A 72,089-nucleotide genomic window follows, 5' to 3' on the forward strand; every position below is an offset into this window, starting at 1 on the left:
GTAGGGGTGGGGGGGAGGGGGGGAGGGGCGGTGATATACCATAATATGTTTAATAGCATATACTTGTTAAGAGAGATTGAACGTAATAAACATTCAGATGACTCATATCAGATAAATTGTGTCGAGACACGTCACGATTCTATAAATATAATTGTTTTGCTGTACAAGATGCATACTCCGTCTATCGATTTGTGACTCCAGGTCGATATGAAAAGTCGATAGAACGTCAGAATAATTAAGACTAGTTGTTAATATATAGATGACCTAATACAGTAGAAATTATAAGAATAAGGTCTATGGTACTCTATCTTACTATTATTTGAACACATTTGATATTTGTTTTATGTTGATATCTTATTTAAAATTATTATACTGATCTTTTCTTATTCATGTAAATTTATACAATACAAATCCAAACCGTTATATTTATAAGGCCGAGTCACACCGTTCCCGGAATCTAACGGCGGCTGTGCCGAGTTGCTGGCCGTTCTGCCTTTACCTCCTTCACCTCTAAGGAATTCTTTCGATTTTCAGTCAGATTTATCAAGAGATGGAGGGATAGAGACCCTCAATACAGTATGGCTTACAGGGCGTGCATTCAAGTTTACAGCACACAGACACAAATGGTCCTAATGCATGTATAAATGTCTTTCTTGAATGATTTCAAAGTTGATCTTAATGCTACGAAATCTAGCTTTGAAATCGGAACATCTCTGTGTCATGTCTCGAGGGTCCTTCAGGCCGTCTCTTCGACACTCTCGCTGCAGTAGACGATAATGTTCCTGTCTGGAGCCATAAAGGTGTCTGATACTCAGATCACAAAGAACACATGCAAGTGCTACGCAGGTACAACGCGTTCAGTAAGCAAGGTCCATGGGAAACTCGCCAAAATCACTGCCCTCAGAAATTATCATGCGTGCAGCAAAAACTCGTGTGGCCTGCCCAGAACGGTGAGACTTGGCTTAATTTTTGCTGATGAACTTCTGGCTAGCCAAGCTGGTATATTGCAGGTAGTATTTACAAGAAAATAGTTTATTTAAAAAGATGTCAACAAAGTCGCTTTATTTTGAAATCCCAGACTTTGTACATTAAAATACATACACACATATATATTTACTCTTTTCAAGGCATCCCGTTTGGTAATACATATGTTGGATGATCTGCAGTATGTAGAATGTTTCAGTGTCGGATGTCCTGCAGGTAGCCGTAAGTATTATGATAACATGGTCTATTGTTTATGTGTTAATAATAGTCGAACAATAGACTTTTTGTACAGTGTATCATATTCACAATTTTGAATTATTGATGAATCATGCCAGACTAGATATGCTAAAATATTGATCTATGGAAATTTTCAACGTGCTTGTATTATTGTGAAGGTCGTGTTACCGGGAGATTACGTAATACATTGGTGATTAGTCTATAAATAGCCCATACGCAATAAAGTCGTTGGTTGATTAGTGGTTCAATACACCTTGTGGTACCTCTGAGTTTTTAGGGCAGAATATAATAGACAGTATTTCAAACTAATGCCAGAACGTTTTTAAAACAACTCTTCAGAGTTTATAATAATCAATATTTGTACACTCTGAAAGCAGTAACATATTTTTAGTGTGATTTTTTCCCTATGATTATGGTAGACATTTATCAATATTTTGTTATGTTGGTATTAAATGACAATGGTTGTCTATATGTTTTTGGGCATGGATTCAAAATGACTATCATTATGACTAAGATTTATCTTATGACTGAAGTATATCATATCATATTCAAGTGTATAAATTTCGAGACTGTCATATAATTAAAGCTTTGTGTCGATAAGAGACGAAATCCATACATCTATTAATGTAAAGGATGTTAAACTACAGTTATCTGAAGCAGAGGATGTCATTCGATAACACGTGTACATATTTCCATGTAAAGTGTACTGAACGTGTGTCAGCAATCGTGACGTAAATAACAGAATTATGCCGATATCCAGGACTAATTGATCAAGAATATTAGTCACAGCGATAATTTAACAGTAAGCGGATATAATCTAAAATAACTAGGATTTTGAGAGCTGAATTTCCTGAACACTTAAAAACCGCAAAAAAAGCAAGCAAAAGGGACAAAAAACAAAACAAAAAAACCCGAATGTCTCAATGTTACGATAGAATTAGTATACGCTGGTCCAGATTTTGATATTTACGTGTATCTAAAATTTCCAAGAGTACAAGAACGAATTTTTGTTAATTAAAAATGTGTGAAATTCCTTGATTTACTTATAGATCTATTTATAGACCAAATGTTTCAGATGTATTCACCTATGAATCTGCTCCAAAAAAAGTGACACGGGCAATACTGAAGTTATAATTTATTGAATATCATCAAAGTTGAAATAGTACAATGTTCGGATTTGTTTGTTAAGAATTCATCTTTCTCAGAAAACTTAAGGTCACGTTCTTAGTATTATCTTCGGAATTACGGGCGATTAACCTGATACCCCAAAGAAATCTATATTGTCGTCTGTATTACAGATGAGTCGGAGAGGGAGAGCATTACAGAGCTATAATTTGCTGTTCGGCACATATCATATCCATTTCGTTTAGAAATCTAACTTGTATGTCTTATTGTAAACTTTGTAGAATTGTCGTTCTGCAAGAAGAACAAAACATCCGACTACTGTCATGACTGCCCCGGAGGAAGCACACAGCCTTTACCCGTGAACTCGAAAACAGTCCGAACCAGAGAGGAAATCCCGAAATGCGTACGGGCAAATATTGACTGCCCTCCAGGTATAAACTTAAGAAAATTCGTCTACAATTACCATTCTCATTTTATTCATTTGTCTTGGGAAACATAATTTATATATACTGTATAGAGATTTTTTTAATTATCATTTTTAGATAAATAATTCTAAGTATCTCGCCAGCGTTATTTAATACATTTAGTCAATAAATATCTTCCAAATATATGATCCATTATATTTCCATAGTACGATCTCTTCATCATTGTCTGAAGTAGAACTATGAATGCTTAATTATTGAAATCTAATTCAGGTATACACTCACGAATTGCGTGTAAAACCATGCAATATTCTAACATTGTGTTCATGATGCGATATCTTGTGTTTTTTGTTCTAATCATTGTATGTAATCCATATTGTGACAAGAGATATAAAATATAAAACACAAAATATTGAGCGTAAACCGAGAGATATTTGAAGATTGCAACGCATCTATGTATATTAGCAATCTTTTGTGACAAGAAATATCGAATATAAAACACAAAATATTGAACATAAATAAAAAAATATTTGAATATTGCAAAGCTTTACGCTAAGCACCCACACTTTGTATAATTTACATAATGGAAATTCAAATTCACGAAAAAAAAATCTGTTTGACAACTTCATTGAAATTCAAGACGAAAACTTAAAATATCATACACTGTAGTTATTTGAAAACGTTTTTGAGTAATTTACCATAATTTACCAAACAAAAAGTTTTTGTTTGTTTAGAAGCTGTACCAGCTCTCGAAGATGGAATCGATTGTAGGTGTGACGCGTCCCGAGGGTATATAGGTAGTGACTACATGCTTTGTTTGAAATATACCAAGTGTCCTCCTGGAACTGCGTTTGAAACAGAAAGTAAGTCCTCTTTTTTTGTTTGTTAATATTATCTTTTTTTTTTTTTTTTTTCAAAAACAGAATTTATAACGTGATGTCAATTGAGATTACAAGTCAACCACTTTGAACAGGAAAGAGATCATAACCTTATCGTTGAGGTCAAGGTTATGTCATTTTCACAGTCAATACTAACAACTAGAAGTTATATTTACGGTAATCAGCGATTTTCTGTTAAAACAGCTTCTAATCTTACACTAGAAGTGCTTTCTTGGTGACAATAGTTTACCGACGTTTTCACAACTCATTTTGACGATTTTTAAAGATGGCACCCTGAAACCGAAATCTATTCTTCCATCCACCCACCCAACTCCACCCAATTCCATTCGCCTGTCCGTCTCTCCTTCCGACCGAAGTTTTGTCTCTAATCTATGAGACAAATACAATGCAAATTTTATTTCTTTTCAGATGGGGCTTGCAGGATTTGTCCTGTTGGAACGTTTAATCCTGAAAGCGGTTACGGGCCCTGTATCTCTCACACTGAGTAATTATTATTTAATGCTTAAATACGGCTCTGTTGATCACTATATGTAATGTTTACAGCATATTCAGATTCCTCACTTTCAAAAGCAGTGATGATATTACATGTAGCTAATAATTCAACATGTCCACTGATTGTACGTGCATTTACGTTTAATAGTCTCCCTAGTTTTTAACATTCGTGTCCATTGCATCACTTACGAGTCTCAGGACACAACATCTGTAAGATGCAACTTATTTCATTGTTCGGTATGGTGCTCTTCACTTGTTTGTCAATCCTCGATACCGCAGGGGTTTCGATCACTTTCGCTCTCTGAACCCCTGGAACTTGATTTGTTCTAAGAGAAAACAAACGGAGCAATCAGAGACTGATACAATTACAAAGACCACAAAGGCACGACACCCAACTTCAAAGCCATTACAATATACTGCTATGCGAACTCAATTCGTTTGATTTTCAGCAATGGATCAACCTAGTCTTTTTCTCTTGTCCACAAGGTGTCTTACATGGAATCTTCAATTTTGCCATGACATGTGCCATGCGTGCAGAGAGCAAAAGTGATCGTGATCCGGAGTATCGAGAATATTGTTTGTCTTTTGTGTAATTCTTTTAGTCGGTGTAAATTCTCTAAAGAGGTTAAAATGTTTTTATGTTGAAAGGAACATTTAAACAATTTCGATTATCGGGTTAATGGCCGAATATTCTCATATATAGATTTTTACAAACTGCAATATCTAATTGCAGACTTGCTGTTGCAAAGCAGTGTGTATAAAGGGTCAGATTGCTTTCAGCTGTGCTGTTTCCGAGGGCATCCAGTTTTCGCTATTTCCGAAGATGGAATAAATTCGCAGAAAATAGACATCTTGAAAAATGACGTTAATAGAGAAAGGGATACTGAAAAAATATTCATTTTCGCGGATTTTTTAAAAATTTTTGTTGTGGGTGTTCTTAATCTACAAATTTTTATGTTAGTCAAAAGTGTTAAATTAGTGAAAGCAAACTTATTGAGATTCATTCAGTTACGAAATGAAGTCAACTAAAACGGCGATTTTTTTTCCCCAAAAATCATGAAAATTGCTCACTACGAAAACACACGATTTTACAGTATTCCATTCCATGACCTTATTCTGTAACGTACATACCTTTAGCATCAAGTGTTCAGTAAAACTTTGTCATCTAAAAATATATCTTTACAGTAATCATTGGTGCATTTGATCGTTTCAGATTTCTGATGCAAAACAGATATTGTCATAAACATAGGATTGACATATTTTATTTATAGCTGTGCACTAAACAACAGGGAAACTGTTCTGTTTGGAAATACAACAGTGGATAATGTATGTGGAGAGCTGATAGAATTACAAGTCGTTAATGTGACAACGGCGAACACTCTGCTAAAGGGTAAGAAGGAGAACCGAGAGAATTTAAGACAAACACCCACCGAGGAATTGAAACAAATACCAGGTACTTTTATAGATTCTAATGAAAAAAAGGAAAAGACCGTGTACTGTAAATCGCATTAATTCTTGAATACTTTATTTTGCGATTTTACCTTTTCACACATGTTCACGAATACATGATTTAGCGAATGATGAGATATTAAAGGCCCGGACTCTGTAAAAAAACGAAATCAAAATGGATGCCACCCAGAGGTATCGATCTACAAATAATCGCGAGGGATTTTAATTAGCGATTAATTGTTGCCGCATATTTACACGAAAATAACTCCAACAAGAAATATAATAATGACATAAAAATGCTTTAGGTTACCGTCTAGAAAAAAATAGTCTAATTTTCTCTCTTTTTTTTCTTCTGAATTTTGAAGTACCCACTATATCTTTTTTCTCTCCGTTAGTATAGTAGCTAAAACGGCAGCGGTTTGATTCAGTGGTTTTGCCTGCTGTTTTTTGAAAAAGAAACCCAGCTGAACAATTCTATTACACTTCAACATCAACGAACCCTTTATATGCATATTGTATGCGGGAACATTCGTACAGGAAGTTTTCCACCCTCGCAGAAAGCTATTAATATTGGCTGTGGATTATTTGCGCTCTACAATATGTGTAAAGGAATTATGTTTCACATACATTTTGCCTAATTGACAAACGAACAGTGTTTACTTCTAATGTCGACATCGGAATTGTTTATTTACCTAACATGAAACATTTCGTCCGTCTCTCTCTCTCTCTCTCTCTCTCTCTATATATATATATATATATATAATAAGGTACAATTTCTATTGTGAAAGGGATTCGTATAAGTTTGCCCAATCTTATTGTATATATTGATACTGATAAGACATGTTTAAATAAAAAGGTTGATGGAGCTAAATTTGACCTTAGATGAATATTTCCCAGCATGAAAAATGTGAGATAGTTAAAGCGAATGAGAAATGATAGGACTCATAATAAATGGTTATTTTATTATAGATGCATCATTGAAACATCCGCCGGACAGAGCACTGGTTGTTACTGAGCGACACACGGGGTAATTTGTATTTCATCAAATGATTTCTTTGGATAATGATTCAAAATAACCCATCATTTAAGATAGATATGAAGGCTTTTTTGAAATACGAAATAATCTGATTCACATGCAAACATTTCAGGGAGATATCACCCGTTCCCAGAATCCCTAAAATATTAGATATTTTTACATATTAAAACTGACAAGTATGATTCAAAAGCTATATCTACTACATTCTGAACTCTTAAGTCATTTCCGTTTGACGAGTGACATAGTTAGTCAATGAGAAAAAACTTTCATTAAAAAATAATTGATCTCCGGAAAAAATCTTTAGTGAAGTTTTTGTAATTTTTTTTCTGGTGTCATAATACAAGTCATTTTCGAGTAAAAGATCAGATATCCAATAATGGCTATAGTTCCTTGGTGTTGACATGTTTTTCTGGTTGTTTTTGTGACACTGGGCATGGCGTCCGCTTGTGGACAGTTTTGTCCCCCGAGAACAGTCGATAAATCTTGGATAAATCTTGCTCACGACATCCACCATCAATATGATCCATACCAATTTTATCTATATATTAGTCATTGGATATTTAAATTCATGGATTAAGAATAACCAATTATTAATTACTGTCTAGTATCTGTGAACAAATGGACTCTAATACCGGGACTGGACAAAAACTTCGATACATCGAGAAATTCGAATCATCAAAGTTCGACATATAGAAGTTTGACCGTATATCCGTGAGGTAGAAACAGTGTTGTCTGACTGAAGTTTAACCGTCAGACAAGGATGTTACAACCTATACAACGATACAGCTGATGTAACTAGTTAATATCGAGTAGAGAAAATTAAGTAAAGTAGAAAACTTTACAACTTTTATTAATCAATTCTACAGTTCAGTTCCTATGATCTTTTATATTTTATGAGAGCTCTTTTTGTTTAAGGTATTCAGCATGTTTTAGGAGTGATATAACCGTCGTTTTTTTCTGTTTCTTTTGTCAGTATCCCGATGCTCGTTACTCTGGTCATGGGCGTGAACATTCTGTTGTTAACTATACTCCTAAGTGTAGTTATTTACAAATGGCGAAAAGGAATAAACATTAATGGTAAACCGAGTAAGTTATAACTATATGTATGAATTTGAAATTTCATGAAATAATTTTAAACGTTCGATTCTACTGTATAATTGGTAATATTTGTGGGTTTATAATTTTGCTATATTCTCGGTCATTGAAGAAATTTAATACCTAGAAAATAGTCGACAGCGTATCTAAATCTAGGAAATGTATATCATATATTTTTATGCTTGGATATCAATTGATGGATACGCACGAAATTGAATCCCCGTAAATTAGCCGAAACCGCGAAATATCGACCCCGCGAAATCAAATATCTGTGCCGCATATAGTGATATAGTACAATACGAAAACTTGATTTGTGTTATGTTGTTGATTTATTTTTCATACTTTAAGATAATTTTTGTTTTTACTAATTCTTCATTTCTATTGTATGCTTAGGCATGCCGGCGAATGTCGATCGGACACAGACTGGTGGTAACGATAAACCAGGTAAGACAAATTAATTTTTCCAGAACTCTGATTACCAAAGTGAATGTAAATGTGAATGAAAAGTACTATTGAACACTAATGAAATACTATTCTGATTTTGGAACGTGACATTGCTAACTTGGATTGACTTAGATTTTCATGGTGGGTGTCGTTGACGAAGCATAATACGCTTACTCATTTGGAACATATTGTTTTATTATTTCCTTTTTTAAGATTCTCCGTGTATATCTTTCTTATGTTCATAGTTTGCATTTGAATTAAGATTCTGTTGATATGTCAATGTTTTCTCTGTCTCTTAAAGCGGCCTCAGATTTCAACATCGGGAAATGGAGAATTCGGCTGATAAATAATAAAATATATCCATAATAAAGCGATACACGCGCCTATAACGTCAATTTTTTTGTTTTTGTACATATTTTCGGCGTCGGAACATTGTTTATCTTGACTATTGTTTATAAACATGTCCACGTTCGGTTTATTACGAAGAAAGCCGAGTGGGTCACATGGCTGGTCACGTGACGTGACCTCCGCTGCAAAGAAAAAAATGGATTACGAGGAAAGTGTAAACAAACGTACATGTCTTATGCATGACACTTGCTTTTGCGCCTTTCCGCAAATTCTTGTTTGCAGTAAATGCTTCTATAGAGTTATACTATATAATCTTAAACAATCAATCTTAGTAATTCGTTTTGTTTTGGCTTGTCGTACGAGAATAATGTCTATGTCAATCGCGGGCGCTTAAATATTGGGGCCCCAAAGGGGGTAATTACAATAGGAAAAGAAAAAACTCATTGTGCAGAAATGTACATGAATTGAGACTTTGTCTGTACACATTAATATATATTGTTTACCTCTCAACATGTGTCTATGTGTTTATTATGAATTTTATGTTTATCATCAAAGTCGTTATTCTTACAGTAACACCACGCTGTCTGGCACTTTCTGTAAGGTAACTTTTAGGTCCTCGTCGCCTTTTCGTACTTGCGTCCGTCATATTGCCTAATTCTATGCGGTAATATATTAATTAGATCAAGACCGCACTTGCAGCCAGATGTCTTATAGGGAAATGGTGTTCCATCAAATTAAAGGATGGAGCAGAAACAAAATCAATTATTGGTTTCATTCAAGTCGTAAAGGTACCGTTGACCTAATAGTTATTATCAGACCTAATGTGTATCTTTAGTTAAGAAGATTTATGCTGATATGGCAAGACATTGAACACTATAAATAGGTGAAGTAGGATTAGCTTACAAACTGACCAGGACGATCTCATCACATTGAATTACGCAATATATACAATTGTAGGTGTATCTATTTCTATATACGTTTTGTCTATGAACTTAATCCTATATAATGTTAGTATGTATTGATTTACGGATTATGTTGGTCAGCAATAATTTAGCTAACATAAGCGTAAATTCATTGCTCACGAATCACAGGTTAAGTGGGGTTTGATCAACGGTCATTTTGGCAGTGGGGATAAATAGACGACAGATATTGAGGTTTGTTAGAGAAGGCCGGGGAGCGCTGGAGAAAGGAACACCATCTCTCACAAACTATGACTTTGCTTGTACCTAATAAAACTACATGAAAGAAGAAACAACGCCTTTGCGCTTATACTCAATCGGGTCACACACTGTTTACATTCTTTATGTTTGAGATATAAAAATGTTTGCAGTGACTTTTAATTTTAGTATTTAACAGAAAGTTTTAGTTTTGTAACATTCTATCGGAAAATAGAACGTTTTATATTGTTTTCTCGTAGTGATTTTTAACATTATAGTCGCTTTAAATACATTATACCAATACTAACTGGTGCTAGTAGCTGTTGCCTTACTGTGAAATGACAGATGATAACAATTGTTATTGCAATTAGCACAAATGTCGTTTACCGATGACTTAATGGTAATGACTAAATTGTACCCATTTATCTATCTTAGGCAGTGAGGCATGAACATATATATTACAGCCGGATAATTACACGCATTAGCAGAGCACACGTGTAAACACAGGATGTACAGGCATATACACATTTTAAAAACTGATTACGTCAGTCTTTATCTGAACAAACAGCTGTGTGATTTTGTTGAAACATTATCCGGTTCTACTGTAATTCTAAATTTGTACTGAAAGTTGCTATTCACTTATGTTAAAAAGGACATTGTTTTTGGGGAAGGTAAGATGTCAACAAGTGCTAATTGTGTTTGTTAGTTAGGTCAAGGTTTATACATAAATACTTGATATATTAAAACAGAATAAAATAATAAATATATGTACTACTATTTTACGTTATCGTAGACCCAGACATTGTTGTCATGAAGATAGCATTTCTATGATATTGTAACATCGTTTATAGGAGTCCAGGTAGAAGAAGATTGCGGACCAGAATATGCGTTGAAAGCCACAGATGATACTGGCAGTTCTACAGAAGGTATCTAATTGTTTACAGAAAGCTGATGATTTCTTTTAATAAAATTATTTATCTTTTTCTGATTTAATACGATGACGTAATTAACCGTTCACTGAAATTAAGTGTTTTGATACTTTCTAATGTGTTTTGTTACATCACGATATCCAGCTGTTTTCTGGATTTCAGATCAAAGTTTAATGAGCATGACCGGAGAAGAACCAGGTAATTTATGAATAATGAAGTTGTTTAATAAAATAATAATTGAGATTTAACTTTGAATCACTTTACAGAATAAACTTGATACCAACAAAATAAATCTACCAATTTAGAACAGTAAACTGAAGCGAAATTGATAAATGTTACATTCGAATCAAAGTCTGTAGTTGGACATATTACCTGCTCATGAAATAGCATTTGGCATTCCGTTAACTAAACAGCAGTATTAACGCACTCGCCTTTCACCTAGCCGTCCGAGGTTCGATTCTCGGTATAGATTTGAAAAAGTATGGGGTCAGCTGCCCGACTACGTGAGTTTTCCCCGGATGCTCCGGTTTCCTCCCACAGTAAGACTCCTCACGTGCTTCCATCCGGGCCGACAAGAGTGATTAATATAAGTTAGAAAAACAATTGTTTATTATTTAACGTTTATTATAACTAAACAGCACGATACATGAGCGGAATTATTCCAGATATGGGCTTATTGGCAGATAAATCCGATATATATTAAACAAATGGTATGTCACGGAATAATGATAATAAAACGCATTTTATTACATCACATTCTGTTTATTTTACATTAAAAGCAATAAAGAACAATTTTGCCGTGTCCAATTTTTCTTATATGCATTAATGGTAATGTCTATTTCGGATTAAGCAGTCATGCAACCAGAGAGCACACATCATTTAACTACATGTAAAATCTATTTTGGATTGCTGCCAATCTTACTTTGAGATGTGACGTACGTAACAGTTTACCATGTATTTGTTGTAGGGACACTGACCATCTACCCACAGATTAACGCTGTCCCCTGTGTTCCTACAGCTCCCTCTATGACGCCATCGATGATGATATAGGCGAAAATACTTCATTCTGGCAAATATTATGAAATCGATTTCAGTATCAATGTAAAAATATCTGTGATGAATTATATAAAGGGAAAGTAAAGTAATAGTTTCAAGACACGAATGAAGGTTATTCCCTATTGCGAGTGAAAGACAAAAGCAGACTCATAGTCCAAGTAGAAAAAGACCAGTTGTTTCGGAAGAGTATGCGTTTTCTGACGATCGCCATTTAAACCTTGGTCAGTCCAAATAAGTAATGCTTTGTTCCGGATAATCAACGGGGAATTTTTATTTTGAGTTTTTTTAGATCCTTAAAAGGAAAGAAAATATGTCGGGAAGTGCAGAAATCCTTAACGTCATTTTGACCCCACACTGTACGACGTTGCGTTCAACATGTCGCCAGTCCAATGTTGAATGGGCTGTCGATATAGTATCATGATGATTTGTACTGGCAGGATTGCCTTCCAAAGTACAACAAACAGGAATTTAAGTATAACCTGTTGTGTATGCACTGGAAGTACATGCAATCAAACGCTCAATGGAATAATTTCTGATTCAATGCTTTCTCTTCCATCACAGCGGAATTGAAAACTAATTGACTGATAATTTTTTTTATCATCAGTGCAGTGGTAATTTATCAAATTAATTCTTTGATTAAAATGGCAAAAATATACAAGGGCATGGATACTTAATGAACTATGAAACCTTGTTTTATACATGTAGTTTTTAATTATTAGAATTATTTCATTATCAACTCTCTAGCAAGGACTATTGTGACTTGTGATTACAAAGAGAAATGATTGTTTATTGATAGAAATTGGTATAAATAGTGCATCAGTAAGTGACTCTAGTGATTGCAAAAAAATTTTGAACCTCGTGACATTCTCAAAGAAGATGGGTAATTGATTCTCTTTCGGAATTACAATAATGTATATAGATTACATAATGGACTTGTGACTAACTTTGCCTTGAAAAGTCTAGAATTAGTAGTTAAAATATGATGGGGAATTCTGTACTTGAGCCACTGTAGTGTAGCATTTTTCGTCACCTGAAATGGCATTTTATAGAAAGTTTCCCAGTCATTGTTAATTAGTTCAAACTGTTTTCCCCATTTTACCTCACCTACTGGCTCTCTACGCCTGTGTTTAGAATATTATAAGAAATATTTTGATCCTTTTAAATGTCTTATAAAAATATGGATATAAAATGGAATTATGGAAGTATTTTCTATAGGTAGTTTATCTGACAAAACCTTTTTGACTGTAGATATGATCCCTTGATATTTTACATATGGTTACATTGTATGCCTGCAAAAACTCTTAGAAACTGAGAAAATATACAGTCATCTTGCCATTTACATACTCACCCCCAACATTTATTTGGACATCAATCAATTCTTTAATATTGAGGACCACTTACCTGGTGTATGATGTAGTCTTCTAGCCGGACTCAGTTTCAATGCATCTTCAAAAGCCCTTATATTGACCATTTTTAATCTACCATTTATATAGTCTTGCACAACAGTATTTCTCTTAATTTTGTCTACTTTACTATTCCACAAGAATTCAAATATAATGGACTCAATTCTCTTTAAAGTCTTTTCATCTGGGTTTGGTAAAGCAATGAAGAAGAGATTGAGCTGTGAAGTCAAAAGGGATTTGATTGTGTGTATTTGTCCTATTGGTGTAAGATTTCTTCTTTTCCAAGTATTCATAAGTGCTTTTAATTTTACTATTTTCTTGTCATAATTAATTTTTAGCATAACATGAAGATTGACGTCAAATTCTATCCCAAAAAGACTGAACCTTTCCTTTCCCCTCAGCAGATTCAGTTCTGGCATAAATGTTTCACTGCTATATTTCTTAGCCCCTATCCATATGACCTGAGTCTTATCAATGTTTACTTTAAGTCCAGAGATGCCTGCATAAGTATTTAGTTCTTTCAAAGATTCAAATAACGACTGTTCACGCCCATCTAACATGAAAAAAGTGTCATCGGCATATTGAGACAAAAGGATAGGAAACAAATCTACTTTAATACCATTGATCTTATTGTTATTTCGTACTATATCAGCTTTGTGTTGGAGATTAATATTTGGGCAGTCTTGAATCAAGAAGTGAAATTTTCATAGTGTTTCCACATAATCTTGTTGTGAAAGCTTTCTGAGTTGGAATTTGCTGAAATGTAAGTAGTTTGTTACCATGACAGTGTTGCTGATTTAAAGACAGGTGTTCAGAAATAAATTTCTTCTATAATGTAATGTTTAGAATAAGCAGTAATTTTGCATTTGTAGCATTTTGTCAGTTGGTAACCATGGCAATCACATGTCAGAAATCGGAGGATTTTTTTATTTACACAAATTTTATCTCTCTGCTATTAATATAATTGTTATGTAGTTTATAAATATATATATATATACATGTAAGGATGTATTTTTCATAACCAAACCGCTATACCTGTTTATCCATGACATGACCAATAATTTCAGAAAAAATGCAAATTAACTGTTTCCTGCTACCTTTGGATAATGATTATGTTTACATGTTGGTATTTTCGTATTATTTGTAAACATTACAACTACTTTTTACCTAAGTCTAGTCATATGGAGCATTTAGCTTATGCTATAAAACATGGTTTTTTTGTCTAAATTTGTGAACAATACTAAATTTGTGTTTATAAATATATATATATATACATGTAAGGATGTATTTTTCATAACCAAACCGCTATACCTGTTTATCCATGACATGACCAATAATTTCAGAAAAAATGCAAATTAACTGTTTCCCCCTTTTAATGGCAAGGGATAAAATTAGTCATATGTTATATATCAGTCATATACAAGAAAATTATATTTTGAGATAAGTATGTTTATTGTCTGTACCAATTGGGACAATGGTTAATGCTATTTATATTTTGCATTTAGTTAATTAGTTAACTTTATCTGAATATGTTAACAAGGTGATTTTTGTAACATTTGTTACAATGACACACTAATTTTGATGGCACTTTTATAGCTGAGTTCGAATGGAAGTTCGATACTTTGAAGTGAGATGATATAAGTTTCTGTAAACATGCAGCATTATGTTTTTCCAAACCTTTTGAAGTGCAATATTTTTTAATGCATTTATATGATAATGTGTTCGTCGCTTTCTATTTAGTAAATACAAGAATACAACCAATACAAGAATTTGTTATTTATTATTTAGTCGTTAATGTGCTCGACCTTGAATCTCTTCCTGCTGATTAACATTTTGTCAAAATAATCCTGTACTGAATTTGGATAGTCAAATAGGGTGGGACACTTAGATCATTTCAGGCAGAACTGAAATAGAAGGTATATATTTCACGCTGCACTACATCAAGTTCTGTTTTGTCATTTCTTTTCGAACTTTGTATTTCGTTTACAACTTTGATTTCGGAGATTTGTAAGAACCAAAGTAAAGTTTCCTGAATTTCGTAAATCTCGTCAGAGATAAAAATAAATTTATTATTCTTATAATCATTACATGTTTCTGCAAAATATACACATTTTGTTCCTTCTCGTAATGATTCGCCGTTGAAAACAGTGTAAACATATACAAAAATCTGCAACTATATGATTTTGCAACCATTTAATGACGTCACAAGCCATGCGGTTATTGGAATCAATATGGCATGAGTGTATACACAACTTAAAAATACAAGGTCACTTCAACGTTTGAGCTACAATTCCAGGACAGCAATATCTTATATCTAGGTAATTTGAATTTATATATATCAAGAAAATGTCTGACCATCATAAATACGTTGATTGTATTGTACAGATCAGATAGCAATATGCCATAACAACGATTTAATGTGTCCGTCACAAATAACAATGCAAACGTTTTACATCAGAAGATCACAATTTCCGGTAGGAGCTCATGTTTCTGCAGGGGAAGAAATTGTTTAGTTTGTGAAATTAAAAAGGGAGAGGGCCGAATGGAAAAGCGAAAAGAAAGAATGATTGTGATAATTAACTAATCTTTATGAATCTAATTAAAATAAAACCGAGAAGTCAGCCATCATTATTTTGGGCTTTCTTGCTAAATGTCAGCTGATAGTTTGCATACTTTTTACCACTCCTTATCAACGATGTCATCTTAGGCTACCAGAGACGAAGCCTCATGTTTCCTTATTACTATAACTCCTCTCGCTTTGTCGATCGCTGATTTATAAAAAAAATGTAAAAAGATATTACGATCGAAATATAATAGTACAACACCATATCGGTACCGTTGCCGTTCTTACCAATGTGATTCCGTTGCACTGCCGCACTTACACTGATTCGCGAAAATCGGCAAATTTGTGCTTCGCTATAGCTGCTGCGAGCCCAATAGGTTTGATAGCGATTAATATGAGTATAACTTTACACTGGTATATCATACATTTGTATGTAATTGAAATCTACAAATTATGTCAATACAGAAACATGGTATGTTATTTTACAAAATCATATCTGAAAGAGGACCACACAAAGTTCCTAACAGTATGAATACATGCAAAATGTCTATGGAAACTTGAATATTTTGGATATTGCAGACATAGTGCTACATACATGTATAAGGATTTCCCCTCGCGTTTCCTGTAATCAGTTTTAAGGGCCAGATTAAGAAATGTGGTTTAAGTACTATCGACTTTTGGTATATATTGCAAAGAATATTTCCAAGCAATAAAGTAATACAACAAAGCTACACACAATATGCCTTCTTAAAGACCCTAACACTTGTGTCGCCTGTAGAGCTGGCGGACACTTAGGGATCACTTTGTCCGTCGTCACGCGTCGTCGTCAGTACGAAAATTTTCCGTACTTTTTTTCGGTAATGCTTTGAGTTATCAAACTGAAAGTTGGCATATGGCTTTTTGTTGCAAGGGTACAGATTAATTTTGATTCCCGGCTGTCTGTGACCCTTTTAGGCAGAGTTATGCCCCTTTCAACTTAGAAAATTTCCTGGGAATATTGTTTTCCGGAATTTTTTGGCTTATACTTTGAGTTATCGAAATGAAATTTGGTATATGGCTTCTTGTTGCAAGGGTACAGATCAAGTTTGATACCTGGCTGTATGTGACCCTTCTTGGCTGAGTAAGAAAATTCTCAGGAATATTGCTTTGCGCAGTTTCCCCTTTATGCTTAAGTTATAGAAATGAAATTTGGTATAACAACTTTATGGTTGATCGTTGCACATCCAGTTTAATTTCTGGGTGACCGTGACACTTTATGCAGGCGACACATACAGTTCCGAGGAACTCTTGTTTATAACTTATTACATTGTGAACTAGAATACTGAAATACGCCAGCAACAAAATAATATGCCAGTTAAATATAGACAAATATGTCAAATTTAACATTCACCTTTGATCCGATGACCATAACCTATCGTTGGTCTACGTCTCATTTGATTTCAGTCAATAAGACTTTCTTATGTCACTAATAAAAATATTTCAAATTTGACCTTTGACCTGATGACCATAGCCAGTGATTGGATTACTTCAAATTCAATTTCAGTCATTAACACTGCATTATGTCGCAAGTAAATATTTACCAGTAATAATTAGATGATAATTTTACTGTATATTTCCATTATTATTCATACATGATATATTTATAGCAACATTCACCTTTGCCCTCTGGAATTAAAAGCAATTGGAAGTTAGCACATTCTGTGAAAAAGCACATGGGATTGTCAGAGTTTAACCATTCAAACTGAATATGTTCAGTAGGACCCGAAAAGTACTCCCACGTAGCCACTGGACAAAGTTTGAGAGCAATTGGTCTGACAGAATTTGGGATGTTGTGTCGAAAAAACCCGGATGACGCACAGCCATACAACATGAACATTATTGGGCAATTGCATAATCGATACGAGTCCCCAACTATAGGAATTCATCACTGCAGAAATAATGTAAGAAGTAGTATAAGTTATATAATCTATCATGATAAATGATCAAGTACTCAGTACTTGTTTACCCGAGAAATATTATTCTTCGAAAATGTAACGTACAGTTGTAAATCCACAACACAAATTGCTACAGAGCTATTCTGGAAATGTATTTACAACTGTTAAAAAAGTACACCACGACTCATACCCTACATATTTACTCGAGTAAAATAAGTAAAATATCACATTCAAGGAAATGTACAAACAATTTAAAATAAGTACATCACGTCACATATTTCTACATATTTATTCGGGTAAAATGTCACATTACGGGAAGTTATTTACAAAATTGCGAATAAGTACAACCCATATTCCTATCTTTTCAATTTAGAAACAAGAGGCCCATGGGCCTTAACGGTCATCTGACATTAGATACAAGATATTTGACCCCTGTGACCTTTAAAGTGGGTCAAGGTCATTCATTTGAACAAACGTGGTAGAGCTCCATGCCAGTATGCTCTGTGCCAAGTATTAGCCCCCTAGACCTTCTAGTATTTGAGAAGAAGTTGTTTGAATGAAAAGTTTACGCACGGCGGACGGCGCACGGCGGACGACGACGGACGAAGCACGATGGCTATAGGTCATCTTGACCCTTTGGGTCAGATGACCTAAAAATATCGTTATCCAGAAAATGTCCATACATTTGAAGATAAGTGTATCGACACATATATTCCTTTATATCTATTTTTGAAAATGTCATATTCCATGAAATATATTTACAATGTAAGTAAGGACACCATAATACACACAGCTATCTCTTTACTCTACATATTCCAGAAGATGTATTTAGAATTATAGATAAATACACCAAGACACATATTCTTACCTATTTACGCTGAAAAATAATGTCCAGAGAAATGTTGTTAACAGATGTAAATAAGAAGATTATACACAACTTTCATTACACGTATAAAATTATAAACAATAGAGCAAGATAATAAATGTATATGTATCACACAGCTGTTTCGTCCTAGCAAGACTCGTCCATGTTGCTAGGGGCCTAAACTGTTGAAACCAACGATGCGGACGAGAACAATCCATATTGTCAGAATTCAAAAAAAAAAATCGATAATGATCTATTAATGTCTTTCCAAATTTCTATCAACGTTTGATTTCTGTTTCATTATAACCTGGTTGTATATGAAAACAATACTGAATACATTAACCGTTAGTGAAAACCAAAACATATTCAAGTGAAAATATCTTTTAATACAACTTTAGAATAGTATATAGTAGTGCCAAATTTTTCTTTCAGATTATTTCATTGACCTGATTTTACCAACAAATGGATTGTACAATAGGTATAGTCTATAAAAGCCCTCTCCTTGCTATTATAAACAAATATAAACATCAGTCAAATAACGAACGGATACAATGATAAATACTAACTACTAAACATTTCAGTGGTAATAGTATGACTCAATGACTGGGACAAGATAAGTCCGAAAGTCAATTTGCATTGAATGCTGCAAAGTCAAATTTTCCATACATATGCATCCTCCTTTGTTGACTCCATACAGATAATGAGCAGACAAAAACCTGACACAACAATGTAGTTGCAAATATTGAATAAAACTGCATCATTCAGCCGGTTCGTCCTTCTAGGACTCTGAGACTAAATTGTAAACCTATAGATACTCAAATCGCCTTGATACAGGTTTGTTGATTAAATGCTCTTTATCAAAATATCTGTGATGTGTATGTAGGTAAAACGGGGTCTGTTTTATCATCTATTATCTCCATGCAATATTTCGTTAACAAAATATCTTGACAAATGTTTGTCTGAAATGTATACCCGACAAACAATACAGAACAAAATTGAAAGAATGGTTCACGAGAACTAAAGAGTTTGAAATTTCGGCAGCAATAGGCATTTCTTCTAAGACTTCCTTCCAGCCTTTACCAATTACAAAACCATACACGGTTCCCATGACAACCGGTAGAAACATGATGATAAAGAATGTGGTCATACTAAATATCATTATGACTGTTTGTTTGGTGGCATTTTTCATTTGAGTAGCAGAAGAATAACTTCCCCTACCGGATGAAATCAGAGATTGTCTGAAGTAATCTGCTTTGTAAATACCCTTTATCATTAAAATGTTAAGAACACAGATTGAACAAAATGGAAAAAGAATATCAAGAGCGACAGATATGTAGCTGTGGTATTTCAAACAATAATCATATGTGAATTCTGGAGCAACACATGTAGCATATTCATCATCCCAATTCAGACAAACAACCGGAATAGCAAAAGCACTTTTGACAAGAAAAAACAAACAGACATTGATAAGGACACGTCTTCTAGAAAAGTACTTGACTTTGAGAGGATGACAAACAGCTATGTAGCGATCGAAGGTGACTGATACCATTATCCAATTGGATACTGTAGAAAATATTATCGTCAAAGCAAAGGGTAAAGAACACACCATTGTTCCATACTTCTTGTTGAATAGTGTCATCTCCAGCCAACGGTAGATACCACCGACAATCATTACACCCAAGTCAGAGAGTGCCATGCAAGTCAGATATAAATAAAACGACGATGACTTGGAAAGGCGTAGTGATACGACAAATGACAAGACATTTCCCACAATTCCTAGGGACGAATCTATTAGCCAGATCCCACCAAAAATGTCACGGGCAATTCTTGAATGAAAGGCTTCGTCATGGTCTGTACAGTTGCTTGCGGAGTTACTTTCATTCAGTATATGTGCTGTATGATTTGGAAGGCTCCTGTTCGAATTTCCCATATTTCAACTGTAAACAATCAACACAATTTACTATGAACTGTTTGTAACATCTTTATGAAAGACACTTAGCCACATTCAAAATGCAACAGCTAAAACACATTTTAAAATGATGGTTATGTAACGCGGGTTTTAATTGGATAATATCTATGATTTAATACTCAATATAGTCCAATCTCTCCCAAAGTGTATTGAGGCACCCCAATGACTTCTCTGTGAACGGCTCACGTCATTTTAAGATTAATGCTTATTGTGTGCAATGATAAAGTTTTTCATCATTTTTCAGTTTCGTTGTTTATATTATTATATTGACAATGGATGTTTGTTCATCTGGAAAACGACTTAAGTTTAAATGGTTATAAATGTGATGGATTATTCGCGGAAGATCAAATTTGAGTAAACAATCACCAGCCCTTTTGTTTACATTTTGTTCTTTCACCTTTCAACTATACATGGTGATATAATGTGACATCAGTTATAACTGATGGTAGTTAGACCAAAGTATTAGTGACACGTAATAACTTAAAAATCCTAATTGATTTTATACGTTTATCGACGACAATACTGTCTACAGCTGTGTAATGTGTTGGTGTTGCCAGGGATGCCACCATTGTTGCGCACGACGTCAAACTTTGACCCTGACCGCGAGGTCAATTATTGGTAGTCCATGACCTGTTTACAGAGATGTATTGTGACTGTACAGGAACGATTACTCATTTGATATTTCAAATATGGCGGCCATCTTCCAGTTGAGGTAGATGTTCAACACTGACATCGGAGATATTTATTATAACGATATGCTAATATGTGTCATCGGAATTTAAAGTGAAATAATGATAATGCCTATGACGTATTGCGATTAACAATTTCGTCACTTCAAATGAATTTGTCGGTAATTTCAAAATGTCGATAGATAAAGACGATAACCCTTACTGTATGTGATAATCTCAATTTAGGGATAAACTTCAGTTAATAGTATCACAGCTAAATGAAATCTTATCACATGGTATTGTCTCCTACATTTACTGGATTTTTCAATAGGGAATGATAATAAATTTCCATTTAAAAGAAACGTACCGAGAACTCAGATGAGGCTCCGTCACGATCTCTTTCCGATGTCTCTCCACGATTAATGTTGTTTTATCGATCTATTTATAAATACCTTTACATAACGAACTTTAGACATGTACACTAGAAATCAATATTACAGATAATTCACGCATTTTCAACTTTTCAAATGCTTCGATCTACGTCCTGACTTGAATCCATCGACCACTTGACTTGAAAGTGGGCGAAGCTTCTACGTCATCAATGGTTGAAAGAAGCGTTTTGATTGGCTACGAACATGTGAATGGCCATTTCAAACAAACTTGGGAAATTCTAATTTTTTGTTGAATTATGTGGTTATTGTGAAAATTATATCAATATCGGGCTCGTATTATTTTAGAACGGGGATTGTATGCTTGTTGTTATGAATATACTGGAGATTCGATCATGAATTTTTACGTTTTAACACTTGACTGCGTTTCATGTGAAAACCAAATTCACGATCGAATCTCCAGTATATTAATAAAACCAAGCATACTATATATCCTAAGTGTATCTTTCATCAGCCTTATTTGATTGATGAGGAGATGTTCATCCATAAACATATTAAAATTATCTTATATCCAATTATAATACTTGCACGTTTACTAAGATAATGACACCTATGTTTTAATAATATACAGTGTCCAGGTTTTTCATGTCAAAGTCAAATATATTTACTGCTAATTACCAGCACATTGAAATATGTAAATTATAACATTCTTAGAACATACACATGTACTTGATGTTCTTCTAAAATTATCAGACATATATGTAATAAAATTACAAACTCCATTGAATTAATTGAGTTATTAGTTTTGTGCACCTCTTCGTCTAGATTTTGACATTTATTTCAATCACTTTCTAATTTTCTCAGTTGCCTCTTAGTCTCAATATATATGTCCATAGTATCATTTAATGTGTCGTTGAAGGACGAAACATCTTAAGATTTATTCATTGTTTGACTCTAAACTCTAAATTTATATTAAACGAGACTATTCACTTGTGTATTTTGAACAATCTTATCATGAAAAACAGCCACAAAAACTTGTTGCTACAGAACTCGGCAAACTTCAGAAGAAAAAAACCCCACTTTTTCTACACATGGTTCGAAAACCCTAATTAGACACAAACTGATTAAAAAATTGCGGTGTATTTTCTATACTACGATATGTGTTGTATTGTGTATCCTGTTTTAAAGTTTTCAAATTATTTCATATAGAACCAACAAAGACACGTTAATAAAATGCACCTTTTAGTACAAATTTTGAATTAAATTCAGTACAGCCAAATTCAACTCCATCATACAGTAGTTTCGCCCAAAAAAGTAAGAGAAACAAACTAGACAAGATGGAGAAAAACATGAAGTCCAAAGTTCAATAACTTTTATAATTTTCAGTATTAGATAATGTTCAAAGAACGCCAAGTACATGTGTAACTATATTCTGAACGTCGCCATTATTCAAATGAATTAAAACTTTTCAGGTAAATAATGCAAATCCTGAGATTTGAGTGCCTATCACATTCTATTTCGAAGATTGTTAATAAAGACACATGAGTAATTCAGGTCTTTCAATACAAATTCAGAATTCTACCAACTTAGATGGAAATTGAATTATTTGAATTTTGAAAATATGACGTCACATTTTGATTTTAAATTTTATCTCTCGTCAGTATTGGTTCATAATTCAGAGTTAGAGAGCAAGAAATTCAATTTCAAAATAACAGTAAAACAATGCATTTTTCATTCTTTTAACAATAAAATACTTACCGTGGAAAAGGAATATATAATTTGAAACTTGTCCTGAAACAATTGACTGACAGTTTAGCTTTGGCTGTAACACAAATAACGCTTGGATTGATTTACAGTTCATTTTATTGAAGAACTACGGCAACATCACGTGACTAGTTAACGATTTTATTATTAGTACTAAGGATTTATCAATTATGGAGTATACCATATTTGTTTCGTTCACTTGGGCACAGAAAAGTTTTTACCCTGTCAGAGAACATTCAAAATGTTTTACAAATAAGAATACTTTTTATTGATTGTTTTTCTCGATTTACATCACATTTCATATAATCATATTTTGCATCTTGATAAGATTATGTTTAAACATATTCATGTTTTACGTTAATCTTAATGTTCCATTTCAAGTATGAATGTTGTAATTGCTTTCAATTTAACAACAGCAATAACCAATTTTTCGGAAACATGAGAGAAACAATTTGGTATCATATCTAGATATATCATTGGCTTCTAAACATATTATTAAACCAAAATCTAATTTAAGTTTTCCTAATTAATTATAACGGTTATTCCTATCGTTGTTTGTGTGAGTGACAGATGGTTATTTATCTTGATCAAACAAAATAACTGGATCATTTGAGCCAAATGCGGCTCACCTGGCTGAAAATCAATATCTTCCATACCATTAATCATGTTATATTAAACGATGACAAGAACGTATCACATTGTAAACAATATTAATACAGGAAAAGGCCGATAGTGAATACCTTCGTTTGAATGGCAAAAATGTTCTATGCTGTTACATGGGTGAAAGGAAGAATTGTTAAAAATACTGAAAAGTTTTGGGGGTGCAGGGGGCGTCAGGCTTTCATAGTACTTTCCATAGTGTGATTTTAGTTAAAAAAAAACTTGTCACTTTTTTTTGTTCCTCTTCTTTTTCCAACCTCATCACAAGCCGTCTCATTTTCTGTCTCTTTTCCCTGATGAGTGTTTCCACACCGCCTTTAGCACCCCTCATAGTATTACAGTTGTCCATAAGACAACTTATCACTTGCATCCATTCAAAGTTACATGCCTTTAACACATCACTTACCTCTTCAAAGATGTTTTTTGAAGTTGATAAATTTTGCTTTTTTGATGCCAGGTGTTCAATGACAATTTTGCCGGACGATTCATCAAAGTATTGTATCAATATATTTACAACCTTATCCATGGCATTATTTGTCGCCTCGTCCAAGTTTAGAGAGAAAAACTCCCTGAAACTGCTTCCTTTAATTCTTCTTTGAAGCATTTGGCGATACCGTGTGTTGTTATATATGTCATACTCGTCCTTGTCAAGGAAAGTTTATCGAGGGCAGCTTTATCTTCACCCATTCGTTTTGCACAGGCAATCAAATGCTCGGCCATCGAAAATGGCAAGGTATGTTCGCATATAAAAGCAGATGTTACCGACCTCAATTCAGCGGTGTTTTCCAATACAGATGGTTTGGTAATAGTGTCACATGCCCCTGGAAGTGTTGTATTTGTTTTCAATGCTTTTACTGCTTTCCTGTGACCAACATCTTCGCTGTGAAGTCGAATACTTTTTTTACCGTTGCTCGCATATTTAATAGATTTCCCACACACAATACAATAAGCAACGCCCGGAATATCTGGTTTCTTTATCCAGTCTAGCCATGCCCACCTCCACTTATTCTTAGTCTTTTTCTAAACTTTTGGTGTCATTTTTTACCGTTAGAAAGCGCATGGTCCTCTAAAACGACGCTTTCTTGTAGATGTCCCGATTATGATTAAGCCCCCCCCCCCCCCAACAACACTGAAGTATCAATATATTTACAGGGTAAGATATAACCCCAGATTTACAGGGTAAGATAAAACCTCGGATAACACTGAAATAACGATATATTCATTTGTTAGATTAAATCACCATACATCTCTAATATATCCATATATACAGTTGGTAACATTTACCACGAATTACACTAAAATACAGAATACATGGTCAGTTTATCCATATATAAGCTGTACTTTGGCGATGAAGAAAGACAAAAGTGGCGAACCTCTAGGCATACAACGACAGACAGCAGATACAAACACTATAGATTCTAGACGGTTGGCCAGAGAACCGTAAACAATATTCAAAGAAGAAATATCCCAAAATCTATGAAGCTTTACCTGCACCATGGTGCATTGACAAATGTTTTTGATGGTCGAAAGATGTGATGTTCTGGTTCAACATGTTTGTAGACATTCGTGATATCGTTCAAAACTGTTAATCTGTTTGGAAGGACGGAACAGCAAAGCGAAATAATAACTTATTCCGCGAGAAATCACCCTGTATCTAAGGCGTTGCATGTGATTTGTTCATTTGGAATGACAAAGATTACCCTGTTGTAGTTTAATACAGCCGATAGTAGATACTTCGAGGTAGGGACGCTTAAGAATACAAGACGTCAGACACTTGTTAAGGAATCTTCGCTCGAAATGGTCCTCGGTAGGCGAGTAAAGACTTTGCTTAGTTTCTGATTGGTGTTTTATGTAGACAAAGTCAAGACCCTACTACCTAACATCTAACAGATTTGAAGAAAGAACTATGCAAACAGTAAAGCGGATATTTTCAAGGACAAAGGCTGAGAGCGACCTATCCATAGCTATTATTGGGTATTGAAAAACGTCACTGAGCAATGACTAAAGAAACATTTACATAGAAAACGAACAAGAATAAGACCACGCGTTAGGGAAGGGAAAACAGCTTCTGCTTCATCGAAGACGCCCGTCAAACAAATCTTGGGCAACCAAAGTATATAACAACTCCCAACTGAAAATAATGTTAACAACAACCATCAGGCATACTAACGAGCTTCAAACACGCCCACCTAAATAAGGAAACAAGAATGTTTTCCCAAAAAGGTTCGACAACCGTAAAACTTCCTCATGCCCAACCTTCGTCCTTGTAAGTTGTCAACACTTATGAATATCAAGATATTGGGAACATGTCATCTAAATTATTAAAATGAGATTCCTTCGTTCTGAACGGTAGAAATATGCTATGCTAAACTGAATATCAGTGATGTTATTACAATGAAATATACATGCATCACGATTAAATACTGTCTAAATATGCAGGCAATCTTCATATCCCGAGCAGAATTATAAAACTTAATTATTTTGTAATTTAAGAACTTTTGAGTTATTTGAAACTTTGACTGTTATATTATGAAATGTCGTCTAGAAAAATAAATATTTTTTTTTTATTTTTTAATAAATAAATATAAAAGACTGAAAGCGAAATAAAGTTAAATATGATTTTGACATATTATACTTGACAAAGATTTAAAATTTAATGTGCTGTACATAACCCTTAGTTGTCGTACAGGTATGAGATCAGAAGTCATGCTATTTTCGTCACTTAAAATGAATATAAAGAACGGTAACTTTCTATTCTGCAGAATGTATTTGCGCCATCAAAATTGACACGACATCGTTGTACTAAGTATGAGGATATAAGAAAAGTAATTAGTTGTCTACCATAACGTCGTTCCATGACTACAGAAAGGAATTATAACAAAGCATAAAATTTAAAATCAATCACGAACTATCAAGTTTCACTTGGTAGTATGATTGTGAATTTCGAAGACTGCCATTCCATGATGCAAAATGTGGAGACTGACGTATAAAAATAGTAATAATAACGTTGAATAAGCAATCATATGTGCAGGCAGATTTTAATCAGCAACATACATGTTCCACTTCTAACGTCTATCATTAGCCTACCATGAAGAAGAAAGACTTTGAATGTGCTCCCCTTTCGTACTTTTTAAAATTTGCTTTAAACAAAACAAGAGTACTGCAAAGCGGAACAAAAAACAAAGAAGATAATTAAAAAAAATTACAGTCCTCCACCTGGTGTACTTTGATGGAAGTCAAAGGTCGAAGCAAGGTCACAGTGAATTACTTTTGGTACACGACACACCGTCTCACCATGGTGCACCCACATTTCAGTATCAAATGGTGTAGGACAAACTTTCCTTTGATAGAGGTCAAAATCAAGGTCACAGTGACCTACGTTTTGCATGGGACACGTTGTCTCACCATGGTGCATTCACATGCCAAGTTAAGTTCCAGTATGCAATTGTATGGGAGTTAGTACAGACAAGATTGCGGGGCGAACGGAAGGACAGACAGAATCGACATCAAACTATAGCCCCCCTTCTGGTTCCTGGTGGGGGACTTATTATAGGCCCATTTAAATGAGTCTCATTGTAAGTGTACAAGAGACTAGCAAAATGTTGGATGAAAAAGGAGAAGAAGAACAGGTGTTCTTGAAGAGTAAGAATAATCTGCTTCATTGGTCACATCCGCTGTGTAGACCTACACAGTGACAGTAAAGTCACCAAATATGGACCAGCATTGCAAAGAGTCTTCTGGTGTATTGTTTGTGGCTGAAGATGTACAAATTGGTTTGGTTTGGCATGATGCACACCACATGAAAACATAACTTTATGTCGTGATGATCAAGTATCATAAAGATTGGTTGAAAAAAGTAGAAGGAATTTATGAAACGATCCTAAGACGTTTTTATTTTACAGAGCCTTTGGCGAGGTAAAATGAAAAATTTGACGCGATTTTCATAAATCTCACATCAAATGGAAACGAATATAACATCCTTTTTCATCACATGGTCAAATTTTCACTCAAATTTATTGTAAAAATATTGAGTGATTGAATACTTTTGGAATGGTTAAGTATATATCATCTAATTAACCTCCATTCAGAAAAATAAAATCATGTTACAGAGATTAAATCTACAAAAGTTCATAAACATCGGTTAGAGGAAATATTCAGACAAGATTTTTATATTTCATATCATGGTGATTAAGCCTACCAAGTTTCATAAAGATCGGCTGAAAAATGTTGGAGGAGATCTCCGGACAATATTTCTATAGTGAAATAAACAAAGGGGCATAACTCTTATTCAAATCATCTAATCAAAATCCCGTTCAGGAAAACACAATTCATATCATTGTTATTAAGCCTACCAAGGTTCATTAAGATCGGCAGAAAAAATGTACGAGGAGATCTCCGGACAAATAAAAGTTTACGACGGACGCCGGACGGACGGACGGACGGACAGCGCCATACCATAATACGTTCGTCTTTCGACGGGCGTATAAAAACAAAAAAAGATAAACAGTAATGATTTAATTTTTTAATTCATTTTCAAAAAAGAATGTGAAAACATGAAGTTGATTATAGATATAAATATAACTGGAAAATACTTAGTGGTAAGAACTGACAACAGTAGTACAAAATCTCTGTTAGGTGGTGTAACGATCGTTCTATTTATAGAATACTCATAATTGAACACATTTACAGGGTAACTGGCGGTATAATGTTTTCATGGAAATAGCCATCTAGTTGCTTGTGATTTAGGACGACAAAGTACTGCTTCAAGAATGCCATTTGAGCGTGCAGTATCGAATGTTGGTCTACATACGATCTAAAGATGTCGCGCCGATGACCTCATTGTAAATTAGGTTGTAGAAACAGTAGGCGGCCCTGTCATCGTTTTATGAACGTTATCTGGGTGTACACGTTTTGTATGACGTGCTATACGGGATTTAGGTCGCCGGCAAAATAGGCGGCGCACCGATCGTTTCAGGATATTCCATTGTGTATAAATAACAGGGAAATCACACGTAACAATAATACAAATTACTGCAACAATTATTAGTATAGCGACTGCTCCTATGCTGATAGACAAAGGACGGTGATCGGGAGCACTGTACAACTTCCGCTGGTATCTATTTGTCTGTTTTGAATTAATTTTCAGATCAGCAACCGCATCTGTAAAAGAGGTTCCCAGAGAGCTTGTTGTTGTTGTTGTTTGAGCATAGCAGCAAGAAAGACAACTCGCCAGATTTGACTGGTAACAAACATTACTCTGTGTTGTTTGACTGATTGAAGAAAGTGTTTGAACAGTTCTAGTAGAATCAGTTGTTGAAGTTGAAGAACCTGTCGCGACACCACTAGAGGCGGATACAACGCTGCCGGAACATGTGTACGTGTCCGCTGGATCTGTAACAACATTTGTGGACATTTAGCAAGATCTTGGGTTGGTTGCTCTTGGTTACATTTAGGCAATATTAAACAATGGTTGTTATGTTAATTAACCTATGTAACGAGAGTCAGCCATACAACGACCAAAGTATTATCACCATCTGTTCAGTAACAACTTTTTCGTCACAATAATATTACAGAACTGTTGATTATAGTATAGAGCAAATATGACATAAAGACGGGCGTCTCCAAAACGCCTCCACGATGAGATAATGAATAAAAGCTTCGATATTTCATGATTTAAATATAAATACTAAGAACGTGTCCTACATTTAACGATGAAACATTTTTTTCTTTCAGTCAAGTTTGTCGGCATATATTTCCGATCGAAATGACTGAAAGTTAAGATGAACATTTTTGTGTGCCGCACTTGTAAGAACATTTAATATCAACTAATTTCTTTATGAATAATTATGGCGTGCTCAAAGTATGCAATATATGTAAATACATTCAATCTTAAATGTCAGTAGCAAAACTTCATATGCGGAAATACGTTTCAGAATTATTTTGATAATAAAAAACTGTAAATATAGTTATTTTCGATTGGGTCTATGTTGAGGATGTATTGAAATCGTGACAAATAGACATCATGAAAATAAAAACAAAATTAACAATAACCCATTTTATGACTTTCCACTAAAAATAAATTCAATTTTGCTGTTGGCAAAATCATGAAAAAGGGATTTTCCCAGTAGACGTTCATTACGTATCGTACTGTGTGTACATGTCCAAGATCGTACCTATGACACAGTAGCAAACTGCCGGGAGATGACGGTTACAATGCTCAGCATACCACTTGTGTTCTGTTTTTTGCAAAAAGACGCAATACTTGTAAGACTGTGGCTCATTGTTCGCCCAGTTGGTATATGTTAGAGTGTCTTCATTCCATGTCGTGAAGACTCCATCATGATTGCTGTCCATTACACCAATGTAAACGCTATCAGATGCACTGCAAGTGAAGAAAAGTGTGATATTGCAACACATCAGACGGCCTTTCATATTTGATATAGTTGTTTGACTTTTACGTGCGATCAAATTTGCATGAAGGATACCTGGTATACGATAAATTACTGTATCTGCAAGTCTAGCAATTTATATTACTGTAAAATTAATAATTCTCGTTGGAAACTTATTTTCATTGCTTTCGTGGGTAATCTTAATCCACAAATTCATATGTCCACACACTGTTAAAACAAGCAGAGGTAGATTTGAGCTTTATTTATCCACGAAATCAAATGAAAATAAAAAATATATGATTTTGCTGTACAGGCTGTTTTCTGAACGCTTTTGTATGATGCCGACCTATTTGCATGATCTCGATTTGACTTTAAAGATACTACTCAAATAGATCAATGGATCACTACGTTATATTTACACAAATTTGAACGAAATGATGGAATTTGTCGTTCCTGATTGAAACCATGATACGTATTTAAGATGTATTCTTGAACAATTATTTTCCTGTCATAAACTACTACAGTAGGAAATAGTTATGTATTGTATGTACGCACTTACATTCACAAAAAATGATATTCCAGACATACTTAATTCAGATCAAATTTTATGAAGTAAATTTACTGGACACAAAAAATTAAGGATTATAAATATATGGGATTTCTTTTCTGCCATAAATTAAGCTTTACATTGACCACTGCTTTATCACCAATACATTCACAGTAACTTTTCGGTAACGATTTAGCCGTGCAACCTACAGTAAATGTGCGACAAGACATCATGTAACACAGGGTTAAATCAAACTGTATGTTGTGAGCTTATTGAAAGTCTGTGAACTTAACGTCTTATCAATGAAGAAATTGTGTATTTGGTTTGAACATCCTGACATTTTGCGTTCTGTTTTGGCCATTTGTTAGCATGAGACGTCACATGACAGCTGCAGAGGCTGGATGCTACAAGTAAAACAGAGGTTGGCCTCAGAGACTATAGATACCGGGATGAAATCTTTCATCTAAATATAAGACCCTTTCCGGATGCTGTCGTCCCGGAGTTTGCACTGATGGACGGCATGATCGAAATGGACTTACCTTCAACCAGAAACTATCGAGCGGATGGACTGATCTAGTCCTACATAGGAAATGTTACAGAAACGCATTATCGATCGTCCGTGGCTTTCTATCAGCCGACAGGAGCTTGCTGATGCTCTTCGGCAAGAATGACAACGAATGCCGCAAATGCCTATACGACGCCTGATTCGCAGCCTGCTAAGACGATGTAGTGCCGGTATTGGGACCAATTGAGGATACCGTCACTACTGATAGTAATGCTGAACCGGCTGAAGCATTTTGAACGTTTCAGCGCGCCATTGAGACTTTTAACTTTATTTTAAAGGAATATGAACTTTTTATGTAATTATACACGACAAGCTTAAATAAATTTGATTGAAAGTGGGTCGAAATTGTTCTTATTATTAGACTTAACCTTATATTTCATATTCCAAAAGCTTCTGCCTTATGAAACAGATGCATTTATCTTAACGTCATTAACTTTTTGTGCCCAGTATATATGTAGAATTCTTTTTAAATGACATAACTATCACAGCTTTGTGTAATTTGAAAACTTTTATTTTTGTAATATAAGCCCCTATTCGTTCTTCTAACTTCATACATAGATCAAATGCGTAGTCATTTAAGTTTTTTCTGCTGAGAAGATAATATTTTATATGATTTTTTATTGTGATATTCTGCTTCTGCAAAACGAGGAGGCCTTGTCATTGCAAATCTTTCGAGTAATATTTTGAAACACGACATCAACGTTTTGACCGAGGGGTCATTTATACACACCTCCATGTCGAGTCCATTGCAGCCGTCACTGTGGCATGGTGCAATGCAGAAGGTATATTTGCAAGCGTTCCGCCGTTTGTTTGACACATCAGTTCTTGGTAGATGGAGGATTCGGGTGAATTTTTCAACCAGTAACACCACGTGACATTGTTGTTCACATAGGAAACTGCAGACGGAGTGACGTCAGGGCAGCCGACTATAGATGATCCAACTGAAAAAAGACAGGTATTTGTTATGAATAGATTCATCATGTTTTATTGATATGAATTATTTCCCCTTTTTTCCCTCAAAATCTTGGTATATAAGACTAAATAGAATATTCCGAATTATGTAATTAAACTCAAAATCGATGAAAGGGGGACAAAATGATAACAAAAGAAAGATTTACACAGAGATTAGTGAAAAAGTGGGATCATTTGAAGACCAGACATTCCGGAAAAGTTAGTATCTTCTGCTTTCTCGACGACACCGTTAGAGACACAATGTTCTAAATGAAAACCAAGTGAACAACAACGAAATCATTAGTCATTATGTACGACTTTCAAATAACCCTACACCGATCGCACAAGAAAACAACATATTTCTAAACGGAATTGTTCCTGGCGACCACAAAAATCAATCCACACTCCGTGTGATTTACTGTTGAAAAAACACACCAGTTACACTTTTACAAGTAGCAAGACGTTCTTTCATAAGCGATGATTGTGACCAAAAGAATAAACTTTAATTAAAGTTAATGAAATTAAAATAGGTCGAAATAAATAACGAGATAAAGATTTTGAGTTGCGACCAAAAGTCCAATCTATTTAGTCTATCTGTGATACTGTAGTTTTTAAAACGTCCAATTCTTCCTTTTTTTCTCTGAATCGTGAAACTATTAAAACGCAATTTTAGAGGTGGTTGTAAACCGTGGGGATATTTAAGGATCATCGTCGCATCTTACCACCTTGACATCTCAAATGCTTATTTTAATCATATTGGTTTCGTTCGTTTTGAGTTGAGTTTACTTTATCAATAGTAACATGACCAAACCAATGAATCTAAAACAACGCGCTCTTTCGTATCATATCGCTGAAACAGGGACCAATCACATACCATGATAACAGTCGTAATAAAGAAATAATTCAAATGTCATCTGACAGAGGATTGTACAAAAGACACAATGTATTAGCTACTGTCTATACAAAAGTACATAAGAGCCAATGATTAAACAAGAGTCGTATAGCTATTTAAGGGTCCTCGGATTCGTCAGTCATGCTAAGAGTATAAAGATTTGAAATTTTGGGGGCAACTGCCGTGTCTAACTGACAAAAGTATGCACTTCTACAAAAATTGATATAAGACCTTGAAGAGTACAAATTATATTCAGCATCCCGGGGCTACCATGCAATCATTGAATAATACTTATTATTCGGGTGAAATGGATGGACAGATTTTATAAGATGGACGAATCACATCCCAAACAGGATAGTCACTTCTTTTTATGTTCAAAAAGCTCAAAACTCGAACAATTATTTTAATTATCCGCTGATGTTATATATATATATATATTGAAAATCCACTGACTTACAATTTATGATTGTAAAAGACACTTAAGATAATAGCACCTTTCAATACTATAGAATGAGATTAAGTATAAACACGTAATCCATGCTGCATAATACTGTTGTTTCATCCTTTTAAAACTTTCCGTGAAGAGAAGTTGACACTTAAAGAGCGGCTGTGAAAGATGCCAAAGCCCAAACAGCGGGAAACCCCAACACCAGAACACCAAAATAAATTTCATAATTTGCAATTTGACGAAAAATATGAACCGCGCCATTCCTTATTTACATTGTAAGTGGCATATTGACCATTGACTATGTTGAGGTGTATGAGCAACAACAGTATTATGTGTATAATGGCTCTGAATGTTAAATATTTTAGTATTTACAGCCATCATACCAAGGCCATTGTTCGTATTGTTTTGACTCTGATGCATATACGGTTATAACAATGAAATATCGATTACGCAATGAAAGCTTAATCCATTTGGTTACTTAAAGGGATTAATCATATGCTGCTTGATAGGCTTTTAACACAAAACGCGATCCATCTGTAGAACGGTTGTTTAGTTCCATTAAATATGAAATATATAACTACGTCTAAAATTAACACAAAAGCTCTCGAATAAAGTTGAATATAATAGAACTGAAAAAAGGCAGATTTAATTGTTAATGCATCAGTTGACTTTTTACATATATTTTAGGACATTACTGGCTTCAATACACGTAGTTTTTGGTATACGTTGGAATGCCAGGTAACAACACAAAATGGTGTTTCAATGTCTTTGTATCTGCTAGACATTTGTGCAAGTAAGAAAGCTAATTCATCATTGTTTGTCATTAATTAACATTCAAATGGCAATCAGATTACTTTTGATATAATTCGTATTTTTGATTGGTGAAAATGCAACAAAGAAAATTTTATAATATCCCAACATCCAATAATGTTCATTTAGGTCTTCAACTTCTAGAACAACTGATCTTATTCTGAATGTACTTCTTCAAGGGTTTATTCGTAAATCTTCCTACTTTGCCCTAGTTTTATCAAATTTGAGTTAGAATCAAGATTCTGTTGATAAATCAGATTTTTTTTCTATGCAATAGAACGCTACCAGAATAAAAGGCAAAAATAATCTAAAAATGTTACACTTTGATTGGACAGCCGCAAATCTCCATAGCAACCGCAAAATGTATTCTTTTTAAAATAAAAGATGTTTACATCCTATATTTCACAATATCAAGACAATATGCTCTAAGAATAAAATGTTTGGGAATTGTTTTCATGGTAATAAAAGGAAGGGTTGCTTGTTTGCTTTTTCTTTTGCAGTTTTTACTCAAATGTCTTTTCAAAAACTACGAAACAGGCTGAATTATTTATCTTGGAGTCCTAAAACTCAAGAAAAGTGATCCATCAAGTCAGCATTCACGAAATGAAGATATATGACTTGTGGTGATAATTCGTAGAAAATTTACTTTCCATAGTTACATCCAAGAGAAGTACCACAGCAACGGAAAAACTGTGAAATTGTTGACGATAAAACCCGAACTACGAATCATCTACATTGTCACAAAATGAACCCTACAGGGAATAGATACAAAACGTCATATGAAGCGATCTACTTTCGGACAAATAAAGCTATTGGTAACTAAGGATATCAAAATGTCAATGTGAATGTTATCACGTTCGATTTTGTTTCATATGAAATTATGCTCTATTTTCGGTCAAACATTCTTGATACAATATTTAAAGAGCAATGTTCCCGGTAACACTTACCTTTTTGACAATACCACAATGTAATAAACATCTGTAAAATCTGTAATGAAAACGAGATTTATTTGTAACTTGTTTAAAACATAATATACAATAAAAGGAACGAGACAGATTAGAAGATAATAAATAAAATAAATTGTTCAAACAGGATAATCAAGACACAAATATATCAGGTAAGAGCACAAATGAAAATTAATGATACTATCCATTTGAATTTAATACTGAACTACTCTACCAGCTAGGGGCTGTTGCGTATTTAGAAACCAAATGGTTCTTATCACATTTCCAACGAGGTGTGATATTAGAAATCTGTAAAGAATCGTATAAACCTAGAAAAATACCAAGAGTGTTGATTTGTACATCTGACATTTGACTATATCAAATAATTGTTGATCATTATCGTAATTTTCAAGGGAAATGTCTAGACCACACCATAATTTCAGTAAGGTATTTTTCTAATTTGGGATAAAAATTCGAGTGAATAAAAATACATACATATGACAGACGAAACGTCGACATAGCGTCAGCAGAATACATGTCCTCTTGTTCCTACCAGCTGAACGAGTCTGGTGCGCTCACGTCTTGTAGAGCGAGATCCTAGCTTAGGCTACAGCGACACACGTCGATCATTATTGAAGCGTAAGCCTCTTGTCCAACTCTTCTCATGCGTATTTCTACCCTCAGTCGACTTTTCGGAAGGGTTGGGTTAAAGTGGTGACATTTAAATCTTTATATCTGATAATACTTCACCAAAAGAATATTGTAATATGATATTTTCGATGTTTAAACGAATACGGCCTTGGTGTCATGTAACGTACTAAGTAAATAATAACAATAACGGGAATCTGTTGAATTTCAATTAAAAAATCAATACAGTGTATTTTAAATGGTATTACACGGCAAGCCATTACGAAACTCACTAGTTTTATGTCATATAAATAACATCGTCACTGTTTTAGTTCATTGGCAGGATTTAACATTTCTCAAAACATTGATTTGTTTTCTATACGACAGATTGATTTTTTCCGGGATGTTCCTATGGTTACCAATAGCTACAAAAAGGTTAAAACAAACTATATATATTTTTCTGTCTGTGAATAAAGAAATAGAATCATGAAAAGATATATACTTACCCATATAGAATTGAAGAGAAACACTTTCAAATTGGATATTACGATCGGAATGCGGGGCTGGGTTACAAAGATGTGTGCTTTTGCATTAACGTTTGCAACTCGAGAAATACCAATGAGCGATTTTGCAACTGGTACTGACGATGTCACCCATTATTGTAACCCCGATTACAAAGGTGGGAGCAGATTATAAAATTAGTAAACCCAGATTACCAGAACGTGTGCAGAGTTGTCGCTATTATAACCGGATTACCATAGTGGGTATTTTAGTTAACTACGTATACTATACAGTATGAAACCTTTTTTCAGAAATGGGGCGTGATAACAAGTGATGGTCTACTACAAATGTTGTGGATAATTGTTTTATGCCAATAATGACATGTGCATTTGTTACTAAGATTGCTGACGAATCCAAGGAAAAGACCACCTGTTCCTGACTGAGCGGGATGCGTTACAAAAACCACTTTTCTGGCCGATACATCAACGTAATGACATTTAAACTTCCAACTCTTGAACACTAGATCAAGATAATTGCGTTTTGTCTGTGTTTTCAAGCTATATGATCATCACGGAAGATTTGATGCATTTTTAATTATTCTGTTACAAACAGTTGCTAAATCTATGTTTCAAACAAATCACTTACTGCATTGGTTATTTTCGAAGGTTTAAATATTCGAGGCTCTACCGAAATCTTTGCAACAAACAGGCTGTATATAATTCACGACAGTTTCGAAGAAGACGATAATTTACTCTATTTAAATTGTGTTCTTTTTTGTATTCACTTTGACCGATTTCATCCTACACTAAAAAGCGGAAATTACATAACGAAAACCTTCAACCTAGCAATCTGTACAGTACTGGTACGTGTTATATGTACTTTAGCGTATAATTCAGCCCATTAGTTTGTCTTGTAGTTATTTACACTCAGAAGTACACAATGCACGAAATCACAATAGAATGGACAAATCAATTCAGCTTGGCATGGATAATAACCTAATTATAAATGTTCAAGTCTTTCTTTCTCGTGGAATTATGTAACAATCATTTGAACAAATTGTTATATTTGGAAACCATCGCATTTACTGCGTTATTGAATATTGTTGATTTTTCAGCGGTCGAATGTTTACATAGTTTCGTAGATATACAATTGTAAAACAAACGTTTAAACAAATATTGAAATAACATTAAAGAATCAATAGACAGAGAGAATGCCAAATATGGACATGTACTTTTGGAGAGCACAGTTACCGAACATCATACACAGGTACTTTTTTTTCTAAATATTCCATAATGAAAATTAGGAAATGAATTAAAATTTGGGTGTGTGTGCACCACCCCATCTAGTTTCTGACACAAACTTACTTAGATAAATTTGGAATTTCTAGCAGTCGCCTCCTATGATACTAACAATTCAGACTCATTAACGTGTCATTGTAGACATACTAGTTAATAGCAAAAGTCAAAAGGTCAACATTGATTGGAAGAAATGTCAAAGTCAATATAGCGCCATAATTTAAATAATTTCGTAATTTCATAACAATGGAATTGGAAAACCACACTTAAATCACTGAGTTAACAATACATCCATATTAAAGAAAATGTCATAGTATCACTATTTGAATTACATCATAGTGTGATAAAACTCGTATGTAATATTTAAGGTGCGGTGTTTGGCAGTAAGGACGAATTGCAATTTTTATATTGGGAAATGTCCTCGGCAATTCGGCCTCTCTGTCCGGCCCCTAGTAATGTGAAACAGTCGTATTTTTTCTCCTCCCATGGATCGACCGGAGGCCACCGTTACCGTGGTGATTCTGGCCTTCTGTTCTGATCGTTTTGAGAAGGTTAGGAACCAAGCTACTTATAACAAATGCTAACGACTTGTCTTATAGTACGGATGGGAAGTCGCCCTCTGGTTAACGCTGAGTCAGGGTTTTCTCTAACGGGGGAGTTTGGCTGTATGTCGCGTGAGAGAACGGACGGGTTTTCTTTTCCCTTACATTTGTATTTTCATCGTATACCCAAATATACATTCAGTAAGGACGCTAGCGGGGAGCACCAAGGAAGTTTATATATGACAAACTCAAGCAGTAAGGGAGCTCAAGGGTCAGCACACATGCAGTCCTGTGTATGCTGTGTGGCTAGTGTGTGAATCTGGGTATAGGTAGAATAGTGTAGACGTAAGGAGTACGTGACAATTATTGGTGTACTGTCGGTGTCTATATTCTCGTGGTAGTAAGGGTGTAAGCTATCTCGGTCTAGTAAACACATGGGCATAAGTAGTTTGGCTGTAGACGGTAACGGAACACTAGTTAGGCTGTCTGTCACGTTTTCAACAAGTAGGCGCACTGTAGGTTTTGTTGAATTATTATTTTCTGTTCCCCTATATATCTGAATTAGCTCTTTATTTTTTTTAAGTGTTACTCTTTTCCTGTATATATTTCTCAGTACAGGTTGTACGTGATCACGGGAAGTGATTGCTCAGACATAGGCAATGTCCCTGAGCTAGAAAAGGCTATATATTTCATTTTATATATATTTGCTCTACTAGATTATTGTTAAACTCCGTTAGGGGTAGGTATACCCATTTGGAATCGCCATTGACGACTGGGTCGAACCATAGGCGACACGTCACAATAGTTAATGAATATGGACATATTCATTAACTATTGTGACGTGTCGCCTATGGTTCGACCCAACATATTCATTAACTATTGTGACGTGTCGCCTATGGTTCGACCCAGTCGTCAATGGCGATTCCAAATGGGTATACCTGTGTACGCAATTCTCACCTTAAGTGCATAGTGTGAAGCCGTGGGCGACACCTCCATATGAGTCCTTCTCTAGAATCATAGATTCTTTTATTTACTAGGGTACACATACATATGGAAATTACGAAAATTTATTGAATTTATTTATTTATCACTTCTTTCAATGACTTTAATTTCCTCAGTCTTGCCCTTAGCACCACAGTAGTCCTCAAGGACGAAACAGCGGTATAGTGTAGTTAAATTCATGGTATTGAAAATAGATTATTTCATTATTGTACAATCAAAACGTAAATTGCCGCTTGTAAGCCCAGCCTCATCAGATGATGGGGTATTCAAATCGCTCTGCGTCTGTGGTCCGTCCGCCCGTCCGTAAGCAATTTTTGTTATCGCTAATTCTTGAGAAGAACTGGAAGCATTTTTCTCGCATATGTAGTAGGTTCTCCTTGGTCCTCAGTCGTGCCTTCTTAATATGGTTGTCTTGACCTTGATAAAGAAACAACCTGAAACTTGCCACATTGACCAAAACATTTAGTTGGGAAATAAATGACCATAATTTCTTAAAGATTGACCTTGACCAAACAACCCATTAACTTGAATTTGTCCAAGACTATTTGTTGATTACTAAGTGTACAAAGTCCCTGGTAGGGTCTAAACAGTAAGCACTGAAGAATTGAGTAGGCAGAGCGAAGTCACGCGTGTAATTCCATGACCTGATGAACTGCGCCTCATTGCAACATATACTTATGGTCACGTTACATTAAATGATCGTTAAATCCATTATCTGTCGTGGTATAACGGTGTATCAATGCACATCACTGTCGATTGAATTTCCATTATCTCTAAACTGAGTTGACGAATGCTTAAAATGTATAGATTGATGCAGGAAGAGAATACAGGGAGACCCAATGAGTTTATCATCGTTCTGTTATATATTTAAATGACCACTTTAACAGCAAAATCGAAGTTCTGTAAAACTAATACCCATTTTTTCATTGTATTTATCAAGGCTTGATTTTTTTTTACTGAAATTCAACAATGACTGATAATCAGATATTTTCATTGTACTGACCTTGGTTGCATACAAATTGGGCAGACGTTAACAATGATATATCAACAAAGTTTATCTGATAAAATCAATAATATATACTCAGCAACCGAAACACTTTCAATAGGTGTAGAGTTGTTCTAATTTGTGTATTTGTATAGGTCATAGATTGATATCAGATTAAAGATTTACCTCAAAAAGCCCAATTATACTTTTTTCTTTTGAACCTACATCGCATTGCCTTAAATATGAATAGATAATGAATGCCATTTTTAGAGGTGACGTGAAATCATTTTATTGACAATGGAAGTGTATATGGTATTTGGGTGAAAATGTATTTAAGCCATCACAAATATAGCTCTCTCGAAAATCTGAAGTAAAAATCTAAATGGTAAATATACCAATTTTGTCCTATCAAATCAACTGATACTGTAACATTCTTGTATTTTCGTTGCTCTGGATTTTCGTGGTTTTTCAAATAAGTACAATTTTGTTGAAAGTTCAGAGGGGCCAAGCCATTGCGATAATTATGCAAGGTCGAGGGCAAGTACAGGTTGCTAGACATTTCGGTGTCTATATTTGCACTTTAGAACGTCTTGTTAGACGTCTAAGGGAAACTGGGCGGTTTGCTGACATAGCTAGGTCTGGGCGTTTGCGTAATCGGCACGTTACTGCAACTGATTGTGTCCTTCATACAATAGGTACTTATAACCGTCATATCCATGCAAAAACTGTCAGGAACCGATTGCGGGAAGTTGGTTTGCGGATATGTCACGGGGTAGGTCTGCCACTTACCGCTGTTCGTCGCCAGCATCGTATGGCTTGGGTGGCGGCACATGCCCCCAGAATATTCCCTTTGAGGCATTGGAGGTGGGGCTTGTTTACTGATGAGTCCCAGTTCACCCTGTTTCGAGCAAACATTCGACGTCGTGGAGAATGTTAGGATAGGATTTGGGACGGATCGGTTATGGTGGATGAATCTCACATGGAGTTAAATCACCACTGGTTGTGTTAGCGGGTAGTTTAACAGCTCGGTATAGACATGAGACTCTCCGAACCCATGTTATGTTGTCCATTTATTGCAACTTAACCACCTCATATCCAGTAGGAAAATGCTCGGCCCCATGTAGCGAGGATGTGTTTCGATATTCAGAAATTGGCAGTACATATTAAATTACGGCATCTAAAAATCACTGTTTCTCGACAGTTAAAGTCTAGTAATTGCAACTAATGGTCAGCGAAAGCAATGCTAACTAGCCTGTAACACGAAAGTTGGATAACATAATATCTATGACGCACGTGGAATCATCAAAAAGGCATAAAAAGAGAAAAAAATTGGATAATAGTCTTTCCTCCCGACAGTTATGAAACTGGTTGCCATGACAAACATTCTGAAAGAAAAGGTTGCAAAGACACAAAATCCGCTAACGCAAATACAATCCCAAACAGATTTTTTTCTCCGAGTGCAGGGGTGATAATTGACATTTTTAACTACGAAAGTTGTGGAGTGGTGGAGTTTTCCTTTCAGCGTGGTTTAAGAGATTTTTTATCTTAAGTTATTTCTGATGAGAAAATGCTCAATACTTTAAGGATATACTCTTCTGTATGTAAAACATGAATCAATGTCACATGACTTCCAACCAAATATCATGGACTTTATTGTTGTTATGTACAGTTCTACTTGTAAGGTGAAAGAAAAGGATTCATATGACGTTTTAAAACATTCGCAGACTAGATTTATTGATGACATAAGGGACTTATACCATTTGTTTACTGACGTTAATCTGTGGCTAAGTTTTACATGGTGGGTGTTGTCAATGAAGCAGAAGATGGTTACAGTTTCAGAACACCTGGTCTTTTTCCTGTACTTTTTCAGGAGACTCCATGTCAATTTTTCTGTAACTCATATTTTAAAGTGATTTGAGTCTGGATTGTGATTTTATTAACGTTGTTGTTATTTCCTTACTATTTTTATGCGCAAAGTAATCATTCAGATTGAGCATTTTAATATATTGATTAAGAGACACGAACACGGTTATTGCAAATTATTGTTGTTACAAGTAATTAGAAGTTTTAAAAATTAATTGACAATATTGCGATGAATGCTTAATGAAAGATTTAAGTTGGTTTACATAATAAACCACCTAATCTGAAATCCAATAAGACTTCATCGTACGGTCATATAGTAGTATTGTCCAAGTCGACTATACCTAATGCTTTGAAGATGAGGTTGGTAGCGAAATATACTTTACCTGACGTTGGTCTTCAACCTTTTGACTTAAGGATGCAAAGACTTACTGGTTTCCAAATTAATGTAGTATCAATGGTAAAGGATACTGACTATGTGGGCACATACCCCCATGGTTCGCTGACCATTAGGACATTGGCAATAATAATATGATTTGTCGCACATCACAGAGTCACTGTTTGTGACGATTAGAAAATGTTTATGGCAGCTAAGACACGTTCAGGTGTTGAATAGGATTGGTTATTCCATGACGCTATTTATGTCGTTAGCGAGTGGAAAGTAACTATGATAATCTTACGTAGGCCTAGTATTCAACTTTTCCAGGTCGATCAGTATGTGACATATTCTTATGATAACTTATTTCGTCTAGCAGACTTACGGAAGTATTGTCTTTCCGAAACATTAATTACGTACACATAAGAAAATGGTTGAAATGCAATTCACATTTTGAATAAACGCATGTGAAATAATCTGACGGCGAAATACAAATCATAGCCTAGGCATATACAATAGTATATTGAAAATTTGTCTTTTTGTGACCTCCATTGGTTCGCTTCAGCCATTTTGAATAGTATGCAAGGTTCAAATAAATATATCCTTTGTAATGATAGAGCTGTTTACAGAACTGGTCATGCAGTCTCTTCACTGGATTGCTATCAAAGTATCTTAAAGATATTCATAATAGACTTTTTATTTTTAGTTTTTTATTTTACAAAGATCGAAGTAAGAAATAAAGTTTATGAATATAAGGTCCGTTTTTACTTATTTTCCAGGGATTTAGGCTAAAGGTCATTCACGATAAATAAGGAAAATATTTCTTAAATGTTATAATAGTATAAATACTCATCAAATGAGTGTTAGTGATAAACTGTTTTGTTGTGACCTGTTCCCCATAGATCTATCATAGACTGAAATTGTTCATTGTCTTCAACATCATAAGCAACCAGCATTACGTAAGCGTGTAATCTTGGTGAAATTCTACTTCTTTTGTAGGTTGTTATTGTTGAAATATGATTCCGTTATAAACTGATAGATCACTATGAAAATGCAAATTTAATAATGTATTAAGATTAAGTTCACTACTCATGAGCTAATGAATAGCCATGGATATACTCCATATTTAAAAACAGAATACTTTTTTCGGAACACATGATATAGGCCGCAGTGGTGCATTTTGTCTTTCTATGTCTATCTGTTCTTGGTTTATATGCCACGAATCAATCTTGTTTGAAATTTTAAACATATGCTGTTGATGTGTACATTTTCGCATCAATCTATTATCCAATTTTAATAGCTATTTGGTTTTAAATTAATACAGAATTTAAAGTAAGAATTCCTGAATTTATTTTTCTGGATATTTGTCATATTTTGATTTGATTTTATTTTACCGTCACACTCATTATTGAAGTTACTTCGTGTGAACTATTTTGGAACACCGCGAGAACACTGCAGTGAAATATTATCACTAATGAGAATGAGCATGATATATTTGAATGTTCCCAAAGCAAAACAAGATTACTTGAAGGCACCAAAAAGATTTATGGTCAAACACGGTGTAAATGATTCAGTGTTTGCACCTTTTCAGGTATTAAAATCCATAGCTGTTAAATTTACTCTCACCAAAATTTACCAAAAGAAGAAATAAAGAAAAGAAAATAACCAGCCTCTCGCTCCTGTATTCTCCCGCAACATTTTCCGAAGAACTGCTTTTCAAATTGGCGTGGCCTTACGTCTCAATACTCACTAATCATGGCAATGATATGTCATTAATGTCAAAGTGACGTGGATTTTATTCTCCGATGACTTTTTATGGATATCAAATATACACGATTTTTTCTTATATACACAAAGAGAGAGAGAGAGAGAGGAGCTTTTATTTGCACATGCGCATTTGGTTTGTCTTTCGCCAACGCAGTATCTCATATAAATATGATTTCGGTTTGTACAATAAGTAGGTTTTGCAAATTACATCGAGAGAGCTGACAAACATGGCGGAAGGTAAGAATGTTTGTCGTAATATAGATGTGCCCTATCTATGTAATGTAAATTTTAATTTATTGAGGATAATATGTTATTTGGAGCAAGAGAAATTTGAGTGTATGCGAATTAATCCAAAGAGACAAACTGCTGATGAAAACAGTACCCAAAAGTATGCATATGTCGTTATGCAGTCTTGTTCCTGAACTCTTGCTGAACTGCGCCGCCTTAAAAGAAAATAATTACTATGACTTTACATCATATATTTACACTTGTAAATTGTCACCTATAACAAATCAGGTGATTTCTCGACAGCAAGTTTTTTTTTTACTGTTATGTTATACAGTTGTCATCGAGAGAAAAAAAACGGAGAACGTCTCGGTAACAATTTTCCTGTTAAATTTTCAGAGCATTGGTATTATCTCCGTTTGTTTTGTTTTTTATTTAAAAAAAAATTATGACTCTAGATAAGGACACATGACAGCAATTGTAATGTCAATGCATTTTCCAGAAATTTGCCTTTCTGCCTTTCCTATATTCTTAAATATAATTACGCTTAAAGTTATTTCATGTCTATACTTCTATATGCGGTACTGAACTGAATGAAATGTTGATGTTGTCACGTACATCTGTATGTTACCTGAATATTGTGGTGTTGTGTGGGTCACGTGAGCAAATGTGTGAGCAGTAAGCGTAAACAGCAAGTTTCGCCTGTCCAGGTGGGCAGTACGGCTGTTGTGTAATGTCACCTGTTTACCTGTTTCATGGGAAATTGGTGTCATTTTTGGCATGAAAAGGAGCCCAGATATTTGACTGGGGTAAGTATTCTTTCTGTCTTTAGTAATATGCGGTTTTCTGTGGTTATTTATGGCCATATTTTCCATGTCCTTATCATAGTTCAAGCCCATCTATTATCGGTGCGTGTTCGTTCATGCGTAGCTATCAGGATTGTAAAATGCAGGTTTAATTTCTGGATATAACGTTGAATTTGCTTCTTTTGTAGTTGAAGTTCTCATTGTACATCTATATTTGCTATTATGTTGATGATTTAGTTGTTGTATAACTGCTAACTACCCATAGAAATGTTGTTACGTTCGAGTGAAATATGTATGGAAGCCTAGAGTGGTAGTCGTGTGCGCGTGAACTGGCGAGTGATTGCATAGGTTAAAAAAAATTTATGGAAGGCCGGAGTTGCCTTATTTGTTTCATGTAGCGATATTGTACTTTTGTTGAAATTTGATATAGAATCTCATCACGCACCGTATAATGTAGTCCTTGTGTATTATCATACACAGAAATCATAGAATGTTAGTAGCGAATAACGGATTATCACAAAATTGTAATTTGTGGAAAAACTTTATAGGTTAGTTATGGTAACTATAACGTTTCTCTTTAAAGCTTCACTTGGCGGGTACAAGATTAAAGAATGCAAAAGAGTACAGAAGGTCAGCATTATTGGAGCGCCAGGTCTTCCGCATGCAGTAACGGGACCGATTGACGTTACAGTCAGCTGCAGGAGGGATTGTCTCCAGAACAGACTGGCATGTAATTCCTCGGGAGAACTTTTAGTGTTGATATCCCAGCCACCAGCTCCACAGAGGGAGAGATGCGCGATATGTGTGCATCACTAGCAAGCCGTCAGTTAGGAACTGAGTTATGTCACTTCTTAGAAACTGAGAATCGGACTAAAGAGTCGGTTTGTTCGAGCCTTGCATCCGCAAATTTACACACTGTGGCTGTGTATTTGTGAAACATTCCTGTCGGTGAAGAGACTGTAGATATCTTTATATGTTGCTAAGTTGTATGAATGGAGTACGATTGTGAGTGCGAGTATGTTGATAGTTTTCTGTGTGTTTTCTATGTAAATAAACTGTATTATATGTTCACTGTGTTATATCTCTGTGTTGATTTCCGGATATGCTGGGCAGAGACTCGTCCAACGTTACAAAATTGGTGGCAGCGGTGGTATAACCAACGTTTAGTATTTCTGGAATGACACCCAGGGTATAGTTTAGGTTAGATTGCTTGACATTTCCCACATCATATCGTGCTCTTCTTTGTTGTATTTTCGTGACACCCCGAATCCTACAGATATAAGTAAGCCTTTCAGGTAAGAAGATATATGTCAGTGGTTTGACAAGTGCAGACAAGGTAAGTGGGTGTCGTTTCTGTATAGTTTTGTTTTTCAGTTTAGTATTGTTATCTGTTGGTGATATTAATTGACAATATGTCGAAGGTCCAGGAGCTCAATGCAATTGGAAAGGAATTGGGGTATGACGGTACCAAGTTACAATAGTTCATACGAGAGGAGCAGGCCAGAGAAAGAGAAGATCGTGAAAAAGAGAGGCGGGAACGCCAAGCGCAAAGAGAAGCTGAGTTTACTTCGAAGATGGAAGAAGAGAAGAAAGCTATGTTTGTTGCGCAGGCCAAAATAGAAGCAGAGAGAGAAACCAGAGCGAAACGTGAAGTAGACGACAAGTTGAAGCTGATTGCGGAAGAGGCTAGAGTAGAAGCAGAACGGGAGGCCAGAATTGAAGAGAGAGCCCAAAGGGAACACGTACGCAAGATGGAACTCCTTCAGGCTGGAATGGGAACTCAAGAAGAATCGTTTGCGTCTACTCCTCGAGAGAGGTCTGTGCATAGAGGTCCTAAGTTACCTGCCTTTAACGAAAACAAAAGACAACGTGGACGTTTATATACAGAGATTTGAAAGGTATGCTACAGCTCAACATTGGAAGAACGAAGACTGGGAAGCGAACCTGAGCGCGCTTTTGAAAGGAAATGCGTTAGATGTGTTCTCACGTTTGCCCGTTCAGCAGCCCCTGGAGTTTGATGAACTCAAGAAGGCACTCCTCAAAAGGTTTGAGATGACGGAGGAAGGATTTAGAAAGAGCTTTAGGACATCAAAACCCGAAGGAAGCGAAACATTCGCTCAGTTTGCCAACCATATTGAAAATTACCTTGAGAGATGGATAGAGCTGACGAAGACTGAGAAGACATTCAAAGGGTTCAAAGATCTGATTCTTAGGGACCAACTTCTCCACTGCTGTAATCAGGATCTGTCACTTTTCCTAAAGGAGAGGGTTCCGACTTCAACTGAGGAGATGGCCAGGCTCGAGCCAACTCGTTGTCTTCGAAAGAACATGGCCAGAAAAGCGGAGGTCAAAAGACGCCATCCCCAGCTGTTCCATCATCGGGAAACTCGTCTTCGGAAACAACATCAGTGAAGAGATCATCTGGCAGTTTCTTCTGTAAGAAGATGGGTCATGTAGAAAGAGATTTCCGCAAGAAGAAAGCTGGTTAGAATAGAGTAGCCTCTATATCTCAGGTACAGGGAAGTGGGACTGACAGGAAGAAGGTGCCAGGGCACGCAATGTCTTCGGAACCCCAACAGCCCGTGAAGTTGGAACAGAATGGAAGCACCACGCAGACTCTGAGTGTAGCGTGTAATATGAAAGTGTCAGGGACAGATGCCATGCACGTAGTATTTGGTCGGGTAGAAAGGAAGCTCGCCACTGTTCTTAGAGATTCTGGTTGTGATGGAATAGGTGTCAAGAGAAGTCTCGTAGAACCCCAGAAGATTACTGAGAGGTCAAAGAATTACTACCTGGCAGATGGTACGTTCATCAAGTGTCCTCTGGTAAATCTGGAAGTCGACACGCCATACTCCAAAGGAAACACGGAAGCTTGCGTATTGGATTCGCCCATTTATGATTTGATCGTCGGTAACGTGAGGGAAGCACGTCCCGTGGGCCAGCCAGACAAGAACTGGAAAACGGCGGAGGTGGTTCAAGCTGTTGAGACGAGAGCTAAAGTGAAGAAGAGCCAGAAATCCTATAGACCACTTTATGTGCCAGAGAGTATTCAAGACATTGGCAGTGTTCAAGAGCTTAGAGATGAACAACAGAATGATGCGACCTTGGTGAGGTTCAGAAAGCTGGCTTCGAAGGCAGAGTCTTATGTTCGTGACGATGGTGGAAAGTCAACTGTGTTCTACCATAAGGAATTGTTGTACCGTGAGTTCCAAAGTCCTAAAGTGGCTAACGGGGGTCTTCAGACAACTGATAGTGCTAGAGAAGTATCGTCACACCATCATGAAACTTGCACATGAATCGATCATGTCCGGACACTTGGCAGCAAAACGTACGTCGAGCCGAGTACTCTCCGAGGTCTTCTGGTCGGGGATCCAAGGGGATGTGACTCGTTCCTGCCGCTCGTGCGATGTATGTCAGCGCACTTTTCCAAAGGGGAGAATATCCAAGGCGCCTTTGGGTAGCATGTCGTTAATAGACGCCCCATTTAAGAGGATAGCAGTAGACCTTGTTGGCCCTCTCGAGCCAGCAACAGATAGAGGAAACCGATATATTTTAACTGTCGTCGACTATGCCACCAGGTACCCGGAGGCAGTTGCACTGAAAGGTATAGAGACGGAAAGAGTCGCTGAGGCATTGTTGGAGGTATTTAGTCGTGTCGGGGTACCTACCGAAATGCTGACAGACCGAGGAGCACAGTTTACCTCCAATTTGATGAAGGAAGTTAGCCGATTGCTTTCGATTCGTCAATTAACGACCACAACATACCATCCTCAATGCAACGGCCTGGTAGAGTGGTTCAATGGAACCTTGAAACAGATGTTAAGAAAGATGAGCAAAGAGAGACCTAAAGATTGGGATCGTTATGTCAACGTACAGAAAAGTTCCCCAGGAAAGTCTAGGGTTTTCGTCATTCGAAATGCTTTATGGTAGAGCTGTGCGAGGCCCCATGATGATTCTTAAGGATCTTCTTACAAAGGGACTACATAACGACGACGTTAAGACCACCTATCAGTACATCATTGATTTGAAGGAGAGGATGGAGGATACATGTCAAATCGCCATGGAACATCTGAAAGAAGCAAAGGGAATACAAAGAAGACATTTTAATAGAAGAGATAAGGCTAGAGAGTTGAAATATGGTGATAAAGTGCTGGTCCCTCTACCGACTTAGGCAAACAAACTCCTCATGCAATGGAAAGGGCCTTTCGAAGTCTTAGAGAAAGTGGGACAGTTCGATTATCGGATCAACCAGGCAGGGAAAAAGAAGATGTTTCACATTAACGTTTTGAAGAAGCATCTGGAGTCAGCAAGCAACATTGTTGATGAAATTGGCGGAATTTTGTCCTGTGTGATGAATACGGTCGTGTTGGAAGAAGATGCTGATGACGAAATGGAGTTACCGTGCGAGCTAGAAACGGTACCGAGAGACAACGGAGGGGAAAACATAGAACACGTAGAAATTTCGTCGGATTTGACCGATAAACGTACTGTTGAGGTTAAGGAACTGATGACTGTTTACCAGGATGTTTTAACTGATCTCCCCGGAAGGACAAATTTAGCTGAACATGAAAACAATACGTCCACCGATGATCCAATGCATGTCAAACCATATCAGTTACCGTACAACACAAAGGAAGTGATTTTCAGCTCAAAGTAATTCCGTTTGGATTAATGAACGCTCCGGCGACGTTCAGCCGTCTTATCAGAAAGCTGTTGCAGGTATGGAGCACGTCGATAACTTGATCGTCGATATTCTGATCTAAACTAGTACATGAGAGGAACATATGGAGGTGTTGAGGGAGCTTTTCAGACGTCTACGTGAAGCGGACCTCACCGCAAGACCAAGCGAATGCTCTATTGGATTTAACAGCTTACCTTGCTTGGGTCACGTTGTTGGAGATGGACGACTGCGTCTTGAGGAGTCGAAGATAGCTGCCATAGATAATGCGCCGAGACCAACCACAAAGAAACAGGTACGTTCATTCCTTGGACTGGCAGGATTTTACCGACGCTTCATCCCGAACTTCGGTGCGATTGCCGTTCCCTTAACCGACTTAGCAAAGAAGGGAAATCCTACCAGTTTCCAGGGACACAAGTCATGAGAAGGCATGTGCGACTCTCAAGAAGTTGTTGACAGTGGAACCAGTTTTGAAGTCACCCGATCTCGAGCAAGAGTTCATTCTACGTACCGATGCATCAGATACGAGGTTGGATGCAGTTCTACTTCAGGATGAAGACGGTTAAAAGATGCCAGTGGCTTATGCAAGTCGGAAACTGCTGTCTAGAGAGAAGAATTATGCCATTGTTGAGAAGGAATGCCTGGCGATAGTATGGGCAGTGCAGAAGTTCGAGCCCTATATCTATGGAAAGGAATTTGTACTTGAGACGGACCATACGCCTCTAACTTATTTGCACCGATCCAAGACCACAAATGCAAGACTGATGCGTTGGGCACTTCTTCCGCAAACATACAGACTCAGAATAAGAGCTTTAAAGGGCCAAGACACCGTTGGAGCGGATTTTCGGATTTAGAAACGCATTGTTCGTGATTTGGACTGAAAGTGTTGGAATGATGTCACGTACGTCTGTATGTTACCTGGGTATTGTGGTGTTTTGTGGGTCACGTGAGCGAGTGTGTGAGCAGTAAGCGTAAACAGCAAGTTTCACCTGTCCAGGTGGGCAGTACGGCCGTTGTGTTGTGTCACCTGTTTGCCTATTTCATGGGAAATTGGCGTCATTTATGGCATGAAAAGGAGCCCAAATATCTGACTGGGGTAAGTATTCTTTCTGTCTTTAGTAATATGCGGTTTTCTGTGGTTATTTATGGCCATATTTTCCATGTCCCAATCATAGGTCAAGCCGTCTATTATCGTTGCGTGTTCGTTCATGAGTAGCTATCAGGATTGTAAAATGCAGGTTTAATTTCTGGATATAACATTGAATTTGCTCCTTTTGTAGTTGACGTTCTTATTGTACATCTATATTTGCTATTATGTTAATGATTTAATTGTTGTATAACTGCTAACTACCCATAGAAATGTTGTTACGTTCGAGTGAAATATGTATGGAAGACGTGAGTGGTAGTCGTGTGCGCGTGAACCGGCGAGTGATCGCGTAGGTAAAAAAATCTATGGAAGGCCGGAGTTGCCTTATTTGTTTCATGTAGCGATGTTGTACTTTTGTTGAAATTTGATATAGAATCTCATCACGCACCGTAGAATATCTACCTTTTAGTGTTGATATTCCAGCCACCAGCTCCACAGAGGGTAGAGATGCGCGATACGTGTGCATCACTTGCAAGCCGTCAGTGAGCTAGAAACTGAGAGTTATGTCTCTTACTATTTAGGAACTGCGAGTCGTTCCGCTATGATCGGACTAAGGAGTCCGCAAATTTACACACTGTGGCTGTGTATTTGTGAGACATTCCTGTCAGTAAAGAGACTGTAGATATATTTACATGTTGCTAAGGTGTATGAATGGAGTATGATTGTGCGTGCGAGTTTGGTGATAGTTTTCTGTGTGTTTTCTATGTATTATATGTTCATTGTGTTATATCTCTGTGTTGATTTCCGAGTATGCTGGGCAGAGGCTCGTCCCACGTTACAGATATTGTCACGTGTGCCTGTACAACTGTCATTAGTCCATGATCAGGAAATTACGTATTTTCTATCTTAACTATGCACTTAAATTTGATTTCTAGAATTTGAAATATATATAGAACCTGTAAACGTTTTTAAGCATGAAATCAAATGTTATGTTGAAAATAATATGACCTCTTAGAACTGTTGAAACAAGATTTCTTCATGTTAACGACATAATTTTCAATCATTTCACTGCTAAAATTTCACAATATCAGTAATTTTTTGTCGACGAAATAACTTAGGAAGTATTTGAGTTTTTGCATGGTTATAGCAACCGTCTTGTCAGCAACGACAACAAATTAAGTTCTGACTACAACGCTTAATTGAAGTTTTTGCAATTTTCTAAAGTTTGTTTTAATTCTAACCTTGTCTCAAAAATTATGTTAACTTTATCCATGGCATATATCGTCAGCATTACAAAATATTCTAAAGACTTGACGGTAAAGGATACGAGAAGACTGTTTAACGCCATATTGTTAGAGCGAATGATGTCATTTTAGAATCAGTCAACCGAGAAATTTACACTCAATGAAAGAAAAGAGTAGGAAAATTCTTTCAGAAAAATGTGACAGTAAGTACCTTATTTTAACAATATCATTGGACTTGGAAACACGAGCATGCTTACACTTATTTTTCTTTCATTTAATTCGTCGGAAATGTGGTCGCCGTTTAAAAGTGGGATTGAGGAATTGTATTACATTTTGGTCACTTTCCTTCATCATTACGCATGAGTTTTACATTTCTCTGTGTGTGTTTTACAGTATAGAAAAAATATCAGCGTTTTCATGCCAAATACTGTTAAGTCCCGAGGTTTGCCGTAACCTACATGACACGTTTTAATTCGTTCGAATAGTTGCACAGGGTTCAGAATATACACGTTCTTGACGTTTTCCTAAAGTTATATGATTTTTTATTCAAGTAATTTATTAAATTACTGATCCGGTGCACCTCCTTGTCTAGCTGTAACCCCTCCCACCGCCCTTTGTTTTTTTCTTTCAACCCTTTTTAATTTGACTCAGTCGCCTCCTTTGCTCTCGAATTTAGACCCTTAGCATTACAGTTTAGTCCTTGAAGGAGGAAACAGCTGTATCATGCAGTTTAATGCATTGTTTGGCACTATTGTTTAACTCTGAATTCATATTTATATACATTTTCAGAAGCCTTCTTTCTATGCTTTTCTTCTACATTGTTTTTCTTTCGCTTGCGAGACTAGATAATCACGTGTATAATTAGTACTTTTTGTATCGGTCGATTAATTTCCTGAGTTTGTTTTTAATCATAAGATCTAACTTTCAAGATCATTTAACAATCAAACAATGTTGGGCGCCAAGATCACTCGGGGATCTCTTGTTATTTTTGTTTTAATTATTAGTATTTGAAGATTGCATATATAATAGTAAGATAAGTGTAATCCAATATCTGATCAAAATTTGCTGCACCTCAAAAAATAGTGATCCTTGATCAATGCATTATCACCAAAAGGAAACTCATTCTCCACTGGTATCTGTTTATTCCAGACAGTGAAAGCAAACCTAATCCAAAAGATGACGTCAAGGAATTCTATCACGTCAATGTTGGCGGGAATAATTACAAGATCAGTAAGGACGCGATGTCGTCAGTGTCAGGGTCGCGCCTCCATCGAATTGCCAACGACAACAAATATGACGGTTTCTTCGAACGTCCACGAGTAGCATTCGAGGCTATCCTAGCGTACCATCAGACTGGAGAGCTCCATATGCCGGAAAACATGTGTCCAGGAGCCTTCAAAAAGGAAATGGAATTCTGGGATGTAAATCCGCACTTGATGGAGAACTGTTGCTACCATCGCTATGTAATGTTTATGAAAGATCTGGCTATCATGAATGGTTTCCATGCAAAAACGGTACAGACAGAAGAGAAGCAACAGACACTTTTGTTTGACAGGTCCACAAAAATTTCACGTCTGAGGGCCATGATGTGGGGTGTCCTTGACAACACGTATGATTCCATTGGAACAAAGGTATTTAAATTTAAACATTACTGATTCGTTGATACAGTATAAACCATTATATTGTTACATATATGATTGAACTTTATGTAGTTTAGATAATGTATCCCTAAATGTGTACTTTCATTTCAAAATTAATGAAACATCTTAATTATACGGCTAATGCACCTCCTATCTAGATTTTAACATTTAATTTGGTTTTTTCTCAGTCGCCCCCTATGTTTAAATTTTAGGCCTCTAGCATCACTGACGAGCCCTTGAAGGACGAAACAGGCGTATGATGTAGTTAAATTAATAGTTTGGCTCTACTGTATCTTATCTAAATTTGGTGTAGAAGGTATTATTTACTTGTGCATATTTGTACAATCTTCGTCATAATTCACGCTGATGTCAGATTTATGAACTGTTGGTCCGGTAGAGTCTGATATAAGTTAGAAGAAATACTCTCAAAAAATAAAACCGTTAGATATTAATTTAGTATGTCAATACATAAAACGCTTCGTCCTTTTAAGTCTCTTTATATATGTTTAGAGCCTACAGTGTGGGAATCAAAGTGCTAAAATTTAGCAAAGTCAAAGTTGACTTCAAAGAAGGACCCCAACGGAAATAAGCGTATATTGTTACGCTTTTTGGGCTATCCTTGGATAGATTTGTTTAACATATATATCAGCTGTCTTTATTGTGATTTTATGTTCCGGTGTTGCATGTTTTATTTATGTCAATTTTTCACCTTATGTACTATGTAACATGTATTTTATTATCATGCTTTGTATACATTTGTGCAAATCTTTCCTGAATAAATTTATTATTATTATTATGACCTGTATATTCTAAAGAAGACAAATCGAGAATACATCAACATCATAGGTTATTGAATCAATATTTACTACAGATAATCATCCGAACACATAAAGAATATCGAATATACATACGACAGGTTCATATTTGGTGCAGAATACCCTCTCCTTTCAAAAAATATTTTGTCGTGTTTTTATTAATTATATAACATAGAAAATACAAACTCCATCTTCAACTGTCAGCAATCTTGTTTTCTGATAAATCCTCAAATTAAAAACGAACACAACTAAGGACCATGGGGGCACACATGGAATATCAGAAAAATCCATGTAGTGCTTTTCAAGAAATGGTCATGATCACGATAATTATGATGTTGATGGCCTAATTAGATTGTGAGCAAAAATGTACCTGAGATTTGACTATGCGACTCTCGTCAATCCGTGAAAGAAAAATGTCGTGTAATAATCGTCATGGCGTCATCGATTTAAGCATTTGTTTTCAATATATAATTCTGATATATACTACTCATTTCTGCGTAGCAACATACCTACATTCCTAACCAGGGGAGCAACAGTGGCATGCATCCGCTCAAACAAAATAGTAAAATGTAAAGTATGCGTCAAACCAAACCAAAGTTTCGGAAGTATTATATTTTATGTTCTATTGATGTGAGAGATGAAATCATTCTTAACCTGTTTACTTTCAGATATATTTCGCTGTGGCCACTACTTTCATATTGATGGCAATCTTCGCAACGGCTCTGGGGACATTACCAAAAACCACTATTGATACAGGTAACGCTTCGGAACCCAAAGTTAACAAACATAACAGCTCGTATGGAATAGATAGGGATATTGAAGGATTTGAAGATGTACCAGAACAGTTTCGGTTGAATCGAAGATTTAGGCGTTCCATTCCGGAGTATGCATATTTAGATAGATTACCGCAAGACACACAGTTCGAACACATCGATGTGTCGGACAAAGAAGACGAGGATCATTTGGTCGAATACCTGACTGAGAACCAACGTATACGCAATGATAACTTGGCGAGGCAGTTGCTTGATATAATTCGGTATCATAACTTGTTGCATCTACAGACAGAAAAGAATACCGCAGATGATGAAGACTCAGGTAAAAAAGAAAACCGTTGTCTTGGAAAGCATAATAAAAAAAGAAATTCTGAAGAACATCAAAATGATTTCATAAGGCATACTCAACAAGAGGACAAAGAACGTCAAACAGATGAAACTAATGATGATCACAAGGAAAAAAAGACCAACAAACAGCAGGAAGTACAAACAGATCATCATCAGGATGTAAGCATCGGGGCTGACCCTATCGGGAACATAGAAAAACCTGTAGATGGAAACATAATAGAACAGAAACAAGGAAGCAGAGAGAGATATGAGAAAGGGTATTCTGGACAAAATGAACAATGGATCAATGAACATATCAGGAGAGAGGCATTCAGGAAAAATCGAATGAAGCAAACAGAGAAAAATCAACAGCTTAACATTGAGAAACATCGGCAAGGAAACTCTGAAAAGTACCAACAAGGAAAACAACTTATCAGGAGCCAGAACGACTTTGTCAACGAGGTTGGATCTAAACGGAAAATCAATTTATTCAGAATTGCATTTGCGTATGATAGTGGCAATAGTCTATCAACCCGGCGTTCGTTGACCATTAGAAAAACATTGAACGATGATTTATTGCATTCGCTTTTTACTTTTCTCCTTTCGAGAATCCAAAATGAGCAATCAAAAAAGCCACGTCATGTCCGTGTATCACGAAGTCTAACTTCGAATGATGAAAACAATACTCGAGATTTTAACAACATTACAAGAGAGTATGAAAACTTCACTGATGGCATCGATAACGTATCGAGAAATACTGAAAACATAACAAATTACATGGAAACCGCAACACAGGCTACAATCATCAAAAATCAGTCCATGCAGAATGAAAGCGGCGAATTTTCGAGTAATCATAAGATAAACACCGGTATCAACGAATATTTTAAAGACCAAAACAATTCACAGGATCTTAACAAAGGTGAAACCTTTCCAGCAGGTTCCCGGGATCCAATGAAGGAAGTTATGGATATCATCCTCCCCGAGGCTCCAACCTCAAAAATTCTTACTCTGGAAACAGCTATAGACGAAGGTCAGATGACTTACATGTACATCGAATATGCCACTAATGCGTTCTTCTCCTGTGAGTTGTTGTGTCGTCTCCTTTTCTGTCCTCGTTCGATAAGGCACTTTTTTTCATTTCAAAATGTAATCGATATGCTTGTTTTAACGGCGATCTATACACGTGCAATATTCATCTCACTCAATATACAGGGCTATCAGAGCTATATTGATATTCTGCTTTATATGCAGATGCTTAGGGTGATCCGGCTTCTTCGTCTTCTAGATAACGTAACAGCATACAAGGTCCTCTGTTACGCAATGAGAGTTGGGAAAAAAGACATTTTTCTCATAGTACTTTACGTGTTTATTGGTGTACTGTTCTTTTCAAATTTCATCTATTTTTTTGAACGAAATGAAGATTTTCCCAGCATTCCAGACGCCTGGTGGTGGAGCTTGGTTACTATAACAACCGTTGGATATGGAGACATGGCGCCGAAAACAGTTATTGGTAAAATCATCGGTTCAGTTTGTGCACTTTCTGGAGTTTTCATGTTTTCACTCATAATTCCGATTTTTGTGAATACATTCTTGTCTATTTATCAATTCGCTGAAGTACGGAATCTGAATGGTGATCACACGCGCAACCTCATCACAAAGGGACAAGAAAGTGTCAAAGAATAGACTCTTATTTAACAAAACCTGAAAACATTAGATCAGGTATAACGTTAATTTTTCAACCAAATTAGCAACACGAAATCGTGGATAAAAATAAGATTTATTTCAACAAAATTAAAAACACAAGAAAGTAAAACTGAAAGTTACTGGATCGGAAAACGAAAATCATAGTTATTTAAACACATTGAAAACATAAGGTTTAAAACCGGAAATTTTATCCATACTTCACAAAGTTAGATTAGGAACAATGAAAAATGTTACATATTTTACCACATCAACTCATTTATAAATATCACATTTAACCATGATTATCGGATATCAATTTTCTTCCTCAACCCATTAATTCATCAGCCAATGAATGGATTTCAGTGGTTTCTGTTTTGTTCTTCAATCCATAAGTATCGTGAGCAAATTGTTGTTTCAACAGCCCATACATGCATATCGCTTGCAATTGTTTTCTTAAATGCATTTCAATCGAGCTATCTTACGATAAAGTCAATCTTTGATACAACGACGTGTGTGTGCCTTATTGTATTAGAATACCTTATTTGATATTTCAAAAACTGATGCCACAAATTATTTCACAATATCATATGCGTTTGTTTCTATATGTTTGTAGAAATATCTGTATGAACTGATATACAAGCAAAGGGAATATCGTTTCATGATAAACATTATATAGCGCACCCGGTCTTATTATCCTGGTACTTCTTCATGAAGTTACGTGTTAATCTTTCTTTTGTTCGTAATTTGCCTTTCTTTGGTTTAATTTGTGTTCATTATGATTGAGTTGACAAGTTAGTTGGTATAATTGTTTTCTTTAAACAAAGTATAACCCAATTATTGACTAAAACATCGCGCATAAAATTTTAACCACAGGCTCTATGTGAATTTTTTTCCCACATACATATTTATTAATGTGACGTGGATAAAAAGAAGACTATCAGTTTAGCAATTTTATACATTTACATTCTGATGTGCATTTTGCTATTTGGCCTCACCCACCAACAAAATCGATATTTAACCGTCAAGTCGTTCACGTAGGAAGGCGACTCGCTGTAAACTGGCGGTAAAAAATAGTGTGCATTCGCTGATTTGTGTGTGTGTATGTTTTTTTTAATAATAAATTTGTTTTTTAAATACAGTATGTGAAGTTAAATATAAATATTAAACATATCTCTCGAAAAAATTCTAATAAAAAGATGGTGTTATTGTGGAACTATTTCCTGTTTACTTCCTGTATTTGACAATCTATTCCCTGCAAGATGAAATCAGCTATTTTGCGTCAAATAAATATAGATTATATCAGTTCAAGAAGTGTAAATAAAAAGGGAAAAACTATTAATTGTAATTATTCTTCAAACAACCACCCTCCCCTGAGGACAGACTATATCGGGGAAATTTTGTTTCGAATTAAAAGTTAGCGAACGAGAGGTATGCAAATTTAGTCAGTTGTGTTTTAAAGTTGTGTTTTTTTTGGAAGTTATTCATTTGCAGTCATTTTGGTACCAAACCGGCGACGTTTGTAAGGCTGGTGAATTCATCTCTGGTATTTCGATGGCTAAGTATACCATATAAACCATCATCCACAAGAAGCTTTGCCACAGGGTCTCTACTACCTTCATTGTAAATCAACAAGGCTTTTTAGATGTTGTGATTTACTATTTATTGTAATTTTATGTTGGAGTAATTTGAATGTCATATAGGAAATCAGTATTTGGTAATAAAGCTATGTTCATTGTCAATCATTTTTGTTCTTTTATTTCCTATTTGACGTTTATTTGTTTTACCAATTACATCGGAAGAATGTTCTGAAAATCGCGATGAAATCGATATAAATGTTCATGCTAATCTGTAATTTCATAACGTTTTTATGATCACATTTTGGTTTACGGTTTACTTTTATGTGAAATTCGTTTGAACGTTCCCTACATGAAAGACGATGCATTAGATTTTATGATTCAGGAAATCTCCCTTATAACGCTTAATGGACAACATTTTCCATATAAACTGATAAAAAGCATGTTTAAGATGATTGGGTTTTTTAATAAAAACAAAACTCCAGATTGGAAAGTGATATGTTTGAAGATAAAAATAAAAAAACAATTTTATTCTAATGCCTCTAGATCATGATAAAGCATAATCATAATCCAAACTCAAATGCAATGAAATAAAATAGGACAAAATATGAACAAAAGAAATATTTACATAGAGACTACTGAAAAAGTGCATTTCATTTCAGAATATTTTATTGTCTTGATGTTGATGACAAATGAAATTGGACAACAAGCAGAGCCTATGGAAGCCCTCTCCGTACAACTTAAACAAGTACACAGACACATCAATCAAAATTAAAGATATTAAATAATAATGATAGCATTCCAGGAATAAGAATCTAGAATAGATTCAGATGAATAATTATCTAACAGAAATGTAAGGCAAGCATTACCATCATTTATATAATAGTGTTAGGGAGTAGTAAGATTAGATAGGTAATATAATTACATATAACAAGATGGAGTCAAAATTTGTAAATCGATCACGGCACAGGCTGCAGGTTCAAACAGTCCATATACCCACAATCCTGAGCAGTGTCCGAAAAATTGACATACGGACCAAACTTAAAGATAACAGATTCAAATTTAAAATAGAAAAAAAATTTATATTTAAGTATACTAAGGCTAAAACAGGCGACCGGTATCAGTTATGAATCGCTGAACCAAATCAAGAATAGATTTATTTATGTTTGCATCAAGTGTATGAGATCCTTTAAGAAATGTATCAGTGGTAAGAAGTAGAGAATCACTAAGAGTAGAAAGAGAATTAAGAAGGGGTTGTCTTTGAATAGTAAAGAAGGGGCGATGGAAAAAGAAGTGAGTAGGATCTTCAACTAATCTAGACTCATTATAAAGGATAGCATGACTGGTGCCCCGTCTCAGGCCAGTAATAATGTGTATTGCCTCTAAATGAACTGATTCTAAGATGTTTCATTCCCTTTCTGTGCAGTTAGACCATAAAATATCAGCATATTCTAAAATAGGACAAATAAATGTAATATATATTAATTCAAGTGACTTTCTGTCAATTTTGTACTTTAACATTCAAAGAATATTTATTCGTTTATAAGCTTTCTCATACATAAAGTTTATGTGGTTGGACCAATTAGCATGACTGTTCAAAATTAGACCCAGGTGCTTATAACATGTAACATTTTTAATAACTGAGTTATTAAAATACAGGTTTGGATGCAACATTTCAGAATCTATTCGCCTAGAAAAATGTAGGGATTCAGTCTTATCCGGATTAAAAATAATACCCCACCTATTGGCCCATCTAGAAATTTTTTGGAGATCATCATTTAGTATATCAGGCTAATCTTGCCTGTCGCCCTCAATTAGGCCATATAAAAATGTGTCATCAGCAAATAATTTCACATTAGATAGTAAATCATCACCAATATCATTAATATATAGCAAGAACAGATAAGGACCAAGAACTGAACCTTGTGGGTCCCCAGCCTGTAATGTTTTCCAGTTGAACTTGTATCCATCTAGGACCACTCTCTGTCAGATAAATAAGATTAAAAACAACTATAACATGTTATATCTAATACCATATTTTTTCAATTGGTAAATAAACCCATCATACCAAACTCTATCAAACGCTTTGCTATTGTCACAAATATCATTCTTGATTCTTTACCTTTATCCAAGTGTTTAATAATTTCATCATATATAACTAAAAGTTGATTAACAGTAGAATCTTTTGGTAAGATACTTGTTTGGTTTCTAGAAATAATATTGTATCTTTAAAGATATTTATACAAATATTTAAAAACAATTTTCTCAAATGAGAAAATGTATACAACAACGAAACCAACAGGTTAGGGATGCAGGGATATTGCTATCCAGAAATGAAAAATTCACAACAGGGAAATTGAAACAGGATCAATCGATATAGTCATATTCTTTCTAATATGCTACTTGCGTATCCTTGCCACTCGTGTACAACAGATCCGTACCGTTAGCAATGTCCATCAGTCGGATGTTAACCAAAACTTCTAACTATGGGCACAAATGATAAAAAATAAACGACCTTATCCTTCATCATCAGACTCAGAAGGATCACCATGATTTCAACCAGTGTATCGTAATACGATCAGTGGAAAAGGATAAACCAATATTTTCCGTTTCACCATTCGTTATCTAAAATACCATCCTGTCAATATGCGGTACTCAAAAGAGTGTTAAAATACTACGATCTGGCGAACTCCTGTTCGAAGTAATCCGGCAGCCACAGGCCAAGAAGCTCTTGGGAATGACAAAATGTTTTGATAGAGCTGTTCAGGCTGTCCCTCATTCCTCCCTAAACATAGGCAATGTGATTATTGGGGAAGACCATGCAAAATTGTTTGACAATAAAGCGCAAACCATATCACCAACCTCGCTACCAACAGGATCCTTTCTCCCGGCACTAACGGGATGCTACCTACGGTAGACAGGTTGCCCCTTTTAGTGGACTTTACCACATGCAGTCGGACACAGCGGATTTATTCTAACCCTTATCCGCAGGGTGAGTCAGGATATTGCATGTAATTTATAAAATTTGATTTGGAATTCAGAGAAACTGTTTTAACTAATGAAATAGCGTTCACTTCGCCACGGTCCTCGACTCTGCTGCCTGCTCTTCTAAAGACATTTTGATACAAGTGGAACTGGAGCCCTGATATTCAAGTTATCGGACTACTGCATCCAGACCCTGATCCAAACTAAACGAGTGGATCATTACCTTGGTTCACATTAAAAATGCCATCATCGATATCACACACTCAAGGTACTACATGTAGTTTTAAGACAAGCAACGTAGTTTTACATGTGATGAGTGATTTACCGACATGATACGGTAATGAAAAACATGAATAAGTTTCGTTGATTTCAATGCCGTAATAGTAATTTAGGAAAACGGAAATATGTGATTTAGAGATTATCTGCAATGGCTTCCATCTAATGCCACATATACTTCAACTGTCAATAAAATTATTTCACCTCACCACACACAATATACATTGGCGTTCAGATGCAGTTTTTCATTTCATATTTAACTGTTATCTGTGTAGGATTCAAGAGAAAAATAAAGGCACAGAATAGGCATTTTGAGGTTAATTTTTACACTGACATTTTAATGGTCAAATTAGAACACAAATTTACACAGCTTCAAATAATTCAGATTATCGAATTATGATCATATTACACCACATTTTAAAAAGGTGACGCCTAAGCAAAAGTATTTGAAATGTTAGTAATATTTACTTAAAGGAAACATTCGTATGTCGCTGAAATAAAAAAAAATCGAATCTTGTTTTCATCAAGATATACTTATGAATTTTCAATACAAATTTGTAATTGGATACAGTGGTCAAATAATTGATTTCGTCTTTCTAAGTTTTGGTAGTTTTTAAGGCTGAAGTTGTTAAAACCTCTGAAACAATGAAATAAGATATGAATTTGTCAAAAATAATATCAGATACCAGATAGTGAAGTATATGAAGATCCTATTTACTTGTTTCTTTTTGAACTCTTTGAAATAAATCACACGTCCCAATTTTTGTTCTTTTCAATAGTCATTCTTTTTTGGGATGCGTTTTCTGGAACAGCTGGTTATGTTTCAATACATATTCGTCTACATTTAAATTCAATTACACATATTGCTAATTGGAATGATCAACTCTCTTCATATCTATAACATACAGCGGAATATTCTGTCCCCAAGGCGACCTATAAAACGGTAATCTATTGTGGCGACACAGTTGTCGTATTTAGAACTAAATGGATCTAAAGATAATGTAACAAATCCTTTTAGTTATTTTTTTAGTAGATGAAATGACTTTGTGGTCAATGCATTTTAGCCACTGCATTGAAATTTGCAGATTCTGCTGTTCGTACGGAAATGACACAGTTATAACCAGATCTAACGACATGGAATTTCGTAATACAATGTAAAACAGCTAATTCAAACTTCCGCGGTATTGATGTCAAGCATAACACCAAACTAACGGTCATCAAAGTGCGAGCTAATATTTTCTGAACTTTTCAAAAACAACGGTTTCCTTTATGTTTGGATCGTTTTCTCCTATTTGTTTTTACTTCTAAGAGATGACGGTCTTTATTGTAGACTATGATTTACCATTTTTAGCATTTGTATTTTACCTTTTAGTTTGTTTGATGTTATTTTACTTTTTGATCGCTGTGTGTTTCACCGACTGATGACCCTAATGACCTTTTATGTGTTGACAGTCCGTTAAGATAATAATAATAACTTGATAAAAATATAATAAAAAGAAAATTCTATGTTTTTTCAGTCAGACAGCACGTTTTTTCTCTCGTATGACAGAATAAATATATATCTTAACTCGTGTTTCGCACTCGTGAAAAATATAGAGATTCTGTCGAACTCTAGGTCTGGTTTGAATGATCTTATTTAAACGCCCTATCAACATCGTGTGATTTAAGGACGGCATCTCTGTATAGGCGATGTCCTTGTGATGGGACGAGGCATTTAATATATATGCAAGTATGTCGCTACCGAGGAGCATAGTTCTGAATAAATGAATACTATTTTTTTCTTCATTTTTTGAAAATCCCCACCCCAAAAAAGCGGAAATAAAGAGCTATCAGATGGAAGCGAATTGCTGAAGACCTCCAATGTGTCATCTCACTTGGTCACATTAGGCGGGCAAACCAGACCTTACTCTACGCTTCTAAGATTTTGAACGTTAAGCAACGAATGGTGTCTACCATTTTAACAAACTTCTGTGTGTCTCAGCTACTGGACAATACTCGGACTTCCTCACAAGCCAAAAGTGAGACATGGTCAAGGGAGATATTAGGAAGAAGAATCAGAGAAGAAAGAAGATATGAAGAATTTTACGATCATGGAACGGGGCAACAGGTTATGTCGTACCTGCAATCAACTTATGCCTTACTCGTAAAAAATATCAATTGAAAGACAACACGTTAAATAGCATATATAAATAACTACTGGTGATATTTTAATATTTGTAATTACCTTCATTTCCATCGATAGCATTTTCTTATGTTTATCGTGATAGCAATGATAGTTACAAACGATTTATTACCAGGTAATGATGTTGAGTTCCAACACCAATTGGCAGTAAATAGTAAATTACAACATCTAAAAGTCACTGTTTCCCGACAATTAAAGTCTAGTAATTGCAACTGATGGTCCGAGAAAGCAATGCTAACTAGCCTGTAACACGAAAGATGGTTAACATAATATCTATGACGTACCGAGTAATCATCAAAAAGGCATATAAAGAGAAAAAAATGGGATAATCGTCTTTCAACCCGAAATTATAGGCAGTTATGATACTGATTGCCATGACAAAAATTCTGAAAGAAAGGGTTACAACGAAACAAATGTGGTAGAGTATAACGTTTGCAGAATAAAGACAAACTCCTCTGGTTTTTAGTTCATACTGTCATTTATTGCCGACTAAGGATCAAGGATCAAGAGACCCAGGATCTAGCCCTGTAACAAGATATAATTACAATTCATTAAAATCTACATTTACACGATATCACATGTTCATAAATTATACACTTTTGCAAAGCAAGGGAGATAACCCTTACCGAACTTAAACATTATTCCAATTATGACCAATTACAATTATAGATGTAAACTATAAATTAAATTATATTCTTGCAACATTTCATTACTCCATGTACAAATTGACATAAAATAACATTGTAGAACATATCGTACCTGTGTGTGGCACAAAGCCTTCATTCTGACCAAATACATCGCAGATAAAGTCTAGAGCGGTTCTGTTCTAATACTGTAATTTAAGAATAAAAGTAGGTTCAAAAATATTACCAAATCTCAAGCACATTTGAGAAATAGAGAAACATTTAAATTGCATGACCTTGACAACTTTACAAAATCAATCTTACAATATATATCACGAATTCATAAATTACCATGATTAATTATATCTAATAAACCATATTAACTTTACTACCAAATATAGATACATGTATGAAAATAATAACGTTGCCACACTTGATAAAAATCATTCAAACACTTACATTCAAAAATATGTCCGTCCTGCCAGGAGTCCACAAAGGGTACTGCCCAAGCACACTTAAAATACAAAGAAACACGCGCCAAACTGACCATTAGAACTGACCAATAGAAATTCGCCAATATGCGTAAACAACTCACTTATGGAAATTGGACAGACCACACCATGGGACACGAACGTAACAAAACTCCAACCAAGCAACACAATACACCTGTACACATATAATCACAACATGGGACACGGTACACGGACGCGACTTTTACACGAGCACAATACAAATACGGTATAAATACGGACAGTCGGCGATCTGTAATACAATAAAGTAAAACGTACAAATTTCAGCTCTACTACATCCTCCCCTGCTTCGTAGAATGTCGTCCACGACAAAAATCTAGGAAAGAATGTCAAAATAATTGTTACAGCAATATTCCAACAACATTGGACAAAAATCTGAAATAAAATAGACCATACATCTCTGACTTAACACATTTTAAGCTTCATGCCTGTTTCTTTTTTTCTTTTTTTTTTTTATAATTAGCAAGCTAAAAATTTAAAAACAAAACAGCAATTCTGAAATAAAATTCAAAACACAATCATTTGCCGGTAACTATACCCAGTATAGCCGTAGCTACTTCTTCTCCCCGGTTCTTGAAGAGGTCGGAGGATGACAGCTGACTGAGAAAGTTGACCCTCGACATCCATTCTGGCTGTACATGGCCTTCCTGCTGGGAGCAGATATATTCCCCAGTCCTCATCCAGTCTGGCTTCCTTCGTTCTCTCTACGGACTGGTTGTTGTTCCTCGTCAGAACTATCTTGGTCATCTTCTGGATCCTCAACAACCGCAACTGGTTCCGGTAACCCGACCTCCACTTCTTCTGAGAGGGCGTCCCCTCTTGCCTCTGACACCTCAACGACCTTCCTTTCTTCATCGGAAATAGTAGAAATAGAGCTGGTGACATCCTCATCTAACCTCTCGATCACCACTATATCCTCCTCATCGGACGAAGACGATGACCCTGAACTTTCCTCGACTGGTTTGACGGGGCTGGTCCGTCTTGTCCTACTAGGCCGTTGTCGTCTCGGAGCGGGTATTGGAGCCTTAGGTTGTCCCGGCAAGAAGTTGATAGGGAGCAAAAGGTTGCGATGTAGGGTCTTGGTCCTACCTTCCCCATCCTCTCTTCTTAACTCAAACACCGGTATGTCCTTGTTGGGTTGCGAGATGACATCATATGGACACTCCTCCCACTTGTCTGCTATCTTGTGTTTGCCATCAAAAGCAACTACCTTGACGAGCACTCGGTCACCGATAGCAACTGCAGTTCCGCGTACCTTAGTGTCGTAGGTGTTCTTCTGTCTTTCTTTGGCATAATCTGATTTGGATGATGCAAGAGCGTAAGCGTCTTGCAGACGTTTCCGTAAGGCCTTGATGTATGACGTTAAAGTCCCTGTAGATTTATTCCTACTAATACCAAATGCCAAGTCCACGGGAAGTGTAGGGTTCCTACCGAACATCAAAAAGTAGGGTGTATGTCCTGTGGATTCCTGGCGCGTACAGTTATAAGCATGGACCAATGCTGCAGTGTTCGCTTTCCAATCCTGCTTGCGTTTTCCAGAAAGGGTTCCCAACATTCCGATCAGTGTACGATTAAATCGTTCACAAAGTCCATTGCCCATGGGATGGTACGGGGTGGTGTTCGATTTCTCGATCCCAGCCACAGCACATAACTGTGTCATGACGTCTCCCATAAAGTTCGGGCCCTGATCCGAATGGATACGTCTTGGCAACCCGTAGTGTACCACAAAATGATTAAAAAATGCTTCAGCAGTAGTCCGAGCTTTTTGGTCCTTAGTAGGGACAGCCACCGCGTACCTGGTGAAGTGGTCTGTAATGACTAGAATGTTGCTGAATCCTCCCTTGGATGCTTCTAGGCTGAGGAAGTCCATACAGATGAGCTCCAGAGGCTGACTCGTCCTAATGCTGACTAGCGGTGCCCTATCCTTGGTGGGAGCCTTCATCCTTATACAGCGTTCGCAATGCTTGATCCACTTCTCCACATCCCTGTGCATTCCGACCCAGTAGAAGCGATCCCGCACCAAGGAAAGGGTCCTATCACGGCCCTGATGGCCCATCTGGTCATGAAGCATGGATAGAATGGTAGAGATCTGGCTCCTGGGCACAACTTTGGTGGTAACTAGCTCCCCGTTGTGTAACGTCTCTCTGCACAGAACTCCCTCCTTCAACCTCAAACCTCAGCTTTTGAAAATTCTTTAAGTACACAGAGTGCTCAACAGTGTTGGGTAAATCTTGGCGTTGCGGTCTCGTGCCAGCGCGTACAAGGGGAATCCATACTGACAGCACGGAATCTTGTTCCTGCGCGGTAGGCATATCGAAGGTGGTTGTGTTATCTGGATCACTAATGACATCAAGGGTGGCTGCTGACATTGATACGGTGTCGATGAGTGAAGTACTCTGCATGCTGTTGTTGATTGCCTTTATCATGTCATTAGTGATGACGCACATCTCTTCTGTAGCCTCTAAAGATGGATGGCGCGACATGGCATCCGCATCCCCATTCCTCGCACCAGGCCGGTACAAGATGCTGAGATCAAAACTACTCAAGGCTGCGACCCATCTCTGTGATGTAGCATCCAGCTTAGCCGATGTCAACACATAAGTAAGTGGGTTATTGTCAGTCAATACACTGAATCGTCGTCCAACAAGGTAATCTCCAAATTTTTCTGTGACGGCCCACTTCAGAGCAAGAAATTCCAGGCGATGAGCGGGATATCTAGCCTCAGACTTCGACAGGCCCCTGCTGGCATAGGCAATAACCCTCTTCTGTCCAGCTTGCTCCTGGTAGAGAACAGCTCCCAAGCCCAATGCTGAAGCGTCTGTATGGACTTCAAATGGCATGCTCTCTGGATCGAAGTCTGGATAACCCATAACCGGCGGTCCACATAAGCAGGACTTCAATGTCGTGAAGGCTTCCTCTTGTTCGGAGTTCCACACCCATTCCTGTTCATCTTGCGTCGTAGCTCTCTTGCTTCTCTTTCCAGTCTTCACAGGTGCTGGCATTAGTATGGTAAGAGGCTTCGCTATCCTGCTGAAATTCTGGATGAACCGGCGATAGTATCCAATAAATCCTAGAAATTTCCTAACTTCCTCAGGGTTAGTCGGTCGAGGCCAGTTGACAACCTTGTCGATCTTGTCGGGATCTGGTTCGATGCCTTCTTCCGAGACTATATGCCCCACATACTTTACCTTCCGTTTGAAAAGGGAACACTTTTCGGGTGAAAGCTTCAAGCCTGCGTCTGATATTCGCTGAAAGATTTTTCTGAGATTCAAGAGGTGGTCCTCATATGACTTGGCAAAAACAATGACGTCATCTATATAAACGTAGCAGATGGTGGTGTGTAGCTCATCCATGACGTCTTCCATCAGGCGCTGATACGTAGCCGGTGCGTTGGCCAACCCAAATGGCATACGGTTGTATTCCCAAAATCCTAAGGGCCCCACAGTAAACGCTGTCCTTTCCTTGTGCTCGTCAGCTATCTCCACCTGGTGGTAACCGGACTTCATGTCTATCACCGAGAAGAAGCGATTTCCAGCTAAGGAGTCCAGCATCCAGTCAATCCTGGGTAAGGCGTAGGCGTCCTTGATGGTGCGTTCGTTAAGCTGGCGATAGTCGACACACATCCTAAGAGCTCCTGACTTCTTCCGGACAAGGACAACATTAGAGGTCCATGGAGAATGGGATCTTCTGATAATACCAGCTGCTAACAGTTGTTGTAAATGACTCCTAACTTCTGCAAACATGGTAGGAATTATCCGTCTGCAACGCTGCTTGAAAGGTGTAGAATCGTACAGGTCAATCCGATGCTTGACAGTAGTAGTATGTCCGATATCAGTATCGCCTGTGGAGAAGGTAGATCGAAATTCTTCTAAAAGGTCTTTAATTTCCAAAACATGTCCTTCTGTAAGACCATCTCTATGGATTTCCACTTTGGTGAGAACATCAATGCCAGCCTCTGTCGTAGGTAACTCTGCCATATCCTCTACGGTGACAGGTTGCAACTCGCACAACAGTGCCCTTGGCTGAAGAGTTATGGTCCTTGAAGACAGGTTGCTGACATGAACCGGAATTAATGTCTTATTGTCATGGCTATAAGGCACTAAAGATGGGGTGATGTCGAAATCCTCAGGAATCTTGGATCCAGGTGTAGGTTGGAGGAGGCGCACACACTGGTGGATATACAAGCGGCTTGTCCATGAATCCCTGTATAGTTACCTCAGTATTTGGACATATGGTTATTGGTTTCTCCTGTGCACATCTTAAAACAGCTAGACGATCCTGATGTCGCTCAAGCTCCTTCTCCCTAAGGGTAACACATCGGAACGCTAAATAGAATGGGGTAACTAGGTCAGCTTTCTGTAAGAAACTAGCTCCGTGTCGCTCCTGCACTCTGGTCATCAATCTGGTGAGCAAGTTGGTGCCAATAAGAAGTGGTACTTCTGTGTTGTAGGGACTTGGCGGAACAACCAACAGCAAGCAATCTGTCATGGCATTGTCATTACCCTCCAGCTCCTGTAAAAGACAAGTCTGTCCTAATGTACCCAGTATACGGTAACATCTCACCATCCGCACATTCGATTTTGAGAATCGAATCTAGAGAATGGAGTTCCAAATGTAACAAATTCTGTGAATAAAAACTATGACTCACGGTCGAAACTGTAGAGCCAGTGTCCAGCAAAGCAGAGACAGTCATGCCTGCTATGCTAGCTTTTATTTCGGTAGGGGTACCCACTAAATCAGCTGTTGTCTGGTCTGCTGTACACTCATTGTGGTCCCAGGCCAGGCGATTCCCCTGCATTCCTGACCCACGTCCGTTTAAAGGCTTTCCCTGGTGGTCGGTGAGAGCTCTACAACCCCTGCTGATATGTCCTTCCCTGCCACAACGGTAACATGTGGTCTCGTCTTGGCTTCTGGGTGGCACTTCCCATGGTCTGTCTTCCCATCTGGCCTTCCCTTAAACTTCTGAGGTCTGGGCTTCCCGTCATGCCGATGCTGCCTCATCGAATTGAAGTCAGTAGTCAGCTGATTGATCATTCCTGTGAGTTCATCCATTTCCTTCCTGGAGTCCTATTCCGACTGCCTCAACTGCAGACCTTGCAGGCTTAGGTACTGGCTGCTTCTCCTTCTCTTCCAATCTCCCAGCATGGTCCTTGCTCCACACGACGTATGGCAACCCTCAAGCTATCGAAGTCTCCAGGCTGGCTGTAAGGTGGCCGGTGGCATCCTTCAATCTTGCCAGGCCTGACCAAAACACTGTCCTTAACAAGGATCCTGCTTTGTCAGGGGGATATTGTTGGCATCAGCAGCCTTGGTGAAAAGGTCCTCAACTCGACAACTCCATGCTGACACCGTTTCAGCACGCTCCTGCTTTGCGCTGAAGAACTTCGCCATCAACATCTCGGCTTGTTCCACAATGCCAAAGACACTGTCCATCTTCATAAGGATATCTTGAAGACTGGCATCAGGAGGTAGTCTAGACCTAACCTTCAATGCTTCACCCTTAAGGCTACTTCTGATGGCCTGAGATATGGTCTGTGTGGGATGTCCTTCATTATGCACGCCACCTGGTTACGCCATACGTCATATGTGGTTTCCTTCTTCTCATCTCCTGAAAATGGGGAAATTTTAGGGAAATGCTGCATTGCCGAGGGAATATACTTAGCCCTAATGACCTCTTCCTGGACTGCTTCCTTGGACTCCGAATCCTTCTCAGCTTGTCCAGCAATCCACCCCTTGAACCCCTAAAGAATCCACCTTAGGTTTGACCTTCATGGATTTAAAATGACTTACCAGTTTCTGAACTTCCTCTACTGTCATATCTGTTCCTTCTGCTTCAGCCATGTTGAAGTGTGAAAGTGTAAGCAACAATAAACACACAAAAAGGAAAGAAACAAATCTAAGTTAGGTAAATATGAACACAAGGACAAAAGGGGATTACTTCATTAAATGCTGAAAAGAAAAAGAAATAGTACGATATTTGAAGAAACAACACTTCCCACAACAACAGGTATGTTCGATTAGATGCAGTAATGACTAATTATGCTTCCATGCCGTCACCTGAAAAATTTTCATCCTGGAAAATTTACACCATATATGTACACAGTGAAAAAAAAACAAAAAAAAACAGCGGAAACCAACGCTAGCTAAGTATGAACAAACAAATATGACATGGAAATAAATAAACAAATAAATAAATTAGAATAATTAAAGTACTAGAACACGGTTCGCGACAAACAATAAATAAATCAGTTT

General features: G+C 36.4%; 2 protein-coding genes across 2 annotated transcripts; one reads left to right on the forward strand and one right to left on the reverse strand.

Annotated features, from left to right (window-relative positions):
* Positions 1 to 776: 776 nt before the first annotated feature.
* On the forward strand, positions 777 to 14,288 carry LOC132559574 (uncharacterized). Its single transcript, XM_060224204.1, has 12 exons — positions 777 to 950; positions 1,128 to 1,206; positions 2,628 to 2,777; positions 3,503 to 3,631; positions 4,076 to 4,151; positions 5,431 to 5,612; positions 6,578 to 6,635; positions 7,618 to 7,730; positions 8,133 to 8,183; positions 10,540 to 10,614; positions 10,780 to 10,815; positions 11,585 to 14,288. The coding sequence occupies exons 1-12, from the start codon at positions 777 to 779 to the stop codon at positions 11,665 to 11,667; spliced, it is 1,206 nt and encodes a 401-aa protein (XP_060080187.1). The 3' UTR covers positions 11,668 to 14,288.
* A 14,446-nt stretch (positions 14,289 to 28,734) lies between these two features.
* Positions 28,735 to 42,742, reverse strand: LOC132559575 (uncharacterized). Its single transcript, XM_060224206.1, has 5 exons — positions 42,737 to 42,742; positions 41,176 to 41,284; positions 32,120 to 32,330; positions 30,062 to 30,270; positions 28,735 to 29,279 (listed from the first exon to the last, which is right to left on the reverse strand). Exons 1-5 carry the CDS (start codon positions 42,740 to 42,742, stop codon positions 28,735 to 28,737), a joined length of 1,080 nt encoding a protein of 359 aa, XP_060080189.1.
* Between the last annotated feature and the right edge of the window lie 29,347 nt (positions 42,743 to 72,089).

This window comes from Ylistrum balloti, unplaced genomic scaffold (genome assembly GCF_031769215.1).
Source record: "Ylistrum balloti isolate Yb309-2 unplaced genomic scaffold, AGI_CSIRO_Ybal_v1 Utg370936, whole genome shotgun sequence".
NCBI lineage: Eukaryota > Metazoa > Mollusca > Bivalvia > Pectinida > Pectinidae > Ylistrum > Ylistrum balloti.

What these genes read in the sequence shown, in the direction of transcription:
- LOC132559574 (XM_060224204.1), top strand. Translation starts at nt 777, where the DNA reads ATGTTCCTGTCTGGAGCCATAAAGGTGTCTGATACTCAGATCACAAAG. An exon ending in AAACATTAATGGTAAACCGA is followed by an intron (nt 7,731 to 8,132) that starts GTAAGTTATAAC and finishes TTGTATGCTTAG; the next exon opens with GCATGCCGGCGAATGTCGAT. An exon ending in TACTGGCAGTTCTACAGAAG is followed by an intron (nt 10,615 to 10,779) that starts GTATCTAATTGT and finishes TCTGGATTTCAG; the next exon opens with ATCAAAGTTTAATGAGCATG.
- LOC132559575 (XM_060224206.1), bottom strand. An exon ending in GATGCTGGCGACGAACAGCG is followed by an intron (nt 32,331 to 41,175) that starts GTAAGTGGCAGA and finishes GTCTTTTTTCAG; the next exon opens with TTGGATCATCTATAGTCGGC. An exon ending in GCAATGGACTCGACATGGAG is followed by an intron (nt 30,271 to 32,119) that starts GTGTGTATAAAT and finishes CTTCACTTGCAG; the next exon opens with TGCATCTGATAGCGTTTACA.